Genomic DNA, 53,196 nt, shown 5'->3' on the forward strand with positions numbered 1-53,196 from the left:
TAACATGATAAATGTTATATAACTAAGGGAATTTGTAGAGAGAAATGAGGGGTAGAGGAAGACAATAGAAATTAGCCTCTAAAACTTGTTATCTTCTTCTTTGATAATCACCTATTTATAGGCTTACAATGATAGGAAGCTAACCCACAAATTATGAGTTAAAGGCTACTAATTACATAGTTTACAATAAATCAAAAGGTGGAGGTCATGGATATAATGGTGGTCATCCACAATCTATGTATTTATAACACTCCCCCTATATGTCCACCATGCATGGAGTATGCCTCGATAAAAATCTTGCTAGTAAACTCAGTGGGACAAAAACCAGTCAAAGGGAAAAAGAGTACATAACTATATATAACATACAATTCTGTATATAGAACACTAACACGCGTGAGACACTGCCTCGTTAAAACCTTGCCATGAAAAACCTAGTGGGACAAAAACCTGGATGAAGGAAAAATACTACAGTGTGTGAAGATCTTATTAATGGCACGCTCCCCTTGATGCTAATAAAATAGCTTTTAGCCATATTGTTGATCATCTTTCTGAATGTTGTAGTTGGCACTACTTCCGTGAATCAATGTTGCAATATTATTGGATGCCCCGCTTGTAGAATTATTCCCCTTGATGTCCTTATACTTCTTTGATGATCCAACACAAATGATATTGATCACACATTTGTCCTTTACGGAGTGATCTTTGGTAATGCTTCTATAAAACTTGTTGTTGCAGCATCATCGGAGGATCCATGTGTGTCGTCATTCATCTAATCCCTGTTGAGGTTAGAGTACTACAAAAATATCTAGGCTATTTTCATAAGCCTTTTACTGTACACAATGGCTTGAATTTCATGTGCTCTCCAACATAAAAACAATGAGCTCATATTTATAATAATAAGAGCATTAAATATTTATATGGTATAATCAATCATTCATATATATTCTTGTATGTTTTGAGAAGAATCACATATGCTATTATTCATGGGTTCTTCAAGAGTCTTAAAATATCTTTCTCAACTTTAACCATTTGAATATGTTGCAACATCTTTGAATTTGAATTCAAATTTAATTGAAGTACTCACTGAGGCAATTTAAATTATTGTTATTTCAAGACGATTGAGTACCTACACTGAGCTTCAGGCTCTTTCACTTCTTCTAGATTTCTTTGTATAATGTATACATTATATGGCACATTAATGATATCTCTTAGGACTTGTTCCCTTGTATTCTTTAGGAAATCGCTTTTGGAAATAATTCATGAACCCACCATTGTCATGTGCATGCATAAGTTATAAGCATTTAATTGCTTTCATTTCTTTATGGTATACCAATATCTCTTCAGGAGCTTTCATTGTCACTTATGGAAAATCACCTATTATAAGATGAACTATTTAAAGAATGTGGATCATAACGTCCTTTAGAGCGTTATTTTGATTAGTCTTTTGAACTTATAGATCTGTCATGCTTCAGGCATCTAACAGATTTTATGGGGATTTTTCAATCTATAAATTTGTCATGCTTCAGGCATGCAACATATTAGTAATTAGTAGATATGCTTTTGGCTTTTGACTTACAATTTTTTATGTTATATTTATCTTTTATACTAATTTGTTGATGAGACAATAATAAATAAATATATTCCATAAATCATTCATGTTGTTCGTTGTTCCTTCAGGAATAACCAAGTGATACCAGAAATGTCATAAGTATTGTCCTTCAAGGATCTTAAATCATAACATTTTCTAAGCATTCAGCTTGCATCATGTTAATATTAACATGTTAATAGGTTGTCCTTCTGGTACATCATAATCAGGCTTTGACAGACGACAATTTGGGTATGTATCTACTATTGTTTATTGTATGTACATGAGTTGTTGAGTGTTGGAATCACATTTTCTTTCCTTACACTTAGTTTGTACATTTGGGGGTTTCTGAGGCCTTTACCTCTAGATATAGACCTAGTACTACTTGAGCGAAAAAGACTCATTTCAAATTTCTTAAGGGGGAAAGGTTGTGACACCGTGTCCCAAAATCACTGTACAATTAATTATTTATTTGTGAATTGACAATTTTGCCCTTAGGCATAGGGGTATTTTGATCACTTTTTGTTTGGGGATGATTTTTGGACTTTGAGTTGCACCATTACGTAGAGCTAAACGATACGAGTTCGTAGACTGACGGCACACTCAATTCCAAGTTTTAACGATGGAGTTTTGGTCTAAAAACAAAAAGGACGTAATAAGAATTTTTAAATTGTTACTATGCGCTACAGTACCGATATAGCAACCGGGACTTTATCTTCTTCTTCCTTCTCACTCTACGACATTTTCTCTTCCTCTCTCATTTCTCTCGCGGCAATCACTATGGCAACACCCACTAAAGAATTGGTCTTGAAAACCCAAGATTTCGTCGGATTTTGGACTGAAACTGAGACCCAAAACCGTCCTTCCATGCCGGCAGTTTCTGGACTTTTTCCTGCAGCTTTGGCCACTGTTTCCATCGAGTGAGGTACGGTTTTTCATCCTTTTTTCTGTGGTCTATCTATTTATGTACTTAGTTTGGGTCGATTTTGTTGTTTCAAGGTTCGATTGAGACACCCACATGGCCGACAACTTTGGCCGTGTTACAGGCCACTCAAGCTACTTTTTGGTTGAGGTCCAAGAACCAAAATCACTCCCCTAGTTGTGTTTTATCTTTTGGTATAAGTTTTGGTCAATGATTTGGAGATTTTTCATCGATGGAAAATCTCTCAAACCACCCACCTTCGGCGGAGGCACTCCAGCCGGATGTTGATGACATATTTTTGACCTAGAATTGTTCCCTCATCGTCCCGAGCACGACAGTGTGCTCAGATTAGCTAAATTCGATCATTTGAGCATTATACGAAAAATCACCTATTAGGCATTTCCGAGTTTGATATGTTCGGACCGTCGGATCATGATGAAAATCTTGGGACATGTTTAGTGGATTGTACTGGACCTATAGATACTTTCCAAATAGTAATCAGAGGTCGTGGGACCCTGTGGGTCCGGTTGATCGTTTTGGAAACTATGAAGACTCGGTTAACCAAGAGTCTTCCAAGATTGTCCCAACTGTTGTTTAGCGTTGGGTTCAATGATTAAGTTTATCCTTGTATTCTCTCAAATAAGTTTTCAAGCGCAACGTATCGCTCCAGACAAAGCCGCAAAGGGTTAAGTGCGCTTTAGACCTACTGTGAGTGGACATTTGTTTTCTAAATAGTTTAATGAAATTCTTGAATTGTGATTATCATTTAAATTGTTTTATAGAATTGATGAATTATGAATTGCATATTTAGTTTGAGAACAGTTTTGAAGGATTATACATGGTTTGAGTCAAGTTAATGAATTTTGGGATTGATAGGGTTTTTTTTAAGGGATTTTGCTTATTTATTTACGAAAGGATTTTTAGGAAGGTAATTGAGTTTTGGAATTAAAATTGATTTTAAAAGAATTATACAAGTTACTTTTGGTTTTTTTTGGGAAAATTGAGAAAGGATTTGGGAAATGATATTGGAAAGTGGATTGGTGGAAAAAATAAAAAATAAAAAAAAGAAGAAATTTTTATGACAAACTTTTGGGAAATGGATTTCAAACCCACCTTAGGTACCTATCCCTAGTTGCCTTCGGAATACCCTGGTTGCCTTCAGTAGATTCTATGCATATGACTAGTTTTGCTTGTACCTGTGTTTAATATACAGGTGTCCGACCAAGATTGCCTGTACCTGTCTTTATTACACAGGTGTTCGGCCAGTGGTTTGTGATTTGTACCACTTTGCAAAATCCAAGCGAATGTGTCGTATAGCAGTGTAGCTCAAAAGTCCAAGTGTTGTATCCATAGAGAGTGGTGTAAAGAAAATAACAGAGTTGAGATAGAACAATTAAGATTGAGAAGTAGATTTATGCAAGATTTGATTTAAAGAAAATTCAATTGATTAAAACACTAAGGCATTGGAGTTCCACTTTTAACATAAGCATGCAACTCTTATTAATTTGATCCACAAAATATTTTCCATTGTTGTTGTTCAAAATAATTAAAGCTCTTTTTAATTTCCTTTAGAAGTATTCTAAGCATAACATGTACCATTGGCAACAAACTATCAAAAAAATAATCTTCATCGAAATTCTATTAATCTTTAGTAATTCTCTTCTCTTTTAAAAGCGTGAAAGTTTTTACTACAAAATGGGAAAAACATGATTGAACCCATCAAATAGAATATCAAACATTCATCAATTAATTAAAAAGAAAAACTACAAATTCCATTTGAACAAAACTACAAATTCATATTAAAGCTCAAGTTTGGATCAAACTAATAAAAATTACATAGCTTTCTCCCTAGCCTTATCTAGGGAGTTAGTTTCCCATAAAATAAAACTAACGAAATTAAAACTAGAAGAATTGAAGGAAGGAGAGAGAGCTGAAGAGAACATTGTGAGCTTGGTGTGTGTTTTGAAGCTTGAACTTCTCTATTTATAGGGCTAAGAAGGAGAAACATCATGATGGATTCCAACACCATCATTCCTATTTTAATGCAATACCTAACTCCCACTTCATCTTGCCTACGTTAGTGTGGTTGGAATCAATTCCATTGTTGAATTGTTTTCTCTTTCTTCCTTTCCTTGCGGCTTTCATTCTCTTTTTAGATAATATGCATTGAATTTGAGTTTCTTTGGAGTGGATGTGTGAAACCCCATATCTTTAAAATATGTATACTAATATTTCATGAAAATTAAATATTTAAAATTAATAGTTTTAATACTATATATATATGTATATATATATATATATAAGTTGCATGGCAAGCCACGTGAAAGCTTTTGCTATAACCTATCAAATCTATTATATGGTTTTAACTATGCCAATTCACTTCAATCTTATTTAATATTTATACACAAGCTTTTAGAAAAGCTTTTTACTGTTTACTAAAGTTTCTCCTAAGTTTGACGTGTTGCTTTTTAGAGTCCTCAAAAACCACAATAAGCATGAGATTGTGAATATTAGCATGAAGTGTAAGAACAATAGGTAGTCTTGTATATATAAATGTAATTGGAAAGTGCTTACTAAGCACTCTCCAGAGCCAGCACCTAAGATTAATTGGGGTGGTAGTTTACTTTCAAGCCACCCATGTAGTCTATAAATCCTAGGATGTAATCTAGAAATCCCTAGGCTAGTTATGTGGCACAATGTTAAGCTCCATCCATATTTTTTTACCGACTCTAGCTTACTATAAATAGCCCTACCTAATAGTTATTGGATCATAGGTTCTTCAAGTTATAGTAGTTTCCTAAAAATCGTAGACAAAAGAAAATAAGAGAACTAAGTGTGGTGAGATTTTGGAGAAACTCAAAGTAATTGAACTTACAACTGGGAGTTATACAATAGCTTTGGATTTGAGGTAGGGGTTTTTCTTGGGGAGGTTTTGCATACATTGATTTAATTAAATATTGTAAATACTATATTATGCTTGGTAATATTATTTGATTGTTATCCTTGATATTTCAAGTAATACGTGTTGTCAATTATCATTATAATTTGATTAATATTGACATATTCAAATGTTTTCGGTGGTGGTTGGAATTTTTGGGTTGATTAAGAAATTATGGAAAAGAGGATAATGGGAAGAATCTTTTGTGTAGTTGAGTCTAACCATTGTAGGGACCAAGTTCAGGCGAGCCCGTGTGCACAGTAGATTAGGAAATCGGCGGTATAATTGTTGATTGGGTGATTTGGGCTTAGAGATCAATGGTGTAGACAAGATGACTAGCAAAAGGGAAATTATGGGATGATTGAAATGGGTGTTAGTTTATATAATGGGGCATTCGGAATCACAATGGTAAAATGCATGGTATGTGACATGCAGATTTGCTTGCCCTATTATATAGATTAACGGGGTGGGTAGAAATGAAGTTCATTCATGCATTCCATAAATTGTACATTATAAATCTCACTAATCACATAAGACATAGGACCCCTGCTGAGCATGCAATGCTCACCCCTTTTTGAATATGAAGTTTAGTTTTTGCTGAGGAAACAAGAAAAACAGGTTGTGGATATTTTTGAATGTTTTGTTGAAAGTTTGTTACTTTCTTATTATTTTGCTTGTAAAATTACAATGTAAATTACTTTGACTTAAATAGAAGTTTATGTTCAATCTTCGTGTTTCTTGATATTTAATTTTTTTTTAGTTTTAGTTTTTCTTTTACCTCACACTCACAAAAAAGATAAAATAAAATGTGACATGATGACACCTTACAAGCATGTGAATTCCATTTTCTTCTTGTTTGCTTCCATCCCATACTTCTTTCCTTTCTTCTTGTGCTAGTTGCACTTCTTCCTTCATCATCATTGCTTCATGGATATGTTGAAGTTCTTTAATTGGCCACTAGCATATTATCTTTGGGTGGCACACTTCTTGGCATGCAAATTGAGTTGTTTTTCACAACACACAAACCTACATAGGAAGTCATTGATCAAAGTTAATAAAATGACATTAAACCAATTTGACCAAGTAAAAATATATATGCATAAGATTACTTAATTACTCATTATAATTACTTTTAAAATTAAATGTTAAGGGAAATAAACATGTATTATTGTAATATTATCACGCACCCCCCCCCCCCCCCCCCCCCCCCAAAAAAAAAAATATCTTATTGCTAGTCTCTAGCAATTTCAAGCATTAACAAAATCTAGCTCCAACTCGAAAAAGTAAATACATATGTATTTATCACATCTAATTCTTGTATGTGTATTTGCAAGTGTGTTGGTGAATCTTCAAAGGTTTTGTGCAAACATAAGGGTTAGTATGTTGTGTATATATATTTTTGAGAAATCCTTTCTTTTTGTCCACTCACATTTTTACTATTTTGCTCCTCCAGGCAGGTGATAGAGAGTTCGGACTACCACATGAGCTACTCCATCTTCGTTTCTGTCCCAGTCTATCCACCTCGTAGGACTCCGCCTTACTTTGCTTTTTATATTGGAACTGATCTTGTAAATGAAACTCCAGTAGTTGCTCTGATATTGTTCTGATATTTTGTATATAATGCAAGTCGTTCTTCTGGAACACTCTTTTGTACATAAAACATGTCGTTCTTATGGAATGATTTCTTGCATGCCATTCTTCCGGAATGGTCTTATCTTCTTATTTTTTTCATCACTGAAGATGAGGTACAAAATCCTTCATCTATTAGAAGTAAAATACCAAAATACTAATAGTAGTAAAAGTATGAAACAGCACAAGGTTTGCTTACATCATTAGGGTAAGAAAAACTTCACTCAGATTCTACAAACTCGGATTTTCTTAGCAGATAAACTAGAACCCTTGATGACCTAGTTACATCCTTATAGTCCCTTGCGATCATGACAAGCGTGATCAGGGATAGTCTCACTTCCAAAAGAGATGATCAAAGATATACTCGCTTCTTAAACACATCAACTGTACACTAACAGGAAAAACAATTTGATATTTCATCTTTCAATAAGAAAATTAGATGTGTTCTATGAAAAATTAAATTATAAAAATTCTTAGTAACATATATATACATAAGATAGATGGAATAGTGTGAGATGATGAATTTCAAATTAACCACAAAACTTTTTATGAATCCTAAGATATGTTTGAAAAAGTGACTTCATGAAATCCGTAAGGATAAGATTCGTTTCCTGGGAGTCCTTTTCATTTTCACTGTCTTAGGAGTTTTCACACCACCCTTCTGCAAAACTACTTATGGGGCCAGCATCTTTCGTTGGATCACTTATCTCCTTGGTTGCGCGACACTCTGGGCCTTCAAAGTTATCATCTTGGAATGTTTAAGTGGTAGTTCTTGTGTTCCCTAGAAAAAAAAGTAGTAGTTTTTATGTTTCATGCACTTTATGTTGTAGTTAAGAACTTTTTGAGAATGTTTGTATTAATAACTGGGAAAAATTGTAGCAATGGTCCCTAGACTAAGTCCCAACTTTCCTTTTCATCCCTCACATTGCTAAATTGTTTTTGTGGTACTTTTAATTATGCCTCTTGTTTTAGAAACCGTCCTTTCCATCATCTCTGTCAAATTTTTCGTTTAATTGGATGACATGGCATGGACAAGTCCTACTTGGCATGGGGAAAAATGTCTTTTCCACATTAAAATGATTCAGCTGAATTAGAAAGCTTACACCATGGCATGGGCACAAATGTATTTTCACCAATGAAAAGGGTTTCACGATTTTGAAACTGAAAGGTATTGAAGGTTGACATCAAACAGAGGAAAAAGCGAGGGAAAGGGGATGGGGAAAAGGGGAAAAGGGGTAGGGTTTCTTCGTTAAACTCCTATTTTTGGCTACCACCTCACCTTATTTCCTTTCCTCTTCCATGGCAAGAGCTGGTGGGAGAAAGAAATAGGTACGAGTTTTGGTTTGAAGGGTGTCTTCTCTCCCAGCAACCTATGCGCCCTAATACCCTTTGATTTTTTGGGCGATCTACTTTGAAGTCTGCTTTTGGGTATATGTTGGAGCCTCCTAGCAGTCTACCTTCGTGAGTGGCTTTTGGCTTCTATCGTTTGTTTTGTCTCCAGCCATATGCTGGAGATTTTCAGATATTTTCTTTGTAATGTGGGCTACCTAAGGTCGGTTAGTGGACTAAGGGAATGAGCCAATCTCCTAAAGTAATGGACCATTTTTTATTAAGGTGATGGGCCAATTTTCTAAAGTAATGGTTCACCAATTTCTCTCATTATGCTTACCCAAATATTTGGGCTCAAGAAATGGGCTCGAATTTAAGGGCTCCCAAGCAGCCCAAAACTTCCATTTCCCGGCTCATCAATGGGCCTCATGAATACTCATTACCATCCATACCACAACTCACTCAATAAGCCCCTAGCATTGGCGTGGCTTGGGCCCACTTAAGCTTGTAGCCTAGCTAGGTGTAAAAATAATGATTTTCCGCTTGGCATTGCATGTCGATTGGCGTGCTTGAATTTTGTCATCTTTGAAAAGGGATATGATGCTTGACGGGATAATTAGCATGGGGTTGTAGAGCTAGTCCCTTTTATAGGCTCGTTTCAATTTTTAGCTGACAGATGACATATTTATTTGGCATGGCATATGGTTGTGGCTTGTGCAAGCGTGCATGACGAATTTCGAGTGCTCCGAGCCGGGTCTCTTCTTAATAAGGTATCGCACTGGACCGAGAATTTATTTGGGCCCAACCCTAGATTTTTTGGACCTCAACAATATTCTTATCCTTGGTTTTGACTTTGTATGTTTGAGTTTCTTATAATTATTTTATTTATTCTCTACATCTCTACACTACCTTTTGCATGTAAGCTTAAAATTCATTAAAAATTTTGCTCTTAAGAGGTTGGGCTAGTACTTGGTATGTATATGGGTTTATGAAAGTGGATTTCAAATTTTGACTATGGGTTACACGCCATTATATGTACCTCACCCACACGGGCTGATGTAGGATTCCAGCATGTAGGTGGATATTGTTACTCGAATATCGATACTTTACCCACATGGGCCAACGTAGGATTCTGGCATGTGGGCGGATATTGATACTTGGATACTGGTTATTAGTTATTTTACTACACGGGCTGATGTAGGATTTTAGCATGTGGGCCCACATGTTTGATGTAGGATGCTGGCATGTGGGTTGAGATTTGGGCACCCTTGGCTAGGTGTATTGTAGGCAGTTGACGGGCAGTCTGCATGCATAGGACTTGGATTGGTTCGGTCGCATGAGCGATGTAGAATTACGACGTGTGTGTTGGACAGCTCATCCCTAGTCGCAGGGTAGAAAGTTGAAACCTTGTGGGCTAGTCAAACGATCCTCTGGTTGGATTGTTTCCCTCGGTACATGATAATGATGTGTTGAGTTTGGGTGTATGTATTTGTATATCTATATATGTACATGTGTACGGGTATATTTGTGGAGATACTTCTCAGGTTGAGATTTCTTGAGCATGTGTGATATGTTCATAATGTCACATGATTTTATATACTTTTTACTTAGTTTTGTGAATTAATTTGGACTAAAGATGCTGAGTTTAGTTATTTTCTGGTTTTTTAGCTTATGAGCCCTGAAATGTATAACTTTGCCAAATATTCATTGCAACAAAGGTTAACATGATTCTAATTGGATATACAAGACAGCATCTTGAAGTTTATCCATGAATATTTTCATAAATTTTGAAGACTGCTAAGGTGTCCATTTTTAATTAGACAACTCAGCATAAATCAATTTCGGGAGAATACTGAGTCAGCAGGGGTATTTTGGTCATAACTCACTCATATGACATCGGATTGAGGCACACGATATATGGCTGAAGAGAAGACATCCAGAGCTTTCCAAAGAGTGGTTGTATGCAATTTTCGGAGGTCAGGAAGGTGTCCAAATCGTATTCTCAATGAGGATCACGTGCAGTTTCCTGGAGGTTTTAGGAAACTTAGTTTTAATTACCTTTTCTAGTTAGGAACTGACTTGGAAATCAAGTCTTCATGTAAGGCCACTTTAAGAGGGGAGGTCGTGGGGACTCAAAAGAGACACCAGAAATTTCAAACTTCAACTATGGAGCAAGGAAGAGCGACCGTGCCTCTAAACTCTAAGGTTTTTTCTTATCTCTTTCTCCATATTTTATTTTTGCTTTGTTACCATGATTATAAATAACTAATTTTCTTTTACTGAAACACAATGCAACCCTTTTCTAATTATTCAAAGCTTAGTTATGTCATGCTATTAGAATTTTCATGTTGTTGAAATTTAATCACTGTGCTTATTTTCTTAACTAAAGATATTGATGCTTAGCTACCATCCAGGTTTTTGGTTAAGTAATTTGATGTATGTTAGGGCATACGCCATGCCTAATATGAGTTTTGCTTCTTGTGATTAAATTCATGAATGTCTAAGGTAAACACCACACTCTTAGGGGTTTGTGTGATTGTGTGAAGTTCTCATTGAACCTAAGGTCTTTTTATATGTTTACATTTATGCCTCACGCCAAGGATAAATTACGTGTAAGAAGAAGTGGTTAATTGCTGTGAAAAGAGTTAATCATAATTTTGGAGAACTATCATTAGCATAACTTGGGAATTTTGATAGTATGCATACTAAGGTTTGGATAAGAGGAATTGTGGTGGAATTGTTGTCTTGGTAAGCTTCTTTAAAAAATTTCACAAACTTATTTAGTTCACGTTTTTTCTTCATTATCTTGTCTTTTAATTTTTCTTGTTTTCAACATTCTTTTAAAGAAAATCTTTCAAAAACAACTTTCAAAACTCCTATATTAAGTTTTAGTTGAGACATTAGTTTTAAGTTTATTAATTAGGGTGTCTAAAGTAATTTAGGTTTTAAATTAGTTTATAATTCACAACAACTTGAGAATTTATTCAGTCTCTGTGGGAACGACCTTGTACTTGCCTTGGCTATATTGCATTAACCTTGTGCACTTGCAAGTTTATTTCTTGAATTTAACTATCTAATTTTCAGGTAGTAAAATTATACAACAATGTGTATTGAGACTACTCTACACAGGTATGACCATTTGAAACAAAGTTCATAATTGAGATTGGATATTTGGAAATTGTTGGCATATTATATTTTGTGTTAACGAGATATTTTAGTGGGTTTAAATTTACAGTTTTACAATAAGGATTAAATAAACAAGTTTATATTGTTTTCCAAGAAATTGGAGAAGTATTAATTATATGGTTTTCCTTATCTTATGTTATGACATGAACTTACTGAAGTGAATTATTTTCAAGTATCGGATGGTAAATATGTATATACAAAAGAACTTTGTTGCGTAGTGTTTTGATAGTTATTTCCTAAAATGGAGGGGGTTATTTATGTTGAATATAAGTTATGTTTAACGCTTTGTTTTCGTCCACTCACATTTTCTGTTTTGGCCCCCAGATTCTAGATATCTAATGTCGAGACCACCATGTCGAGGCATCATCGTTGTTCACTCCATAAGCTCGCAGTGTAGAAACTTCCCTTTATCATTCTCTACTTTCTTTTTCCTTAGGTTGTAAACTTAAATCTTTAGTTTCTCTGCTTGCTCATTCCCAGTTGGGGTAAAGGGCGTGAAGCCCATTTCAATTGTGTTAATTGTTATGTGTGCCTTTACCTTGTGCATGCTGCAAATTTGGGTTATTTATGTACTTGTTTGTAGGTGCTATAATTTGAGAAATGTTCCAATTACATGGGAGACTTTGCCGAAATTTTGGTAGGAGTCGAGTATTTATAAGTTCAAATTAGGGCCAAAGGGCATGTTAGCAAAGTGTTTCTACCATCGGTTAGATGTCGGACAAGAAGCAGGGCTTGTCACAGATTCTGAGGGAGAATCCGGGGCAGGTCCTATCAAATGACTGAAGAGTTAACAGAGTTAAATTAGTGTTAAGTTGTGTGCCACATGTCACAAAACTAAGTGTGAAACATGAGTTCACATGGGTTTTGGTAACAGGAAAATTGGGCTCATAGAGGTATTTGAAAGAAAGGATTTGGATTTGACAACAAAGTTAAATTTGCTAAAGAAAATTAATTGTTGGTCCCTTTTCCCGCGAACACTCCTTTTGATGGTTTGATAACTTGGATATGATTGCTCTGCAAAGTGAGGAGGTCGTTGGATCAACACCAATGCCCCGATTGGATTTCTGGCTCACGAAAAGGATTCTTTCAACTTCTAAACAAAATTAAAATTTGGATCAGGTTGACAGGAACATGGGAGCTCGAGTTGGACCTTATCGGCTTGTTCCTTCTATCTTGATCTAGAGTTGCATAGGCATGCCACTATTGGGTATAAGACTAGCCAAATAGACCTGGTATAAGTGGTGTAGGATGTTGATTTGTTGTGTTTGCACTTATTCTAGACTTCTGCTCAAGCCATTATGCTCCAAGGGAGGTACTGGCCTGGACGAGTTCTCTATGCCTCAATCAAAAAGACTTCAATATTCTTGCATTTATGCGTGTTGGTGTGATAGATACAAGCAATACCTAATCAAACAAGGAGGGAACTAGAATCATGGTTAATGATACCTATTTGGGTTTAGAAACCTAATTTAAATTCAATCAGCCCTTAGATCAAGTCAAGATTCTTAGTCAATTCGGGTCCAATGACATAATTCGGGCCTGAATTAACATTTTACTTTCGAACTAATAGGGCCCTATTCGGGCCTAGACCTCTACTCTAGGTCTGAATGATAAGTTTAAATAACACGAAGGCAGGAAATTAAATTAATCTATATAGATATTTAAAATATGTAAAAACAATTAAATAGCTTATATTTAATGAAACAATTAAGATAAACTCCGAGGTCTCTTTATCTGATTTTAACTTGATAACAAAGAAGAACGAGAGTTCTGAATTTATCCATTTAACTAATTCAAAATATGGATTACAATGTAAGGAAAAACAGGAGATTTCTCTATCTAGTTATATGGGATATATTAATTCGAATGATCATTCGAAAGAAATCATACTATGGAGATGGCAAAGCAACAAAAAGATGAACACAGGATCGGTTCATAGGTGGAAGGATGGAATGTCTATGACAAAACTGCTAGTTTTTGGAGATGTTTCTCTTACTTGAGTTCTCTATATCCGAAAATCTGCTAGTTGGCAATTCGACACCCTCCTTTTATGGTGGCTTTTATCCAACTTGCTTTCCTATTGAGCGAGAAGAAAGTCAAGTCGCCATTAATGGTGACAATCCTTCTTTAGACCCTCACGTGAGTCTATGTGCAACTGTTACCAATCTTTTTAACTTTAGTGTGGCCCAGCGTCTTCCTGACATTATGGGCTTTTATTAATTTTTGTTCATTGTCGGCCCATTATCAAAAAGGTTCCTTTTATCTTTTTCAAAGACAAGGAAAATGAAAGATATTGGGCCTGGATATCAACAGTTCTCTTTTTGGTTTGGTCCATTTTCAAAATAGGCACAAACGCTAATAAACATTAAATTTTATGTATTTGAAATACATAGATATAGTCCATTTAAAATGGATTTGAAATTAGTATATGCAAGGAATCATTTCAAATCCATTTGCTTCCTTCATTTCCTTCTTATTCAAATCTTGCATTGTTGTGTAGTTCAAATAAACAAATTGGGTCGGTGCATATTTAAAGTCTTGACGTATCTATGTATTCTTTTTGTTTTCCCATCACATGAATCTTATACCTTGCTTGGGTTCATATTTTATCTCTTTAGTGATTGAAAAAGGAAACATCTAAGCTTGGATATGCTTCTAGTATTCTGAGTTCGGTTTCCAAGGAATAACCTTCTCTTGAAGTGATGCTGCTTGTATTTCTTTCCACTTCTTTCCTTTTTATAGCTTACACAACTCATATTATAAATTGTTCTAAGCTAGTATGATCAAATGTTAGTCTTTAATTTCTGTGAATCGATCAGTATTATCCTTCTTGTGATTATTCCTTCAAACAATTATATTTTTCTCTTACTCAATTTGTGGAGCACCTGCAGCACTTTGATCTCATGACATCCCATTCTGCCGAATTTCTCTCAGGTTCTCTTACACCCTAATTCATATTGGTATTAGAGGTACGTCGACGTTGAAACTCTCTCACACTTCAGTATTAGTTATATGTCAAGAGATAGTCTCTTGAAACTCTAATTTAGCCAATGGGGGGTCTAGGTCAGTGAAAAGGGACCTTGACTTGTAGATTACAGATTTCAGGCTCGAACCCGATGACATTAATTGTGTGTAACTCTCACCCCTCTAGTTTAGACTATCCTTGTATTAAATAAATAAATAAACTCTTATCTCTAGACATAAACCTACCATTTCACCTCTTCCTCTCTTCCTCCTTTCACCTCTTCCCACATTTTCAGAGACAAAGGGTTGTCCCTATTTGTCTTAGTTTTGTTATGATTTTCATCCAATCATTAAAGGCGGCTGCGGCTCAACGTCGGATCTTCACCTGTATTTCGGCGTCGGATCTCCACCACCATCTTTTTTGCAATTTCTTTATGTTTGGAATAAGTTGCAGAGACTCTTTGGGTTCTCTGTGTAGTTTCAACCTCTCCTTTTGTGAGAGTTTTTCATCTCTCCTTTGTGAGAGCTTTTCATCTCTCCTTGGTGAGAGTTTTATTTGTATTGTTATGGCTTGGTTTTTTCAAGCTTTATCTCTTTTTTATTATTCTAAGTTTGCAATCTTAGTTGGGATGCCTATGCCAGAGTTTCTTCGATCTTGCCTGATCGTTAGTGGAGACATACCTGATTTTCTTAATTTTGATATTAGACCGCTCCGTTACTGTAATGGCCCTTTTGTGGCTAGTTTGTATTGGCCTTTTGTGGCTAGTGGCTTTTTTGGCTGAATTATGAATGCAATCATAGAATTTCTCAACCAAAAAAAAAAAAAAAAGACATAAACCTACCAATTTTTTAACATTTATATGAAAAGCCCAAATTTTACAAGTTATAGTTGTCCTAGTATTATAACGTATTCATAGACTATGCCATCTACCTTAACTACTTGTCAAATCCCTTATTTTTATCATTTAAATTTAATTCCTTTAAATTTGGAAACCTATTCAATAAATAACGTTTCAAACAAAAGTAAACACCTAATATACATAAATAATAATACACATAAATAATAATAATATAGCTAAACAAACAATGATAATAATATACCTGATAAAAATTAATCTTTTGCCTAAAAAGTATTGGTTAGGTCATTGTCCGTTGGAAATATATGGTGATACATGCAAAATAGATAAATTACCTACATATGTGATACATGATCAGTGAATAGATAGGTAGGTATTATGTCTACAATAAGGGGTCATTTTCAAGTTCATATTCATTTTTAAGGACATTTACAGTTATATACTCAAACTCATTGAGAATTTACATTTCACCCCACCGTTAGCCGAACTATTAACAAAAGAGTGCTGCTAAACGAACCCTAAAATTAACTTAGTACACCTTATGATCTGATTACACCCTAATATTTTAATCAAAATGTAAAATTAACTAAGTACACCCTATTTAACTACCAAAAATACCCTTGATACACCCTAATACACTCTATTACACAACACCCTAATACCAATCCTTCTTTTTATGAGTGTTATACTTTTCCAGCTCTTACTTGTTGCAATTTCTACACTCATGAATCTCAATGTCTACAATTTATTTAAATTTTTTACTTTGACAGGAAAGCAAGGGCATAGAAGACTTTGGTGATGTTATTAGAGAAGCCGGTAGAAATCTCAATGTCTGCAATTTATTTAATATTCCTTACCTTCTCATCTTCTTCAACCTTAAATAAAGTAAACCTACTTGTGTGATTATTTGTTGGTTGATAACTAGCTTGATGTCTTGTTTGGTTATAATCTACTTGTATTCAGTGACTAAAATTAATTCTTTTTCTTTTGTCATGAAGGCTATATTGCAGCTAACAGAATCAGGTTCATTTTTCCTCCAGGTTGATTTGTTTAAAGTACGTGGGAAGTTTGCCTTATCATATGTTTATGAAGATCGCTTTTTACTCTGCAAAGGGAAAATTCTTCTAGTCACTCATCGAAGATTGATACTGTGGCAAGTAAGTTAGCTGGATTAGAATCATTGCTATCTATCCCTTCCTATCTGCTATACACCATTCAACGACACCTCCTTGCGCCTTCGTCAGTACTCGCGGCATTGTTCGTGGGCACCAAGTAATATGAAAACTTCTCTATGTTTGATTAGAGTTAAATATGGTGAGTAGGGTGTACTTATTAAAATTATATTTATTTCACAATTCAATATATTCTTTTTGGTTATTTCATGTTAGGGTAAATTAGTAATTTAATAAATAGTTTGGTAATAGGGTGTACTAAGTTAATTTTAGGGTTTGTTTAGCAGCACTCTTAATAAAATCATTAAGTACTAATGTGGCATTTGTGGGACCTATTTTTAACTGACGTGGACTCCGCATAAGCAATAAATTAAGAAAACAAATAAAATAACCAAAGAATAAAACAAAATAACAATTTAAATAAATAAATAAACACATTAAAGAAAAAAAAAAAAAAAAAAACCTTAGCACTCTCATCCTCTTCCCCGTAGCCACCATCTTCCCCATAGCACCTACCCTCTTCCCACAACACCTCCCCATTCTTTGTCTCTATGTCACCATCTCGCTGTTCAGGAGCAGAGCCACCTTTAGGCCAGAGGGGCTGTGGCCCCTCCAATGTTTTCTAAGTTTTCACCTATCAAGGCAATGTATTGTAAAATATTAAAAGGATTTTGCATGTTTGAAGTTAATGGTGTAGGGGCTTTTTCGTTCCGGCAGCTACTAATGGGCCTGGGTTGCTGTAAAGAGCCAAATGTATGAAATTTCCCCTTGAGTCTAAGTTCAAGGATCAGACCCCAAGAGGGTTTCAAAAGGGTAGCTGAGCCTTAGGAAACACCTTGGTCTTCTTCACAAATGAAACCAACAATCACTTACAGGTAAATTCTTGGCTTGGCATGAGAAGCTTGTGGCACGGAAGCTGAACATTCATGAGTTAACATGAGAGAGAAAGAGAGAGAGAGAGAGAGAGAGAGAGAGAGAGAGAGAGAGAGAGAGAGAGAGAGAGCTGCGATTTTTTATGAGAAACAGAGGTTTTAAGGCAAGAAGGAAGAGATTATAAAAGGATTATGCGTTGAAGAGAGAGAGAGATGGGGGGGATAACAATGAGTGTGTTGAGTAGTTTTCGACAGCCTAACAAAAGCTTAGTCAGACTCTGGAATGGCTTGCCATAAGAGAAAATGGGAGGAGATGGAGGAATAGGGCTCGAAATTGCAGAGGTTTCAGAGATAAGATATGAAGCTTGCTCTCTGGATGTGGCTTGTAGCTAGTGGTGAAGGGTGTGGTTGTGTTTAATGGGTAGGAGGTGCCTCCTTTTATAGCCGCTGGAAGCTACTCCTTCCCAAGGAACCCTAGTTGGTTCTCTCCAATTTTGCTAAATCTTCTCCTCCATTTCTCTTCTCTTCCTTTGATTCAACCTCTTTTGTGAAATCTTCCTCTGTCCAAACACACACAGACAAGATTTTTGGGAGCTCTAAGGCCTTCCTGCAGCTGCTTCAGTGTTAAACTCCTATTTTTGGCTACTAACTCACCTTCTTTCCTCCCTTATTTCATGGCAAGAGCTGGTAGGAGAAAAGAGTGGGTAATGGCACTGGTCTAAAGGGTGTTTTGCTCAAGTATCCTTTGGTTTTTTAGATGGCTTGTGTTGGTGTTTGTCTTTGGCCATGTGCTAGAGATTCCCAGCAGCATGCATACATAGGTAACCTTTGGCTTTTGTCGTTGTTTTGTCTCCAGCCATGTGCTGGAGACTATTACATATTTTTCTTGGTTGCTTGGGCCTTTCTAAGGTGATGGGTTAACCCATTAAGGGAATTGGCTAATTTCCTAGAGTATTAGGCTATTTTCCCTAAATTATTAGGCTATTTTTCCTAAAGTATTAGACTATTTTCTCTCCTTTATGCTTACCCACATATTTGAGCTCAAGAAATGGGCTTGAGTTTCGGGCTCCCAAGCAACCCAAAACTTCCATTTCTCGACTCATCAATGGGCCTCATGAAAACTCATAACCATCCTTTCAAAACCTGCTCAGCAAGCTCCAGGCATTCGCGTGGATTGGGCCCACTTAAGCTTGTAGTGTGGTGTGTTGTTTATTTACTTGGCGTGGCACGTGTGCAAGTGCATATGACGAACTCTTGTGTACCCAAGTTGGGTTTCTTCCAAAGTTAGGTGTCGTACTGGGTTAGAAATATATTTAGACCCAGTCTGGAATTTTTTGGGCCTCAACAAATGGCCCCTGTAATAAATTCATGTTGAGTAATAATGTGTGGTTATATTGGCTATTCTTTGCTGATTTTTATATCGTTCTCTATTGGGTTTTAGTAAATACTGATTTCTTTAGTATAAAAAAAAAAAATAAATAGCTATACTTGGATAGATTTAGTTGGCAAATCTTAATTTTTATCATAACTGACCAAATAGGGTAAACAAAAGTTGATATAACAATAATTAAAATGGCTACAGAGCTTAACGTATTTCAAAATATAAGTTTAATACATGTTAATTTTTCTTGTGCAATCTATATTTTTTCTCTTCTTGCTCTAGATGTTTGGTACATATTAATTTTTTGGGCCCCTGAAAGTTTGAATCCTGGCTCCTTCCCTGTTGCAATTTGGGTAAGTAAAACTTCAATAAAAATTCAAAAACTATGTCTTTCTCTCTCCTCAACGGGTGGGCTAGCTAAAGTTATTACCTTACAATCTAATGATATTTTTTTGTTTTTACTTCAAGTTTCTATAGTCTTTCTAGAAATAAAAATATATATTGAATCATATCAATTACGGTAGTTCATAATTTCATTGATTAATTTTCAATACGCTTTTTTTCTTTTTATACAAGCTATATTTGTTGAGGGGGGGAATCGGACTTAGGACCTCGAGTGCATGACTAAATGCTAATTTCCAGTAAGGTTTAACATAAAACAAATACATATTAATAATTAAAATCAAAAAGCACATATTATAAAATGGAAAATATGTTGGATAACATAATTGAAAGTGTACCTATTTTAATGTGTATTTGTATTGGGCTATGTTTAAAACAAGTCAAATATATAGGTTTGATTTTTTTAATCCCCAAAACTCTCCTTAGGCTACATCCCACCGTAGTCATTAAGGCTTAGTTCCGCCCTTGATTAAGACTGATTTGGTATCTTGTTTCGTTGGACCTTAGTAATTAGTTTTACTTAGAAAAAATTGACTTTTATTTATAGAAATATAAGGGGATGGGCTGCGCAACATGCTGGTAAGAAAAAAATTAGTTTGAAGTAGAAAAATCAAATTTATTAATTTTAATATTATACCCTAGGTCTAGGTAATATCAAACCCTCTCACCCATCATGTCGCGTTTGCCAACAATCCTCAAATAGCCCTATTAGACTTTGAGACCAGTCAATAATATGAATTCAAGGTGAAGATCATGTAGCTCGATATTTTTAAGTCTCTGGTTATTTGTACTTTATCCAGCAGGCTAGGTCGACCCTTAGCCTCTCTTCCTACAAATATTGTGATTTGTAGGAAGGACGAATAATTATTTCTACATTTGTTTTAATTGTGTACCTAAGTGAGTTATTTGGGATTGTTTGGACAACAATATGCAACCCTTAGACATCAGCCAAATTTCATTATAGCACCTGGTTTTTTTCCTTGGTAACAATCTTTCAATTTTTATTTTTATTATTTATTTTTGTTTGACAGCTCCGTGGATTTTTATATCGGGAGAAGCCTTCAAATTACTGTACAAATACATAGAGAGGAGCATTTATTCCAATTGCCTTTGAGTTTTTCCTTTCCCCAACAAAAAGAAAGAAAAATCTGACCCCAAAAAAATAATAATAAAGGAAGTGGGTGACAATTCTAAAACAAAAAAGATATTGTCAATTCATCTATATCCGAAGTTGGGAAGGTATAGTTAGTGGCGCTGATGGGGACACAGAGTGGTTGTTTGACCTACTGTGATCGTAACATAGAAGATCTTAAAGATGAGCTTACAAAATTAATTGCGAAGAGAGATGCGTTGCAAAGGTTGGTCAATGAAGCCGAAAGGGAAGGGGAAGTGATCAACTATGATGTTTTGATTTGGCTACGCACGGTGGACGTGATGATCGGCAAAGTCTCGCGTTTTGAAGATGAAGTCAACGGGAGAAGACGATGCTTGTATTGGCTGAGTTTGAGTAGGCAAGCGCAGAAGATTAAACAACATGTTGTTCATCTCCTTGAAGAAGGAAAATTCCAAAATGTAGCCCATCCAGCAGCTCCACAGATCCAAAATGTAGCCCATCCAGCAGCTCCACAGACGATACTGCCAACATTAACAGCAGGCGTTAGAGGCCCTAAATCCAGAATAACAGTCATGAATCATGTCTTGGAGGCTTTGAAGAATGAAAAAATAACAATGGTTGGGATGTGTGCTATGAGATGGGGAGTCAAAAGAACTTTACCCTCCCGATGTTAACTGCAGAAGAAGCATGGGAGCTATTCCAGGAGACAATAGGTGAACCCTTGGATGCTGATCCTGATTTATGTGATATTGCAAAAGCGCTCACAAATGAATGTGGAGGTTTACCGTATAGTGTCGTAACTATTGGGAAAGCGCTACAAAATAATAAGAGTAAGTATGAATGGGCTAATGCCCTTCAGCAACTAAAAGCGCATGAAATTCCTCCCCAAGCTTATTATTCTAGTATAAAACTCTGTTATGAACGATTGGAGAACGATGAACTCAAGTCATGCTTTTTACTATGTTGTTTATTTCCACAAGGTTACGATATTCCAATTGATTATTTGGTTAGATATGCGTGGGGCCAAGGAATAATTTCTGACAGGTTTGATTCAGTGGAGGCAGCAAGAATGCGAGTACATTTTTTAGTTGTCAAACTAAAAAGGAGGTTTTTGCTGCTAGATAGCAGCAAGGAAGGCTGTACCAAAATGCATGGCGTAGTTCATGGCGTTGCCATATCAATTGCTTCCCAAGATATGGATGTTTTTATGGTACAAGATCAAGCTGGATATAGAAGTTGGCAAATAAATCCTCCATGCAAACAGTACACAACAGTTTCACTGAATGATGTTCATATTGACGACCCCATTGTGACAGGTTTGGGGTATCAAGAACTTAAACTTCTACAACTAAAAAATAGCGAAGTTTCAGAATCTGCCCTGGAAAGCATGTTGAAAGGGATGAAGCTCCAGGTTTTATCTTTCATACATACATGTTTAACATCAATTAGAGTGCTGCTAAGACACCTTCGGACCTTGTCTCTAGATGATTGTACACTGGGAGACATATCTAGTGTTGGGAAATTGGAGAATCTCGAGATCCTCAGTTTTGCGCGTTCCAACATCAAAGTGTTACCGAGAGAAGTTGCAGATCTTCAACAATTAAGGTTGTTAGATACGACAGATTGTTCTTATCTAAAGGAAATTCCTCATGGTATCCTATCCAGATTAAGTAAACTAGAAGAGCTGTACATGACACGCAGCTTTAATAAATGGGAGCCTGCAGAGGAAGTCGATCAAAGCAAAGAAGGTGAGATCCGGATGGCAAGCCTAGCTGAGGTGTTGTCTCTACCCTCTAAAAATTTGACAGTTTTAGCCATAGATATACCGGATTTCAAGTTGTTGCCGGAAGATGAAGTGCTCTTGGAAAAGGAAACAACAAGATTTCATATATCTATATGCAAGCCTAATACTTTTCCTATGCCACAACCCCTGGATTACGGATTTAAAAATACTGTTAAGCTTGCTGGTGATGCAAAGGAGTTCATGCAAAATGGAGATATTAGATTTCTGTTGAAGTACTCTAGAGCCTTGTACTTCAGAGAAACTAAAAATCTGAACTGTGTCCTCAATGACCAAGTAAGTTTTGAAGGCTTGGAAGCTTTATCGATTCAAAATAGTAAGCACGGCACAGAGTCTCTTATAAGTGATCGAACGGGTGAGACTGCCTTCCTTCAGTTGAAGTCACTTGAGCTAAACGGGATATCGGATTTACTAGCAATATGTCATGGGCAGCTTCAAAATCAATCTTTTGGCAACCTAATATCCCTTCAGATCAGTTGTTGTTCTGAGTTAAGATATGCCTTTCCAGTGTCTATAGCAAGAAACTTGGTACAACTCCAGTCCTTAGTTGTTTATCTATGCGACAAAATGCAAGAAATTGTCTCAAATGAGGGGATGGAAGATGAGATTGATGCATCTTCCAAGGTTGCTTTTCCTAATTTAACGGAGCTCAATCTGTCCGGTGTATCAAACCTGGTTAGTTTCTACATAGCCAACCAGCCATGTAGCTCAAAACCTGAGGTATGTGTGTGTCTATATATATATATATATATATATAATTGAGTAATTGTTTATTTTCTTTTTGATAATTAAATGTGTGTCAAATTTGTTTTTTCCTCTGAGAGTTAATCCATTATTAAATATTTGGTTGACTTACGAATAATAATATGCTGATCAACTCCTCCCATTTGGCAAAGATGGCAGAGACTTGGTCGTCAAATCAAGGAAATGAAGCTGGCGGGTCCTCTTCTAAGAAATCAAAAATACTACTTCCACCAAATTGCATTTCCTGGTTAAAAAATCTAGAAGAACTAGAAGTGATGTCATCAAAAATAGAAGTGCTTATTTGATCTAGAGGGCCAGATGGTTCAGGGGAACACTGAAGAAATTCCGGTCTCCTTCACTCAACTACGAAAAGTGTCCCTTGCAAATGTAACTCTGCTTGCACACTTGTGGAAGAACGTTCCATGTCGAATCCGGTGCTTTGAAAATTTAAGGTTTTTAACAGTCCTAAGTTGTCACAGCTTGCAATACCTGTTCTCCTACTCAGTGGCCAGGCAACTTGTGGGTCTTGAAGAATTAAAAATCTCTTATTGCAGGACTATGAAAACCATAGTCGCACTTCAGTATAAAGAAGAGATAGGGTCCACAAGGATCTTGTTTCCCAAAATGAGTCTTAGACTACAAGACCTGTCAAGCCTTGTGAGCCTCAGTGATGGTCCCAAGACTTTTAGCGACGATGCTGATAATACTTTTGTATGGCCATCCACAAGAGTAATGCACCTGAGAAGATGTCCCAAATTGGAGACATTGGGTTCATTGATTCCACGAAAACAAAAACAAAGAAAGAATATTCCACAAATCCAAAAGTTGGATGCAGGTCCTAGTGAACACACTTCACAAAAAAAGAATAGTCCACAACCATCAGTTTCCCCACCATTCTGGTCCAGTGAACACACTTCCAAAAAAGAGGTAAGCATTTAAATGACTAACCTATTGTTGGTAATATATACTTTCCATATCAATATGTATATGTACATCTGCGCGACTTTGCGGGTGTAAATATGCTCAAAGATCTGGTGAGTTCTGAAAAAAGGTCAATGGGCATGGGCATGTGCATCCACAAATAGAGTTTCTATTGGTACTTTAGATGATGAATTGCCTAAAATGTTTCCCGAATAAAATGTTTGAACTTTAGATGATGAAATGCTTATTCATGAAGCCACACATTCTTTTTCTCTTACTTAGTTCCTATTATTTTGATTTTTTGTTGATTAGTGGGCCATTTTAATTTTCAGGTTACACCGTCGACAACTATTAATGAGTCGGATGACAGTGATAATCTAGAATGTCTTGAAATGGAAGACTGCGAGTCACTGCAAGTGATATTCCAACCTAAAGAAAGCAATTATGCACACAAATTTACCAAGATCAAACGATTGGTATTGAAAGCTATGCCAATGTTAATTGACATATGGGAAATGGGTTCACAACAAATCGACGGCTTTCGGAACTTGAGATGGCTAGAAGTACATGGTTGTGCGCAAATGAAATATTTGTTTTCACCTTCCATAGTTAAACTTCTTATCAGCCTAGAGCAGATAAAAGTTATAGACTGTTGGATGATGGAAGAAATTGTTGCAGAGACAGAAGCAGAACATGCAGAGGAAATGGAACTTCCTTTAGTGAATTCCATCATGCTTCGTAATCTACCAAACTTCAAGCGTGTGTGCACTGAAGCTTATACTTTAAAGTGCCCATCCCTGGCAGTGGCGGAATTGGTTTACATTGAATGCAATCCAAAACTGAAAATAAAAATTGATCTCGGGGTTCTACGCACAGTTCCTGCAGAGAATGCATCTGTCTGGAAGCAAAGGTATGTTGTAGTCAACACCAACTCTCACTAAAAATATTTTGGGGTCTATATAGAAATGATCCATGCTAAAAATGCTGGAACACTTACTGAAACGAGGCCCAATTTGCATTTATTACTTATTTTATATGGCTATTTTGTCCTTAAAGGTATTAACCAGAGAGGAGATTAAGATACCAGTGAGAGAGAATGAGAGTGGTGGTTACCAACAAAGAGAACAGGTACACCAGTGTAGGGAAGATTTCTTCCTCTTTAAAAAGTGGTGACTATTTTTTATTATAAATATTTTATGTAATGAAATTTTTTCTTGTTTTTTGCTAAAGTTAGGAAGGTGGATGGTGATTTTCTCACACACACTGTCAAGGTGGCATGGGAGTTCGAACTTGAGATCACTGGTTTGCAAGTCAATGCCCTTTTCCACCGGACTTGACCCATGTTGGATAATGACAATTAATGTTTATGTTGCTATCTCTACCGCACATTCATTCTAGGTTGCTGATAAAGTTAACACCTCAATCCTTCAACAAGATGGCTAATGCAGACAGAGGAAGGAACAATTTTTCTCACCTGGCAACAAATCACTTTCTAAGTATTGTTTTTCTTCTTTAGATAATTTTTCCATGTAATATCGGTGAGGCTAATGCTCTCCGTGTAAATTTGCAAGTGCTTTGGTTATTGAAGCCTTTGATGTTATTTATGCAAAGTTGCAAAACCCATTGCCCTGGTATGAGAGGCAATACTGACGAACAAAATGATTTTAAATCAACTGAATTTGTTCAGCGGAAGAATATGCTTTGCTGATGTTAAATAAGAAAGCAGGATGCTTATGGGGTTCAGTTCAAGTCTATTAAGTGTTGCTAAAACTTATGTTTTCGATAAAAATCTTGTGTAGGTAGCAAAAAATGCAACAGAAATGTGATCTTAATTGAAACATAGAAATGGAAGTTGCTGATTTTAGCTTGCAAAAGCTGCATCCTTGTTACATTTCCTTTGAACAGCTTCTAATTTGAGGTTGAAAATGCACTTGGGACATCAGTGCATGAAAACGAATCTGAACCGGAAGTGGTCTCCTCATAATTAATTGCTTCTATTGGAAGTTCTGTAAGGCGCTGGAGGAACCACGGCATTGGGGATATACCAACAGGTGAAACTCCCTCGAGAACTTGAACAACCTGCCTCATGGTTGGCCTATCCTTCTCATCATCTTGAATGCACCACCAAGCGACTTTGCATGCTCTACCAAGTTCATCCTTGTCGGCTTGGCTTTCAAACCTGTAATCTAACAAGCTAATAGCATCTTTTCATTCATTTATTACATTTGTGTTCACCCATTTTAGATTTGATCCTGTGATGGTACGGTAAAGTTCCTCATTGCTTTGAAAACCATTGACTGGTCAACAAGTCAACTTTCTTTTGTGTGTGAGCGTGCCACTCACTACTACAAAAAACACTTTGCTCGACGAAATAAGTTTGTTGCGCTAAGTACAATTTCGTCGCGCATGATCCGTCATGCAAAACTTGTGAAGCAAGGGTTTACGCGACGAAAAATATTATTCATCGCGCAAAATATCTTTGCACTACAAACCTTAACGTCATCAAAATCTACCTTGCAAGACGAAAAATATTGATCACGCAAAGTTTTGCGCAACGAAAAAATATTAATCTCGCAAAGTTTTGCTCGACGAAAGCTTATTGGTCGCGCAAAGTTTTGAGCGATGAAACAATATTGGTCGCACAAAGTTTTGAGCGACGAAACAATATTTGTCTCGCAAAGTTTTGCTCGACGAAACCTTATTGGCCACACAAAGTTTTGCGCGATAAAACCTTATTAGTTGCGCAAAGTTTTGCGCGATGAAAAAATATTGGTCGCGCAAAGTTTTGCGCGATGAAAAAATATTGGTCGCGCAAAGTTTTTAAAAAATCCCGCGTCCCATTTTTGGTGCCCAAATTTTTAAATTTTTGCCCAACGAAATATTTTTTGTGTTTTAAAATTTTTTTAATTAAAATAAACTAATTTAATAGTTTGATCAACGAAATATTTTGTCGCGCAAGGTTTTTGACTTTTTGTTTTATTATTTCTTTAATATTAATTTAATTATATTAATTTTTTTAGAATTTTTGTAACACCCCGACCCCGAATTTTTCCAAATTTAACCCTTATTTAATTATTTAATTATTTAAGGGTATTTTAGTCATATTTTTAACCGGAGAGAGTTTGGGACAGTGACTTGTATTTTTGGATAGGTCGTGCTGAGACGAGTTCATAGACACGTAGTGGGCTCGAATCGGAGTTGTAACGAGAGAGATATGGTCAAAAGAAATCCAGTGGCACAACCGTAAATATTTTGAAATGAGATTTTTTTTATAAAAATCAGATTTTTCCCTCTCTCTCTCTCTCCCCTGCGCAGAAACAGCCCCCCCTCGGGTTACTGTTCACAACGGCGGTTTTTGGGCCGCCGCCGCCGCATCCGGCCACCACTCGGGGTGGCACCGGTCCCCAAAGAACCGTGCCGTCTTCCTCTTCCCATCCCGACCGGTCTCAGCCCCTGCACCGACCGGAGCTCGCCGGAATCAGGCGAAAACCGATCGGTTTTCACCCGATTTTCAGACCCTCCGTTCTCCTTCGTTTCTCGGTCAAATCGTTCGAGTAAGGTATGGATTCTCACCTATTTTTCGTGCTCTAGCTGATGGTTGGATAGGATTTCGTTAATTTTGAGCCTAGGATAGCTGATCTTCGATTTGAAATTCTGCCGATTTTGGGAGCTTGTTTTCGGCCACTTCCGGTCACTTTTTGAGGTAGGACCGAGAACAAAAGTGACTCCAAATAGGGTGTTATACCTAGGGTAGAAGTCTTGGCCCGAGATGTTGAGATTTTTCGGCGAAGCTTTATCGCTTTGGACACCCACACGCTGCCCGCGCGTGTGGCAGCGCGTGGGCACTGTAGCAGAGGGGCATTATTGTCCCAATGCGATCTCCTGGTTGTCACGAGTGCGTAGGATTTTGCGGATCTCAATTCGGACGTCGTTTGACTACCGAACGGAGAATCGCATATCGTGCGTTATCCGGGTTTGATAGGTTGGGACCGTTGGATGGACCCAAATTTAATATATGTTAATCTAGGTAATTCTAGGATCGTGTAGGAATTCACGGATTGTGAATCGGAGCCCCGGATGTTCCGATTAACAACTTTAAAGTTTATATTTTATATTAACCGTTAGATCGTGCGATCGCGAGCGATCCGACCGTCCGATCTGAACCAAACTTGCAGGACAAGTGTCCTATACCTTATAGAACTCATAGGAACTTTCGGATCGGAGTTTGGAGGTCGTGGTCCCCGTGGGCCCTTTTGACCAGGGTTAGGGTAGTTTGACCCTGGGTTGACCATGAGTCTCCCGGAGTAATCTCACCTTCTTAGGGGGATTATCTGGTGCTAGACTATGGTTGGGATTTACACAATATTAGAATTACTATTAAGTAATTAGATATGGTTGTACACGAGTACAAAAGAGTCTAGAATGTCAGTTCGAAGTGCTATACGCACTACCTTAGGTATCTCCCCGGATTTTGGGATTTACTATAAGCACCACCAAGTGAAAGTTAGGTCCCGCGTGGCGTAGGTTATCCGGTGTTGGGACAGACCCCATATGTGGCGTTGGTTGTACCGGCGTATGGGGAGATATTGTGATATTGTGTTGAGGTCGCACGTGGCGTAGGTTATCCGGCGTGTCGACAGGCCCCATACGTGGCGTTGGTTGTACCGGCGAATGGGGAGATTTGTGATATGATCTTGAGGTCCCGCGTGGCGTAGGTTATCCGGCGTTGGGACAGGCCCCATACGTGGCGTTGGTTGTACCGGCGTATGGGGAGTTATGTGATATGATGTGCAGGTCTCACGTGGCGTAGGTTATCCGGCGTGTTGACAGGCCCCATACGTGGCGTTGGTTGTACCGGCGTATATGAATACAATGAACTAATTCGATCATCAATTTAAAATATATATTTTCTAACAAAAACCCAATCCAAACTACAATAATATATTTTTTTAATAAAAATACGATCCGAACTAATATAATAAATTTAAAGCTACTTAATAAATATATATATATATACCGTTTAATTTCTTAAGTGTTATGCATACAAAATAAAAAACAAAAATAAATTGGTTTAGGTGATGAAATGTTTGGCTTACGTCATGCAAAGATTTTTAAAAATAAATTTTTTATTTTATTTATTTTTGTAAAGACTTTATGCGACGAAACACACTTCATCACTAAAGACTTTGTGCAACGAAGTTTATTGTTTCGTCGCGCAAAATCACTTTGAGTGACGAATTATTTTTCTTCACGCAAAGTTTGGTCGCTCAAGATTTTGAGCTATGAAGTATTGTCGTCGCGCAAAAGTTCGTCGAGCAAAAGTTTGGTCGCGCAAGACTTTGAGTGACAAAGTTTTGTCATTTGGTCGCGCAAAGTAACATTTAGCGACGAATAGTTTTTCGTAGCGCAAAGTTTGGTCGCGCAAGGGGTTTTTTTTACTAGTGACTGCTAGCAATAAAAACCCTAGCAGACTTCTTAAAAATAGATAACTTATGCTCCAAGCTACTGATTTCTAAACAAGTGATTGTAAATTTGGGTGAAGAATATCTCCCAAGTTTGCCTCAAACTGGTGAGGACTTCATAATTTTTCACAGCACAAAACTGGTAGTTCTGGACAGAATAAATGATAAGAAAGTGAACTGTTTTCAGGCAGAACTACCTTTTACAAAGCTCAAAAGGGAAGACCAACTTTAAAAAGATAAAAAAAACTTTGGACTTCAATTTCTGCCTGGACAGCTACTTTTGATCCGGACTAGATTGGATGTTTTTGTGCTAGATTGGACTATCAACACCTTCAACTGTCAAGTTTCAGCTGTAAATCGATACCAACGTTCGAGTGTGGCAGAGCTTTAATCTATTTCAAGCCCTGGAAGGCTTTTTGAACTGGCAGAATTGGAACCTCTTCAGTCTGGCAGGGGCAGAAGTGGCTGGATTTGATGATTACTGAACTAGAACTGCACTTTAGTACCTGTTCTGCTTGATCAGGGCTCTCCATAAATTTGTTGAGGTTTTCATATTTGTAAAACCCGAACTCTGCTTGATTTGGCTTGTACTGAAGCAAATTTGTAACGAGAGAAATCTAGCTTTGAATGACTATTTCTCTAAAACTGAACTGAAGTTAGAGATTCTGGATTATAGCTGACTTGTTTCTTGTGGCTCAATGAGCTTTTGGTTGCTTCAGTGTTTTGAAGGCTTTTGAGATCATGTGATCATTTTGAGTTTTTGTTTTTGATTGGTTTTTTTTTTTTGCTATCCTTGATCTGTTCATCTCCTCTCATATTTATAGAAAATGTTGGAGGGGGATTTCTAATCTTTTAATAATGGGCGGCAAATCTTCTTAAAAGATCTTTTTTCTTTTCTTAATGTCATAAGAGAAGGAAGCTACTATTCTGACAGAGAAGGGCTGTCAACAATTAGCTTCCATGGAGGTCTTTTCCTGACTTTTCCTGAAAGAAGAACCAACTCTTCTTTGTTCCCTGTTTGTTCCTTGTAAAGAGAAAATGACACAATCTGCCATGATGGTCAGTTTGTTTTTCTAGATGAACAACTCCCTGCTCCCTACTTATCTTTTTAGAAAATATAGCCTACTTATCCCTTGGAAATGGCACCTGCACTGGTGCAGAATTTTTCTGAATATAGAAAAGGGATTTTGATCTTTTGGCTGTAGAGTTTCAAAAAAGTCTTCCTGTAATGACCTGCCTTCATTAATTCCCTATCACCTCTTTTGTGATAGTTGAAATTGTTAATTTTTCAAAGTCAGGTAGTCACATGGATTTTGAGAGTAGACTTTCCAAAAAGATCTACTGACTTTGTACTCTAGGCTGGAGATCAAAATGGTGAGAATTTTAGAAGCTGGGCCCCATCCGATTTCTTTTAGAGATTTGATTTACTTGGTGATGAATTTTACCAATTTTAATCTTGGCAATTTCATCGATTCGTTTATTCTCTGTGCTATTCTAAACCTCTGCCAATTTGCAAAAAGATATGGGCCTATGATGTTTTGGTTGGGCTGCCCTCTCTATTTTACAAAACTTGAGACTGTTTATTTATCACGGGTTTGATAAATTCTGGGCTTTCTTCATTTTGGGCTGCTCAAAATCAAGCTCAAGTTGTGCTTATGTCTTGTGGGTTTCAAAAATGGGCTGGGCTCCGCACAATTTTTAGGCCCAACAATTTGCAACCCGGATAGGAAGGTAGTTTTATATCCCGTCATCGAACCCATCTCTGTTTCTCCTTCCTGATATAACCTCAATCAGCAACATTCCATAGCTAAACACGTCAGCTTTTGGAGTGATGGCTTCGCCTGAAAACCATTCTGGTGCAAGATAGCCTGGCGTTCCTCGCATGGTTGTCAAAACTCGGCTGCAGTTTCCGTCTAACAAAATCTCCAAGTTTCGGGTTGTATTCTGCATCCAACAAAATGTTATCAGGCTTGATGTCAGTGTATGATGCAGTCTCTGCACTCCTTTTGCAGTCCCTATTGCAATATGATATCTAGCTTTCCAATCTAAGATTAGTGGGTTCTTCGGAAGCAAGAGGGAGTGTAAAGAACCATTTGGCATGTACTCATAAACTAGAAGTCTTTTTGAAGCTTCTGCACAAAATCCCTGGAGGCGAACAAGATTGATGTGTTGGATTGCACCGATAGTTCTCACTTCAGCGTGAAATTGTTTCTCTACCTGCTGCAGACATTTAAGTTCTTTCACTGCTATGGCAGTTGAATCAGCCAATATACCCTTGAAAACGGAACCAAAACCTCCTTCTCCAATTTTTCAGAGAAATTCTTTGTTGCTTTTTTTAAATCTCTATACTTGAACAGCGCGAGAGAATCCTCAACTGTGTCCAATGCTCCTACTGACTGTTTCCTTCTGAACATGACCATGACAACGCTTAAGACAAAGAATAACCCTGCAAGTACTACAATAACAATCCAAGCAGTCTCTCTCTTTTTCTTGTTTGCAGAATATATAATTTGATCCTTCTCAGATCCTGCAACTCGGACATGCCAATCCTGGCCTCTTTTTCCTGCAGATGCTAGTTGCTTTAGATTGAATAGGTCTCCTTTCCAAATCAGACACTGATAATCATAAGCAAAAGCAGTGCATGAGCAATTTCTTAAGCACGCTAATTTACATTCGTCAACATTCTTAACTGTCGAAGACTCAGAATCATAAGATTGAGAACATCATGCATTACAGGAAATGAGGAATTTCTCACATCATTGCATTGTAAAGGAGTTTTCCTCACACAGCCATTTGTGATCTTGTAATTTCCAATCTTTTGGGACTTGGGGTTCAAATCCTTGCAGACAGCCACAAAGAGACACATTCTTCTGGTTGCAGATGCTAAAAGCACCACATGAACCATAAACGTCACATTGTTCGAGTGGTGGCATCCAGGTCAAAGTCCATTGTGCGAACTCCTTCCCCCTGATGAATAACTTGAGCTGACCAGTGATTTCTAGCATAATCCTGATAAAGGTATTTGAAGAGGCATCAGCATAAGTAAAATAACTTCCATTCTCATTTGAAGCTAAAGTAAAATTTGAAATATAATCATTCTCCGCCATTTCTGGAACAAGGCTGAAGAGTTTCCCCGTCCAATATCCACTGGTCCAATAAGTTTCAGAATCATTCCAGAGTAACCAAAAACTTGTTCCATTTTGTTGTAGCTCTAAATAGAAGAGGCCAGGTGCTGGATCACTTGAAGTTCTCCATGGCATAAGAAATAGTTTTTCCTTGGTAAGCTTATTATATCCAAGCCTTGCAACCGCTGCCAAGTATCTGTTGGGAAATCAAAACTTACAGCGGATGGATCAGATGCATCTCTTAGAACAAAGTTCCCACTATCAAGAAGCATTCCTATAGTGGAATTAGCAATCTCTGATGTTGAATTAGTGGACCATATTGGAAGTTTGGACAATCCATGTAATGTAAGATGAAGTTTCCATTAGCATGGAGTTCCAATGTTGAAGAAATTGGGTCAGAAACAGGCTGATTTCTGTTAGCCACCCAAACTACCGTTTGATGTGGTAGATTTTTGTACCATATGCCTATGTAATAGTTTTGAGAGTTACCTGGTGTGAAGAAACCCAGCTCAAATATGCTACCTGTAGAGGTGATTGTCTGGTTTCCTGAAAGAGATTGGCCTGGGGAGAAGATGCTAGACGCCATAGATATATACTCGCTGAAGGTACAACATAGTAGAAGCAAAATTGAATGAGAAATAAAGTGGTTCTTACTGATGATATCCATCTTTTCATAGACTTGCAAACAAAGATTTGCGCTAATTAAGCTTGGTGATATCAAAGCTCTGGACTTATTTTGTTTTTTGTTCCCTTCACAGTGGCCAGCAAAGCTAGATATTACTCTATTACCAAAAGCCTCTGTAGAATTTCAATATAATTCAATTTATAATGAAATGGATTGTTGAGCCATGTATGGGGAAGTTGCAACTGAGCTCTCTGTCTTCTGAAAATGAACTATTATTATTGAGAGCTGGATCTAACTCAAGCATCACTCACTTCACATGGCAGAATGGGGATGCATATATATATATATATATAACTTAAACATCAATCTGTGATCCTAAGAAGGTGGCTGCATTGAATTATCTCTAAGCAAAGAATTTCAACAAGGAATCTTTAAAAGAAGTTGAGTTGAGTTGGAATTTAGATTAATCACAAGTGTGAAGGTTAAAAACTGAGGAAGACAGAGCAAAAGCATGGGTGAATGAAAGATCTAGTGTCTTTTCCCTTCTGTACGGCCATGTTTTCTTGTTTCTTTTTTATATTTTTCAATCAATACACAAAAAATAGTATATGACTTCAGAAGACTCATAGTCTGGTCACAAGCTATAGTGAAAAATTGCATCCTCTTCTGTCCTTTTCAATATAGTTTCAATGAAGTTTTCAATTTCAAGGTGTAATCAGTAAATCCATCCAGCATTTAACTTGATAGTCATAGAGTTTATGAAACCAAGAATTAAAAGATACAAAAAACCAAAAAGAAGCTAGCTACTGATCAAACTAGTACTGAATAATAAACATACTCTAAATCAAGTGAACCTCATCAGAGAAAGAGGATTCTCCAGATGCTTAATACAAAAGCTCTCAGTGCCAGTGTTCCTCATTATAACTTATTTACTGGCAATAGAGATTTGAGGTTGAGAAAATTTATGTTGTGATACACATCTTCTGTAGCTGGTGTGAATAAAAACGTGAGGAGGTACGGAGGTTACTGGTTTGAACTTTCCCAAAGGGCCAAAGGGGCATTCTTATTAATTTTCCACATAACAGTTGCTGATTTTAGATTGAATGCAGAAAAGACATCAGATCATGCCGATGAATTTGAAGTGCAAATTGTCTCCTGGCTACTGGTGGCTTCTATTGGATTCTCATTAAGGCGCTGGAGGAACCGTGGGATTGGAGGTATACCAACATCTGATACTCCCTGAAGAATTTGAACAACCTCCCTCATTTTTGGCCTATCCTTCTCATCATCTTGAATGCACCAACAAGCGACTTTGCATGCCCGGGTGAGTTCATCCTTGTCTGCTTGCCCTTCCAATTTGTAATCTAACAAGGTAACAACATCTTCTCCTTTGGTTACTATATTTGTAACCTGGATTGGAAAGAAACTCTCTAATCCCTCATCTAACCCTTGTCTATTTCTTCTTCCTGATATAATCTCAATCAGCAACATGCCATAGCTAAAGACATCAGCTTTGGGTGTGATGGCTTCACCTGAAAACCATTCTGGTGCTAGATAGCCTACAGTTCCTCTCATGGTTGTTAGAACCCGGCTATTTTGTCTGCCTATGAGTTTTGCGAGACCAAAATCTCCCAGTTTTGGGCTGTATTCTGCATCCAACAAAATGTTCTCAGGCTTAATGTCACAGTGTATGATACGCTCTCTACAATCCTCATGGAGATAAGCCAATCCTCTGGCAGTGCCGATTGCAATATTATATCTGGCCTTCCAATCTAGGATTATCGGATTCTTTTGAAACAAGAGAGATTGAAGAGAACCATTCGGCATGTAATCATAGACTAAAATTCTTTTCGAAGCTTCTGCACAAAATCCCCAGAGACGAACAAGGTTAATGTGTTGGATTGAACCAATAGTTCTCACTTCATTGCGGAATTGCTTCTCTCCCTGGTTCAGACTTTTAAGTTCCTTCACTGCTATGGCAGTTGAATCAGGCAATACCCCCTTGAAGACAGAACCAAAAGCTCCTTCCCCAAGTTTTTCTGAGAAGTTCTTTGTTGCTCTTCTTAAATCTCTATACTTGAACAACACTAAAGAATCATCAACTGTCTCCAACAATTTCTTAAACATGCCAATCTACATTTTTCAATGTTCTCAACTGTCAACGACTCAGAATTCACAGGATGGAGAACATCATGTATCACCAGAAATGTGGAATTTCGGACATCATTGCACTGTAAAGGAGTTTTCCTCAGACAGCCATTTGAGTGATCTTTTAATTTCCAAACTTTCGGGACTTTGGGTTCAAATCCAGGCAGGCAACCACAAAGAGAAGCATTCTGCTGGTTGCAGATACTAAAAGCACCACAGGTAGCATAAGCATCGCATTGCTCATTTGGTCGCATCCAGATTAGAGTCCATTGTGTGAAGCCCTTCCCCCAGACATAAAACTTGATTTGACCAGTAATTTCTAGCATGAATCTGATAAAGGTATCGTTATATGCTGAAGCATAAGTGAAATAGCTTCCATTTTCATTTGAAGCAAAAGTGAAACTTGCAATATAATCATTTGCTGCTGTTTCTGGAACAAGGCTAAAGATTTTCCCTGTCCAATATCCACTGGTCCAGTAAGTTTTAGAACCATTCCAAAATAACCAAAAACTTGTTCCATTTTGTTCTAGCTCAAAAGAAAAGAGGCCAGGGGCTGGATTTTGTGGGTTTCTCCATGGAGTAAGACTTAGTTTTTCTTTCGTAAGCTTATTATGTCCAAGCTTCCCTCCTGGAAGCCAAGTATCAGTTGGGTGATCAAAACTCTGCCATATAACAACAGATGAATTAAATGCATCTGTTATGACAAAGTTCCCATTGTCAAGTAGCATTGCTACAGTGGAATGAGAAAACGTTGACATAGAATGAGTTGACCAAATTTCAGTTTTGGATTGGACCAGTAGGGTTAAGTTTCCATTTTGGAAGAGTTGCAATGTTGAAGACGATGTATCAGAAACAGGTTGGTTTCTGTTTGCCACCCAAACCACTGTTTGAGGGGATGGTTTTTTGTACCATATCCCAATATAATAGTTTTGAGAGTTACCTGGTGTGAAGAAACCCAGCTCAAAAATGCCACTTGGAGAGGTAATTGTCTGGTTCCCAGAAAGAGACTGGCCTGCGGAGATAACATGAGACGCCATGGAGATACAAGCATCGAAGGTTAAACATAACAGAAGCAGAACAGGCTTATAAATAAAGTTGTTCCTGCAAGTGAATTTCATCTCCTTACGAACTTGCAAAAAAGAGCTGTTTTGCTATAAGCACAGGCTTAGCTAGACATGCTGTATCAGGATATCGTATGTTTGACTTTGGAAGTCAACCGATCGCCTCAAAAATTGACAAACGATCCACAAATCCTCAAAACCAGCAATGTGTTTGCCAAGTTGGCTGGTGAAACAAAAAAGCCATTGACTTCTATCAATAATTCTCCTTCCATGAGAAGTAAAATATTTCATTATATTAGTGTTGGACTAAATTATCAAACAACCAAAGCCTAAAAAGAAAAGTAATCTTAGAAAGATAAAAAGTCAATAAACTGAAAATTCTACACTTTACTTCCGTATATGATTTAAATCAGACTGTTCATATCGATTCATCTGCGCATTCTACATATGCATCTGCAGAAATCTGAGCTTCGCAACGCGGTTATACGAGTCCCATTTCCAACGAAATAGACAGTTGAATCGAAATTTCAAGACTTCATATTTCAGAGAAAGAATGGGGATGTATTTAACTTTAAGCATCACTTTTTGAGTATCTTCCCCTTGACCCCAACCATAAGTTTATGATCCATTTAAAGGAGTCTTAAGAGCTAATTCAGGTAGGCTCCAACAAATCAAAACAAATTAGTTCAAGCAAATCATCAGACTTAAACAAAGAGTTAACTTGTTTCTTCTCTCTGTTTTTATCTCTTATTAGCATTAATAGTCTCTGGTTTTCCAGGTTACAAAGTCGTTGAAAAATCTCATGCTCTTAAGACCCTTAAGATAAAATTATAGGCCCATCATCTCTCAATCAGAACCCAATTACTTGTAAAATTGATTCAAAAAGGGTACAAATTTAGGCAATTTGGGGGTCCATAATGGTGATTTTCCACCCAAATTATAATTACTTGATTAGCTTCAAATTCATTAACTATGTTTAGAGTACTTCTGTGTTCATCAATCTGGGAACACAAGTTTTCAGTGGAAGCAGAAAATCAAGGAAATTTGAAGCAGAGAAATAACCTGCATGAGAAGGAAGTAGAACCCAATCTGCAGTTTTAATCAAACATCTCCTCACATCAATCTACAAATACACCATTGTAATCTGTGGTTGCTTAAAAATAAATGTAATTAACGGAGCATTGTGTTTATTTGTATTTAACCAATTTCTGCAAAAACCAGTTCGAAGATTCAACATTAAACAAAAAGGAGAAATAATAGAAACTGGACAAAATAAATTTAAATTTCTAAATAAATGGGGGGCCGAATGGCAGTGGGAGTTTAAGAATCAGAAAGAACGTAGCGAAGAGAATTTGTTTGATCACGTGAAATCGAATGATCATCACCCTTACACATCTCTTTCATCATTTTCATCAATCAAAATTCAGAGAAAAGAATAATAGACAGCCATCTCGGAAAATTAAAAGCAAGGAAGACGAAGGAGAGAAATCTCTGAAATTTCAAGAGTTGGGGACCGTGGGCTTAGAAGAAGCAGAGTATCAAGCTTTTATAGCGAAATGTTGAAACCCTAGAAATTATACCATTACACTTTGGTCCAACTGTTTGGTCGCAAGGTTATACTGTCATCGAGAAGATTTATGCGCTGGTTGAACTTATTTTTGTACCAGTTTAGGCTACGTTTGAGTTTTTTATTTTTATTTTTGGGGGTCAAAACGCTAGAAGATATTATTATTTTTGGTCAGGAAACGCAGGAAGATTTTATCAAGGGGAAATGATAAAAAAGTCCCAATAATACGAAGAAGAAAAAAAATTGCATGTCATAGGAATAGCGCTGTTCTGTTATTCCTGATTAATCACGTTCTACCATTTATTATAAGGATTCCATATGACGAAACGTGATTGGATTGAGATAGCAAAACAACGTTATCCCCATAACATGCAAGTTCTTCTCCTAAAATACAAACTTGCATACTTTTAGAAAGACTAAAATGGGCATACATACCAAATGAAAAGACTTGTAGGTCCTGTTTGTTAGTAGGGTATTTCACTCCACGGATGACGAGGCAATTTTGGAACAATTTTTTGTATTTCCTTGTTTTTTAGTGTGCGAGTGAAATATTGTTGTTTGTAATTTCTTGTTCATTTGTGCACATGTGATGTGTATGAGGTGTGCATGTGATGTGTAAGTTGTGGGAACAAATATATCGGCAACCAATCATGAGGCACTATGTGGACAAAAAGAATATCTCTTAGGTCAATAATTATCTTCATTTATTTGTATAATTATTTAGACCAAAAATAGATATATCATCATCGATTAGGGATTTGATTCTCATTAAAATCTCTAATTGACACAATCTCTCCATTTAAGGGAAAGATTAATTCCCTTATAAGGGCATCTAAAGTTGAAATACCGAAATCGTGCACTAACCATACCGTACCAAACCGGTTTCATACTATTTCATTTGGGATGAGGAGATATTCGATACGATACCATAGCGTATCAAAGGAGTATGGTATGGTAGCAGTACCAGGTATTTGGTATCTGTCAGTACTGTATCGTACCGAATACCTAAAGTACAATTTTTTCATATCTCTCTCTCTCTCTCTCTCTCTCTCTCTCTCTCTCTCTCTCTCTCTCTCTCTCCTTCTTGTTCTTTGTTTGGTTACTGTTGCTGTAGAGCAGTGGAGTGTCTTAGATTGAGATTTCCCTGATAAGTAATTAAAAAAACAATCCTCAAATCCAACATTCACCTTGTTGTTTATTTGCATGAAAACCCTGACAACATTCACCTTTTCCAAATCCCAGAATCAAATCCAACCAAAAACATTTAATCCAACTACCCAAAACCCACTTCTTTAAACCAAATAACATTCACCAACGATCTAACTTCAACGCTCTTCAAAACCCCCCAGTCATAAAGTAGACAAAGCTTCACCTATTCTAGCTGACAACACCATCGTCCATGTCTGCTAGCTACTATATATAATATACGTGTGTATTAGGTAGGTACTACAAGCACAAAGACCAAAGTGCATGCCTTGTGTTGTGTTTCTTCTCCGTGGTAAGGTAAGCCTCAAGCAAGCAGCTTCCTTAGAACTCTGGATATTGATTTAGTTGATTAGGATTTGGATATTGAATCTGTTGAATCTTTGAATCTCTAACTTAGGCATCACTTATTTTGGTGAATGAATCTGTTGAATATTGAATTGGTTGATGCTTGAGTTGTGTCATTTTGGTACCGAAATGGTACCGTTTCACATCGATACCAATTTGGGACGGTATGTTACGGTACCAACTTTGGCAAACAATAATCTCATACTGTACCATACTGGTTTTAATTTTTGGTATTAGTAGCGGTACGAGCTCAATACCGTATCATGCCCACCCCTACATATAAGAATTATTTTTTGAAAAACCCTAGAAGTCAAGAGTAGAGCACTATAAATACATGACTACATCACACCTCCAAGGTAATCTCGAAACCCTACACAAAACTCTCTCTCTCTTTCTCTCTCTCTCTCTCACGACTCCGGCCACCTTTAGCTATTGTCGTATCTTTTTCAAGATCCAATCGAACTAACTTAGGCATCAGAGTGCCTTTGGCCAATACCCCCCAGGTGTAGTCCGTTGACCTAGATTTGTTTTACAAGAACTAAGGGGGAAGAAAAAGAAGGAAGTTCGACGGTCAAAGAATCTATGCGTAAATATTCTCCGTGCTGAATTTTGCTCAAACATTTGGTGTTTTCATTGAGAGCATCGAGTTATACTCAACGCATTGCTCCCGAGTCTAAGGAATCTTTTTCCTCCCATTCATCACTCAATTGAAGCCTTCCAAACAACTATGGTTGGAAGCAAACCCACAAGAAGTGAGACTGCCTGATGACTCAATCCACGACGGATCCAAACCAGCATGATGGCGCAACTTTGAAGCAGCCACCACTCTCTGCTATCGAAGCCACGGCTCCACACGCTAGCACCCTATATGTCATCGCTGCTTCTCCTCTCGGCCCCTAGACTGAGAGCACTATTCCGGCACTAATAAACATGCTACCTCGTTGTCTCGCTACCATCACAACCTTGTAGCCGTAATGGCCAGTAGCCGGTTCCAACAACCTTCATCCCTACAACCTCACGGTTAGGTTCGAGGAGCTCCACCACGATGGCACCACCCCCGACAATCCAACCACCACTTTCACCTCTGTCCTGATCATGGAGCAAATATATCCATTCATTCCCTTGCCGTTGCACTCGATGTATGTTGCTGCGTACACCTCTAACGACACCCTAGCCAGCGTGTAATTGGACTCCACACAATTCTCTCCTCTTGATCCAAGTAGCCAAGCAGACCTCAATCTTAGAGTCGACCAACTAACTCAAAAGGTGGACGACCAAAACAACCTGGTTAGCTCTTCAAGCAAACTGACTTGGTCCAAAACCTTGGCCTTGGATCGCAAGGCGAAGAGAGAAGGATGGATGAACGCAAAGGCATGAGATTCGAGAAGTCCCAAGTGGGTCGAGCCGGAGTGAGCAGGCAAGGAGAAGGACAAGAATGTGTTGTTGAGCGGGCATGCATGTCGAAAGCATCTACCAGCCCCGGTCCAAGTAGATCAAGTCTCCATTCAAATTAGGTCCAAGGACCAATGTACGTGAGAGGTTAGGCCCACAATCCGATGACCACACTCGCTTAGGCTCATAGAGAAGTATCCAGGAAAGGCTAGGCCCCCGAGAAGGCCAGCCCATCGACCTTCATCTTGAGGTACATGAAGAAAGTCGCTCCTTAGCCCGCTTTGGAAGAGCCAACTCACGTCAACAAGCTATGAAGAATCCGTCGCAAGTGCAGTCTACCAATAAACCACATAGGCAAGACGACCGAGAAGATTAGCCCTTAATAGTCAACGAAGAAGTTGATCAGCGGCACCTACTTCATAGGAGACACCGACATAAACCACGTGCCTTGCAAGTAGAGGATGTCAAGAAGTTCATTCATGACCGACTTCGAGACAGGGAGGATGCTTTACGTAGGGAGATAGAGCAAGTGAACTCATCTTCGTTCACTAGTGAGATCGAGCAAGCTGCTCCACCAAAGATGTTCTCAACGCTATCTTTCATGTCATTCAAATGGGATTCTGATCTTAAGATCCATCTCAAGCACTTCAAAGGCGCCATGATCCTCTACAAATCTGAATATGCACTAATGTGCAAAGTGTTTACAATGAGCTTACGAGGAGCAGCTCAAGACTAGTTCCATACCTTACTGCATGGGTCGATCGGTAGTTTCAAGGAGCTGGCCCTCGTCTTCACCAAGGAGTACACCTCCTATCGAATGGTCAAGAAACAAGCTGACCACATGTTCAACCTATGCAAGAAGCCCGATGAGTCCCTCTGAGATTACATCAAAAGGTGTAAAGCAGAAAAAGCTAACATCGTGGGATGCGAGGGGATGCGATGATTGCAAGAACGAAAGGTAATGATCTTGGCATTTGGATTTTTCAGGTCCGTGCTAGGCACATCGTCAGTTGAAGGCTCCACCAACCTACCATGCACATCCTTAGGTATGCAGAAGCAAATGAGTCATGCCACTTTTGAAATTGAGCCTCGGTCATAACATGGTGCAAGTTAGCCACGAACTTCTTCTTGTACACTTTGGAACCGCACCACAAATACAAGGGCACTTGCGAACCGGGTGATCAACTACCTTTCTCAGAAGACATGGCAGCAGAACAACTGGAAAAATGGAAGAAAATTGCAAGTCAAAATCCTAAGTTGTGGCAAAAAAAAAAAAAAAAAAGATATGGCAGCAGCCGACAAGTACACGGCCCAGGCTGCAAACTCTGGTTCCAGCCCAAGACACAGCCCAACAAAAAAAAAAAAAAAAAAGAGAAAGGAACCACAAGCATAGCCCAAGACGCTTGCCCAACTCCTTGGCTAGCGTTGAGCAGCAACTTATGAAGCCATCCCCGCTGTCGCTGCCGCATGTTGTTGGTCCCGTCAATCCAGCTGTTCCAGCAACTACTCACAGTCATGACGACAACCTACCAGTCATGACCAACCAGTCCTCGTCGCCAAGAAAAATCATGAAAAAATATTGAAAAAAACCTTGGTGTGCACAACAACTCCTCTCTTCAATAAGCAGTGCAATCCTCCAAGATCTCTCTCACAAGCTAAAAAGTAGAGGAAAATAAGTTTGTGATATGAAGATGAGCAAATTGAAGCCTTGTATTTATAATAATTAGGTATCCTTGACCTAGAAGGAATCACAAGCCCATTCCAATCAGGAACCCAACTTCGAAAAGAAAATAGAAAGCCTCCTCCAGTTAGGAGCCTAGCTCACAAAAGGAGCCCAAGTAGCGAAAGGAACCTCAAATGCAATTAGAAAGTGCGATAAATATTTCTCCCCTTCTTCATGCCACACATGTGCCATGCAAAAGCTGTGTGGCTTTTGTGGGAACAAATATTTCGACAACCAATCATGAGGCGCCACGTGGACAAAGAGAATATCTCTTAGGTCAATAATTATCTTCATTTATTTGTATAATTATTTAGACCAAAAATAGATATATCGTCATCGATTAGGGATTTGATTCTCATTAAAATCCCTAATTTACTCAATCTCTCAATTTAAGGGAAAGAATAATTCCCTTCCTTATAGGAATTATTCTTTGAAAACCTTAGAAGGCAAGAGCACTATAAATACATGGCTACATCACACCTCCAAGGTAATTCTGAAACCTTACACAAAACTCCTTTCTCTCTCTTGCAGTCCCCCTTTCCCTCTCTCTCTCTCTCTCTCTCTCTCTCTCTCACGGCTCTGGCCACCACACACAGCTCCGGCCATCTAGCTCTCCTCGTGAGAGAAAACTCTGACCACTCTAGGTATTGTCGTATCTTTTTCAAGATCCAATCAAACTAACTAAGGCATCGGAGGGCCTTTGGCCAATACCCCCTGGGTGTGGTCTGTTGAACTAGATTTGTTTTACAGGAACTAAGGGGGAAGAAAGAGAAGGAAGTTCGAGGGTCAAAGAATCTACGAAGCGAATGTTCCTCGTACGGAATTTTGCTAAAAAAATAAGTGTGCAGGTGAGGTGGTGTGTAAGAAGAAGAGGTATCAACGGAGTGTTTCTAGTATCAACAATGTTGTATATATAAGAAACCCCTAAAGTGAAAAGCATATGAGAGAAGAAGAAATCTCAATGTTAGGTTGGTGATAGCGAGTTATTGCGTCCAGAAGTGAAGACTACTGAGAAGATAGCTATCATAAGGGAAAGATTATGTACCACCCACACACCCACCAAAAGAGTTATGAAAATTTTAATAGGTGAAGTCCAGAGTTTGCATTGGTGATCAGGTAACGAAAGATATGCTTCGGGCTTGTGTTTTGGACTTCAAGGGTAGTTGGGCGGATCATTTACTGTTAATTGAATTTTCTTATGACAACAATTATCACTCTAGTATTGGCGTGGCATCCTATGAAGCTCTATATGGAATACCTTGTCATTCACCCATATATTGGGTATAGGTTGGTGAAAGGGAGTTATTGCGTCCAGAAGTTATTCAGAAGACTACTGAGAAGGTAGCTATCATAAGGGAAAGGTTATGTACCACCACACACCCACCAAAAGAGTTATGAAGATTTTAAGAGGTGAAGTCCAGAGTTTGCATTTAGTGATCATGTATTCCTAAAAGTTTCCCCAATGAGGGGAGTCATGAGGTTTGGCAAGAGTAAAGGAAAATTATCTCCAAGATTCATTTGGCCTGTTGAGATTCTTGAGAGGGTTGGAGAGTTGGCATATAAGGCTTGCTTGGGCACCAAGCTTGTATGAAGTCAACAATTTTTTTCATGTGTCAATGTTAACTATGTGGAGGCATGTCCTTGATCAACAATACGAATTGGTGCCTCCACTAATTGCATGTCCTTGATCAAGATACATTGATTTCTAATGAGGATGCTACCTATGCGAAGGCACCAATTCGTATTGTTGATCGAATGAAAAAGTAGCTTTGTAGGAAGGAGGTTCCTTTGGTTCAAATGTTATGGAGTACTCATGATGAAGGTTATGCTTCCTGAGAATTGGAGTTAGAAGTGAGAACCAAGTAGCCTTACTTATTCGACGAATAAAGTACGTAAGTTTTGAGGACGAAATTCGTTTAACGAGGGTAGAATGTAATAATCTGAAATTTGGGGGTTTCTTTAATGCAAATTTTGGGAGGTTTTTTTAAATGTGAATCTTTGAGGTTGATATCCTATTAGTTTAATTTAATTTAATTTTACTGTTGGGCCTTCCCTAATTTTTTTAGTGGGTTGTTGACTTAATGAAGAAAAAAAAATTTACGGGAAACAAAACCCTTTATGCATTAGAAACAAAGAGAGGATATGGAGGAGGTAGAAAAAAAAAAAATCGTAACTCTCATAGTGAAAGCAAAAAAAAAAAAAAGGGAAGTGTTACATTTGGGCATATTGAAGTATTAGTTGTTTTTAGGCTTAAAATTAAGGGAGCTGATTTTCCCACTACATTTTGCTTTTTAGTACTTTTTAATCAATTTTATTTTGTTTTTATTATTTTCTTTCATACTCTACCCTTACCACATTCATTGGGAAAGTTAAATAATAAATCAAAAAATAAAAATTGAAAAGAGAAAAAAATATCTCTCCCTCTCTCGCCTCCTAGCCTCCTCCAGCCCGACTGCTTCCTCCAAGGCGCCACCAACTTAGCCACGCATCCATCCTAACCATCAACCAAGCCACCCAAACTCGACATCAATTCACCTTCACCCACAACCCCCCTTCCTAGACCCCCAATCTTGCAACCAAACTAGTGCAATCTCAGCCCCACACCCCAATCTTGCCACAACTAGAAAAATTCATATCAATTCCAAGAAACAAATTAAATTGAACCCAACCCATCCATTTTTGAATGATTTATGAAAGTGAGAGAGCGACATAGATGGAGAGAGAGAGAGTCTCCAATAGCTCGTCGGTGTTGAAGGCTAGATCTGATGGGGTAGGGGTTTAGAATGACATGCTGGGTTTTGGGTTAGATCTGGTATTGCGGCATTGTATAAGGTGATGTGTAGGTGACGGTGGTGTTGCTGCTGGGTTCGCCAAAGGTGGACGGGGGTGGGGTGTCTTGATAAGTTTTGGAAGAGAGAGAGAAGGGTTAGATGGATGGGGGAGGTTGGCCGGTGTAGGGTTCTGGGGTGGGGGGGCGGTTGGTGATTGCTTGGGATGGGAATGGTGTCAGGATTAATGGGCGGGCTTGGGTTTTTTTTTGTTTTTTGTTTTATTTAACTTTTCTTCATTTTAGTTATCAAAACCTTAATATAGGAGGGTAGAGTAGGAAAAAAAAGAAAAAAAGAAAAAAAGAAAAAAAGAAAAAAAAAAAGTATTAAAAAGCAAAAGTGAATGTAAGTGGAGAAAATGAGAGTGGAAAAATCATTTTCTAAATTTAATATAGAACCATCAACATACCAAATTTTAATCTCCTACACGAACGATTTATTAGGAAATCGATTTATTTTTTGCTCGATTTGGTTAAGAAATAATTAGACATCATGGAGGGAAGTTCTGATTTTTCTAGGTAGTGTTCATGTCAAGACAGCCACTTCTTCGGCACACAACTTTTCACACACACAGAATCTCTAATTGTAGCTGGTATATAAGAATTTTTGTTTTGTTTTTTGGTTTGGTCAAGAGCACTTTCATTCCAACCGAAAGAGAAGTACAAACATAGAACTAGGCTACTCACAGCCACAACCAGAGAACAACAAAGCTACCAATAGCTAGAGAAAAGAAGGAAGAAAAACAAGCTATAGCAAAACTAAAGCAGCCACAGCAAAAGAAAAGATGAAATACAAGCTACGGCGAAACAAAAGCACATTTTGTCAGAGGCCAAACCTATGACACCTCCCAGTAGGGAACATGTCTGCCTCTAACAGCCGGGCCTCACATCGTAGGTGGACATGGGAGCCCATCAGCTTGCAACACAAAGACCAAAAAGGATGGGAGGCTAGATTCCCAAACCTTGTCACACATCCTCTTTCTTGCTTAAGAAGCTGCCGCATCTGCTACTTTGTTTGCACCATGGTGCACCCAGTTCCAAGAACACAAATTGAAACCACTGCAAACTCTTTGAATTGCAATTAGAATGGGGAAGATAGTCCATCTACTCTTCTGAATATGGCCTTTGACAAACTGGACCAACTCCTTTGAATCAGATTCAAAAACCACATGTGATATCCCTATTTGAGCAGCCAAATGTACTCCACTCAAAGCCGCGTGAGCCTCCGCCTCAATAGCCAACCCTGCCAGTCTGGTATTACAGCTGCTGCCCAAACACATAGCATTCGAGTTCCAAACCACCACACCCAACCCCGTTAGCTTCGAACCTCCCTCCCATGAAGCATCAACATTTACTTTACAATATGCATGGGGAGGGGCAGACCATCTTGCCTCTATCGCCCCATTCTCATCACCATTATCATTCATATTCATCACAGACTCAGTTTGCACTTGCATAAACTAGCTAATCATAGACTGGGCAGCACACAAAGTCTTCCCCAGGCACACTTGAACACCCTTAAAGACAGCAGCACATTGACCTTTCCAAATACTCCAACAAGTATGGACAATTTGGCCCACGAACCAAGATCAATAGTGAGTAGAATTTTGCAGGAGATGCAATGTCCTCTTTAGCCACTCACCAATTGTTGTAATACTTCTTCTATCTATTTTATAACATAAAGGGCCTCCAAACCAAGCTCTTTGAACCCAATTGCATAATAGTAAAAGAAGCTCTTCATATTTAGGAAACTCTCCACATAAAGGGCAAAGAGGCGAGGGACCAAGGTGACCTACACAAAGCCTAACAAGTCGATAAGCAACCCTTACAAATTCTCCATAAAAAAAATTTAGTTTTGGCACCATCTTCAAATTCCATATTGACTTCCACATATCTTATATATTGCCCCAAGAACTAGAAGGACTACTGGTTTTAGAACTAAGAGAAGCATAGATGAGTAAATTATATCCAGATTTTACAGTAAATCTTCCATCATGATTGAAAGGCTACACAATTCTGTCAGCTTCACTCCCATCACCTAAAGGCCGAGCTTTAATCAAACAAGCATCCCTTGTTAGAATAAAGAGACTATTATCTTGTATTTTAACTCTTAGATGAGAAAATGTGATCTGAAGAAAAATGAGAGAGAGAGCTTGGGGAAGAAGAAGAGCTAGCAGAATACTAGCCCAGCTCCCACGCAAAACATACGTATATTGCATCTGACAAAACCGTTAGGAATTAGAACATTCCTATTACATCATTTACATCTCAGCCATTCATTTACTACCCTATGAGATAGAGACACATGGCATGCACAGTTACATCCTAACTGCACAGTTGGACTGTTATCCAACGGCTACATTTTTCAAACTGAAATAATAAACTATCTCAGCAGCAGCACTTATAAACCAACACTCCCTTCTAAGTGTTGTGCTGAGATAACACCTAAAGCCTTCCTTAGATACTCATACCGATCCCTTGCAAGAGGCTTGGTGAATATATCAGCAACTTGTTCTTCAGTTTTGCAATAAAGCAAATCGATCTCACCATTCTGAAGAGCATCTCGAATGAAATGAAACCTGCGATTGATGTGTCTAGTTTTGTGGTGATGAATTGGATTCTTTGATATAGCAATAGCCGAAGTGTTGTCACACAACAACTGAGTTGGTTCTACCTGTTCTTCACCAAAATCAGATAGCACAAATCTGAGCCAAACAGCTTGAGTGGTTGCCTCTGCTGCGCTCATGTATTCTGCCTCTGCAGTGGAAAGAGCCACACTGCTCTGCTTAATTGAGGCCCAAGAAAACACTCCTGACCCCAAATTAAATGCATAGCCTGATGTGCTTCGCATATCATCCTCACTACCACTCCAATCACTGTCACAGTAGCCAATTAACACAGCTCCTTTTCCTTTCTCATAAGCAATGCCATAGCTTATAGTACCTTGTATATATCTTAGCACCCGTTTTCGCTGTTCCCATGTGCTTCTTGGTAGGATTGTGCATGAATCTGGCCAAAAGACTAGATGCAAACATAATGTCTGGTCTTGTTGCAGTTAGGTAGAGCAAGCTTCCTACCATTTGTCTATACAAAGTCTCATCAGCTAAATCACTTCCATCCACTTTGGACAGCTTTTCATTCACTGCCAATGGTGTTGCAACCGATTTGCAGTCCTTGAGTCCAAACTTGTCTAGCAAAGTCTTTGCATATTTCTTCTGATGCAAGAAAATGCAAGAGTCAGTTTGTAAAACCCCAAGGCCGAGAAAATGATGAAGCAAACCAAGGTCTGTCATCTCATATTGTCTCATCATCTCATTCTTAAATTCAAGCATCATCTCCTTTGAGCTCCCTGTATAGATAATGTCATCTACATAGAGTGACACAATAAGAATACCACTTGGAGACCTCTTAGTGTATAAAGTAGCTTCACTCAAACTCCTTTGAAAACCAACTTTAGTAAAATAGGAATTTATCTCTTCATACCAAGCTCTTGGAGCTTGTTTCAAGCCATACAAAGCCTTCTTAAGCCTATACACCTTATCTTCACTTCCTTGAATCACAAAACCAAGTGGTTGATCCACATACACCTCTTCACTTAATACTCCATTGAGAAAAGCAGATTTCACATCTAATTGGAAAAGCTTCCAATTTTTCTGTGCAGCCAATGCTACCAAAGCTCTCATAGTGTCAAGCCGAGCCACTGGTGCAAAGGTCTCATTGAAGTCTATTCCAGGCTTTTGGGAATATCCCTTTGCAACCAGCCGAGCCTTATTCTTCTGCACAGATCCATCTAGATTTAGTTTAGTCTTATAGATCCATTTGACTCCAATGATTGGTTTATCAAATGGTCTAGCTACAAGCTCCCATGTATTGTTCTTTTCAATCATGGTGATTTCATCTTCCATTGCTTTCTTCCAAGAGTCATCCTTTGCTGCCTCTTCAAAACTTTCTGGTTCTATAATGCACATATTGCATTTTTCATAAATTTCTGCAATGCTCTTGTATTTGAGAGGAGTATGATCAACATCCTGCGGACCTGTGACCCTTTCTTGATCACTGTTTTCAGTGTTTAAACTAGGCACCTCATTCACTTCCAATTGTTCTTCAAATTCACAAGAACTCCCTTCTTCTCCTTGTGCTTCTTCTCGGATTCCAGTGAGCTGAATGTTCACACTAGTTTCCTTCTTTGCATTCCAATCCCAACACACATTTTCACTAAATATTACATCTCTTGAAACAATCACCTTCTCAGTTTCAATGTTGTACAGCCTGTAACCTTTCTCACAGCTGCCATACCCCAAGAAGATACACCTCTTGCTTGCAAGATCTAATTTCTGTCTTTGTTGTTTTGGTACATGAGCATAACACAGTGAGCCAAATACCTTTAGATGCTTAACCCCTGGTTTCCTTCCACTATAGGCTTCGAATGGTGTCTTTTTGCTCAAAGCTTTAGTTGGACACCTATTCAAAATATACACAGATATGTTGACTGCCTCAGCCCAAAAATCAAATGGAATTTTCTTCTCCAACATCAAACACTTAGCCATTTCTACTATAGTCCTATTTTTCCTCTCTGCCACACCATTTTGCTATGGTGTGTATGGGGTTGTAAGTTGCCTTTCAATTCCTACATCTTCACAGAAACTGTCAAACTCCAATGAAGTGTATTCTCCCCCTCTATCACTTCTCATCTTTTTCAGTTTATAACCACTTTGCAATTCCACAGTGGCCTTGAATTTCTTAAACACAGTTAGAGCTTCAGACTTGTGTCTTAAGAAATAAACCCAACACATCCTTGTGCAATCGTCTATGAAAGTGAGAAAGAACCGATTTCCAGCTTTGGTAACTGTCTGCATAGGACCACAGATGTCACTGTGAATGAGTTCTAGTGGAGTTTGTGCTCTAGTGGTAGCCTCTCTTGGAAATGCTTCTCTACACTGCTTGCCTAAAACACATCCCTCACACACCTCTTTAATCCCTTTAATTTCTGGTAGTCCTACTACCATATCTTGTTCTTTCAACAATTTCAGACTACTCATATTGAGATGTCCAAATCTTCTATGCCAAAGTTCAGTGGAATGATCTACACTTGCTATATAAGCTAAGTGCATCTCAGCCTGCAGTTTCAAGGGAAAGCTTCTATTACCTCTCATTTGTACCTTTGCAACCAGATTTGAATGAGAGCTGTCATTGTAGATTTCCACCTTGTGATCTCCAAATACCAAATAGTAGCCATGCTCTATCATCTGACCCACACTGAGTAAGTTCTCTTTCAGTCCAGGTACCAGCATTATTTCTTTGATATATCTCTTGCCTACTTTGTTTTCAACCACAAGAGTGCCTTTTCCAGTTACATCTACAAGCTGTCCAGTTCCCATTTCAACCTTTGCAGTCACATTTCTGTTAATATCCACCAGCAAGTCCTCTTTTCCTGTCATGTGATTGCTACACCCACTGTCCAAATACCAGATTTCTTCATCTCTTGTTATACCAGCACCAACTGCATTACCAGCATAGAACATAGTTGGTGCAGCTTCCACTTGAGTAGCATAGTTAACCTGCTGTGGTGATTTCTTGCTATAGCAATCCTTTGCAATGTGGCCAAACTTATCACAGTTATAACATTTTGGTTTGCCCTTGAATCGACACTCACCAAAGTGTAACTTACCACAGTGCTTGCAGGGAGTTTTAGTGCCATCACTTGTCTTGTTATCCCATTTCTTGCCTTTGGACTTCCAATTTTTATGCTGCTTATTGTTCTGATCTCCATTTTTAACCTGTTTAGCATCTACACTAAGGCTAGCAAATGCCTTCTCTGTTTTGTTTTCAGAATGTCTATCTAATCTCAACTCAAAACTCTTTAGTGAGGCTACAACCTCCTGCACCTCAATCTCATTCAAGTCTCTCGAGTGTTCAATAACTGAGCAGATAGAGTCATAAGCAGATGGTAGGCTAATCAGCAATTTCTGTACTACTCTTTCTTTAGGCAATATTTCTCCATAGCTACGCATTTGATTAATCACATCAAATAGTTTGGTAATATAGGCAGACAAGGATTCATCATCTCTCATTCTAGTGTACTCAAACTCCCTACGCAGACTCTGTAATTTGACACTTCTTACCTGTTTGTCACCTCGAAATTCCTGCATCAAGAGATCCCAAGCTCCTTTAGAAGTTTCTTCATAACACCCCCTATCTTTCCATTGATTATCACAGAGAACTGCAGTGAAGGAACACAGTTCATCACCTTTTGCACCCAAATTTTTGCATAACCCATTTTCAATAACACTATTTGGAGGAAATCCCACTCGATTCTATCGTAAGCGTTATTCATATCTAGCTTCAGTCCCATTTCAAAAATGCTAGTAGCTCTTCTAATCTTTAGATAGTGGAAGGCTTCATGTGCTATAAAAATATTATCTTGAATTTACCTTCCAGGAATAAACGCACATTGTTTGGGAGAAATGATCGCATTTAAGTGGGGGTTGAAGGTGATTAGCGAGAATCTTCGAGATTACCCTGTAAGAATAGTTGCATAGTGCAATAGGGCGGAATTAAGTGACCAACTCTGAGTTCGAAACCTTTGGGACCAACAAGAGCAATCTATGTTTTATTCATAGCAGAAATATTTTTGTTCTCTGAGAAAAATCTTTTAACCAACCTACTCATATCCTCGCCAATAATGCTCCAATACTTTTGTTAAAAGATACCAGAGAAACCGTCAGGCCCTAGGGATTTTAGGGCCCCCATTTGAAAAACAGCATGTCTAATCTCCTCATCATTTATTGGGGCCATTAAGCTTGTGTTAATATTCTCAGTGATTATTGGAGAGACAAAAAATAAGATATCACCCCAGTCTCTCTGGCCTTCAGAAGTAAACAAATTCTGGAAGTATGCCTTAATGGTATTACGAACCTAAGAATCGTTACACTCCCAGTCACCATTTTGATTTTTTATCGGGGCAACCCGATTTCTCCTCCTTTTTTGAACCGTACTATTGTGGAGAAAGGCAATATTTGCATCTATTTTGAGCCACTTGGTTTTTGCCCACTGCTTCCAATACAACTCCTCATGCCTCCAAACATCATTGAGCTTTTCCCTACTTACCCAATATTTTCATTGTTTGCATCCCAGTTCAACTGCAGTTGATCAAGCTCTGCCAACAAGGAATTTGCAATTTTAACATTATTTAAAAATTTCCATCACTCCACTTTTGCAAATCCACACGACACCCCCTATATTCTTCTGCTATCAAAAGCCGGCCCATCCTTTTTTCCAAACGCCCATAAATTTCATTAAAATCTCTAATACATATACGTGGTATCACTGTAGACTGCATAGTTGTACCTAACCAACCCCAAAAAGCCTCTTTTTCCTCCCGGCAGGGCGTCCCTTAAACCCATGAAGCCCTGAATTTCACTCCTGTTGCTACAAATTCCACCCTTGTGTGAATAAGATTTTTTGATTTTCTGCTCATCTTTAGCTTGACTATGTCATCCCACCATAGGCATAAAGCTCCTGCAATCCCCTCTGGGTCCACAACAGTATCATAATTAAATCCCATCTCCTTAGCAATCATTGATAACCTATTGTGCTTTTGCTTTGTTTCCATAACAAATACAATAGAAGGCCTTTTCTTTCTTATTGTCTCGCGAAGAGACCGAACTGTCAGGTCTGACCCAAGCCCCTGATAGTTCTGGAAGATATAGCTCATGGCGACCTTGTGGCTGTAGGCCAGCCACCACCGCCATTTCCACAATCTTTTGTGACAAATTCTCTGCTCCTTCTTCTTTGTTGATCATCTCCCAATACCCCATCTAGGGCCAGATCCACCTGAACATCAGTCAAACCCTCCTCCAAAAAATCAAGAACTTTGGGGCTCTTGCCTTTGATCTCAG

The 53,196-nt window shown here is 38.1% G+C and overlaps 3 protein-coding genes, 1 non-coding gene and 2 pseudogenes across 4 annotated transcripts; 2 read left to right on the forward strand and 4 right to left on the reverse strand.

Annotated features, from left to right (window-relative positions):
* Nucleotides 1-20,988: 20,988 nt before the first annotated feature.
* On the forward strand, nt 20,989-23,426 carry LOC117633223 (probable disease resistance protein At4g27220). The gene is made up of 2 exons (XM_034366945.1): nt 20,989-22,872; nt 23,376-23,426. The coding sequence occupies exons 1-2, from the start codon at nt 20,989-20,991 to the stop codon at nt 23,424-23,426; spliced, it is 1,935 nt and encodes a 644-aa protein (XP_034222836.1).
* Nucleotides 23,273-25,321, forward strand: LOC117632689. The gene is made up of 4 exons (XM_034366238.1): nt 23,273-23,823; nt 24,150-24,727; nt 24,874-24,945; nt 25,048-25,321. Exons 1-3 carry the CDS (start codon nt 23,455-23,457, stop codon nt 24,878-24,880), a joined length of 954 nt encoding a protein of 317 aa, XP_034222129.1. The 5' UTR covers nt 23,273-23,454; the 3' UTR covers nt 24,881-24,945; nt 25,048-25,321.
* Nucleotides 25,322-31,016: 5,695 nt separating this feature from the next.
* LOC117633229 lies at nt 31,017-33,168 on the reverse strand (annotated as a pseudogene).
* Nucleotides 33,169-33,764: 596 nt separating this feature from the next.
* On the reverse strand, nt 33,765-36,889 carry LOC117631911 (annotated as a pseudogene).
* Nucleotides 36,890-37,558: 669 nt separating this feature from the next.
* Nucleotides 37,559-37,653, reverse strand: LOC117633296. Its single transcript, XR_004586609.1, has one exon. It is a non-coding gene; the product is annotated as a small nucleolar RNA R32/R81/Z41 (small nucleolar RNA).
* Nucleotides 37,654-46,284: 8,631 nt separating this feature from the next.
* Nucleotides 46,285-46,725, reverse strand: LOC117633230. The gene has a single exon (XM_034366950.1). The coding sequence runs from the start codon at nt 46,723-46,725 to the stop codon at nt 46,285-46,287; it is 441 nt and encodes a 146-aa protein (XP_034222841.1).
* Nucleotides 46,726-53,196: the final 6,471 nt, after the last annotated feature.

The sequence above is a fragment of the Prunus dulcis genome, chromosome 6 (genome assembly GCF_902201215.1).
Source record: "Prunus dulcis chromosome 6, ALMONDv2, whole genome shotgun sequence".
Classification (NCBI taxonomy): domain Eukaryota; kingdom Viridiplantae; phylum Streptophyta; class Magnoliopsida; order Rosales; family Rosaceae; genus Prunus; species Prunus dulcis.

Coding starts and splice junctions, on each gene's coding strand:
- LOC117632689 (XM_034366238.1), top strand. CDS start 23,455: ATGAAAACCATAGTCGCACTTCAGTATAAAGAAGAGATAGGGTCCACA. Junction 23,824..24,149: donor AACACACTTCCAAAAAAGAG/GTAAGCATTTAA, acceptor TTTAATTTTCAG/GTTACACCGTCGACAACTAT.
- LOC117633230 (XM_034366950.1), bottom strand. CDS start 46,725: ATGAATGATAATGGTGATGAGAATGGGGCGATAGAGGCAAGATGGTCT.
- LOC117633223 (XM_034366945.1), top strand. CDS start 20,989: ATGGGGAGTCAAAAGAACTTTACCCTCCCGATGTTAACTGCAGAAGAA. Junction 22,873..23,375: donor CATGTAGCTCAAAACCTGAG/GTATGTGTGTGT, acceptor AAGTTGTCACAG/CTTGCAATACCTGTTCTCCT.